We start from the raw sequence: 70,666 nt of genomic DNA, 5'->3' as shown, positions 1-70,666 counted from the left end.
ATACGTATACTTTTTTAAGAAGTTGAAACGTTTTATAGGTCGTCTTACAATTTTAGTGATTATTTTAATGTATTCTTGTCAGTATACTGCAGGAAATAACACCCAACAAGTGGGTTTATTTTTGTATTTTGATCATTGTTTCAACACTTAAGACGGAACACACGGTAAAAAGTGTTTTTAATTAAACAAATTAAAATGCGAATTAAATATTTTTACTAAGTTTACCTTTTTCTCATTACGCAAAGTTTCTCTTAAGATGATCTCTTAAATGATCTCTACTAGTGCAGCGATAACTCTTTTGAGTTCGCTTATTTTTAATGGTTGATGTAATAAAAAACTGCTTTTTAAGGCATTAACAAAATGACCATTCTAAACTGTAACTCGAAAAACAACTACAACACCATGAATAACGACGTTATTTCAGAGTACTGTGCTTAATATGCAAACTTAGTACATTTTCAATAAAGGTGTCATATAATGGACGTTATTTTGCAATGTTATATTGTTTAGGCATATGTCAATAGCACAAACCTATCATATAACTATGAAATTACCATGTTAATTTCGAGGCTGAATAGTGGGCTTTTTGAACAACTGAAATCTTTGTCACTCGGATTGAATCGCAACGTCGTGCTCTGTCTCACCTACTTTAAAATATAACTTTTTTACGCATATTCAGTGTACCCAAATGACATTTGGATCATTCAGATATCAGATTCTGCCGATTTTTTTAAGTTATGATCGTAGTGTTAGCAAAAACAAATCTCCATTATACAGCACGATAAGTAATGTTCGTATTAAAAGTACATAAAACTGCCACATCTGTGTTGCGTGCAAAGGAATATGTTCTTAAAAATCTATGTGCTCTTCGATCGCCAATGCGCCGATGACATTGGGTTTTTCCCCGTTGTCTTCAGTTTGTAATTAACACCATTTACTGTCTGTCAAATGCTTGTAAATCCACGGAATTGAGTAGGACAGAAGAAATGTATCTGTTTTTGAGGATCCATCAAAATATCAAAGCTACAGTTTGATCCCTGTCCAGATACTGACTTTTTTGGTGCGGCCACTTCGAATTTGTATAGTAGATTAATTTAAAAAAAAATCGAATTGGACTTGTCTTTATTAGTAAAGCATTGATAGATTCGGACGATTTCTACAAAAAAGGTCGATAAAGTATATATCTCCACCAAGGTTTATCTGTTAAACAAATGTGAAAAAGGTAGCATATGTTTGGGTATTCTGTTAGGGCAAATGTTAATCAAGGATTGTTCACATTTTTTGCTCATTTATTTTAAGTTTATTGATTCTGGTAAATACACCGACAAACGTCAAGTATGTAATTTCGACGATCTAAAGCAAATAGAGCGGGCTTCCTCGGCCTAAGTACGTCTGCTCTTCCTTCTGTAGATCGGAAAACATGAACTCCAACATATACCTAACAAAGCCACCATAAAAACGTTGTTCTGTTTATCTGTTATCTGGTAAACTTTAAAATTTGGAGTACAAAATAATTATCGCCACCTTTACATATTTTCTATTTGCCCACTGTTTTGTTTTTTCCCTACGCACATTTGATAAGAAACTGTATCTGTTAATCCTCTTACATTTTATCAAACTGCATTTTATAACATATATTATAATTACTGCATCAATAAAAATGCATATCTTTGATTATGGCATTAGAATCTCTAAAGATACAAAAAAATTAAGACTTAACTGTGAACTGTTGAATGTGTTTTTGTAATATCATAAATGGTAAGCGTTTGCATAATCCGAAATTTAAGTGGATAGTATACGAAACCATACAAAAGATCACCGCTACCGGTTTTTGTTACATAAAAAGATTCACTACCTGAATTGATTACTTTAACATAAGGTTAGAGAGAAGTTTTAATTCCGACACATAGTCGACCTGACTTTCATTTAACAATATTTTGCCTATTTTTATAGCAAACAGTTTTATTCGTGATTCTTACGGTATCGGTAACGAGTCGGCATTTGTTTACTTTATACCGATTATGTCAAAATCATTAATATATAGATATTCGTATGTATGCTCATGTGTTGTCTGTCGTGTTCGTTCTGTGCGTCATTTGAATCAGTGTTACAGTGCTCAAGGATATAAACGTATTCGAGACTTTCCATTAAAGATCTATCGTCATTTGAAATCAATGATCAGCGTCATCTTGTAGGCCTCATTTTCGGTTTGGTTTCTGTTCGGACATAACTGTACAATGAATGTGAAGATCGTTAACTGAGTTTGAACACATATGTGTGTTTGATTGCAATTGTCGATAAAGTCACACATCGACTGACAAAACGACTCCATCTCAGTCTCTTTGGATGTTATGTTGGATTGTTTTTCACAAACTTTATCCATTCGACTTTTAAGGACAATATCCTGTTTTGAATACGACCTTGTTTGGATTTCATGGATTGTAGTCGGCTGTTCTACTTTACAACCAATCCATTCAAAGCTGAAGATTTTAAATCGATATAAGATATTGTTATTGTTATTTAGATGTTGTTGGTAGCTCGGGCGATTGGACCCATGGGGTTCTGGATTTGGAGCGCTAAACGCCAATTTTTGGGTTCCTTGGTCAAACGACGATCCTAAACTAGTTCCTGATGGATAATTCATTAAATGCAAATTTGCATTATTGGCGGGATTGGCGTTGGGCAGGTGTTCAGATGGGCTATAGTATTGCGTATCTGTGGTGCCATAGTCAAATAAACCATACCCTGTGGGTATACATACTGGAATCCGTTTTCAGCATTTGCTTAATGCTATATCGTATGTTCGTAGGGTTTTTCGACGTTGGTTGAGGTGATGCGTACCTGTTCGCCAACCCTTCCCACTTCGTGCTTATACTGTTATGTGTCAGCTTCTCCGCGTCAGATTAAACTTGACTCTTTCTCCAGCTTTTGTTTTGTTTTCCATGTTGTGTGTCTGACATATTGCTTGGATTTTGTCTTATTTTCAATCACCATTTGCTCTGATAAAAATCCTAGTAAAGCCAATTTGAAAAAAAGTTAAAATCGTTTATCTGATCAAAACTTTCGCTGCCGACATTTAGGATAAGGTGCTTTAACTATGTTCTGAGCAAATACGTAAAATGAAAAATGATAAAGTCATTGTAAAGCTATATTATTATCAAATCTGTAACTGGGAAGCTACTTGTGTTCAGCTACAACGCAGCTACATAAACTGGTAGTCAGACTAAAACATACAAATAATTACATAATTAGTTTATTTAGTATACATCTGGATAAAATGCACATCTCAATGTTATTACATTTACATTTACAACAGTCAGTAGTAACTGCTTCATTCAGTAAGATAACGATTTGTGTTACACGAGGAAGATGTTCCGAATGAAAACATTTGCAACAAACCATTGTATGATGATTTTTACAAAGATGTATAGCTTTTTCTGTCGTATGCTGCTGACATGTATCTTCTGTTTTGTCAAACCGCCCGTGTCGTCTTTGGAATGTTTCCGTCGTCTTTAACGGTTATAACGTGAGTTTGAAAAATCTTTCCTGCTTTGTGAATACGTAAACAAGCTTCACCGACAGGTCCACATGTATCCCAATGTCTCACAGCAGTTTCTTCACAACAAAGTTCACACTTAACATGTCCTGACGCCATTTTAATCTAACCAAAAAATATGTAAATTATAATACAGCTAATAGCTTAATATCCAAGTATCCCAAATAAATCAAACACTCTTTAAGTGTTAAACAAAAAACATGCATTGCATGCGGGGATGTCGATAAAAATATATAATAGTTACATTGTTATCAAAGTCAGCTGATTTGGTTTATTATCGATAATATGAAAGATTACAATACACTCAGACCAATATCTTTGCATATGTTTATCTCTCTCTCTCTCTCTCTCTCTCTCTCTCTCTCTCTCTCTCTTTATATATATATATATATATATATATATATATATATATATATATATATATATATATATATATATATATATATATATATATATATATATATGTGTGTTTTTATACAAGGCTTTCGGACTTTTAAATATTGCCGTATGTCTACATAAGTATGTGTGTGATTATATGTTTTTATGTATGTGTTTATGTTTTATATATATATATATATATATATATATATATATATATATATATATATATATATATATATATATATATATATATATATATATATATATATATATATATATATATACATATATATATATATATATATATATATAAAAATTAATAAATAATCTGTATTGATCAACTCAACTAATTTATACATAGTAGGATGTTTTCTGTAATACCTAGGCATATATCTCACTCTTAGTTCATTAAAATATGTGCATTCTAAAGGAAAGTGGTATTGAGCTTCTAATAAAGAACAAATAGTGCATGTATGATCATTTAGGGGCGTCGGTTGCGGTCTATTCCACCGGACTGTTCAAATGCTTAATCTATACGAAGATAGCCGCAGTTTGGACACCGACATTTTAAATTTAGTGATAACCTTGTCCTATTCGGCGACTACAAAACAGATTTACATAAAAACACTTACTGGAATCCAACCAATTAATGCCCTATTGAATGATTAGATGGTCACATAGTGATGAACTACGTGTAACCTTAAGTGCATTACATTTAATTAAACTAGAAATATTATCCCGTTTCATTGACCAGTACATATGATATATTTATATATAAGCATATATATTCACTCTCTACCATAATTTATTCATCATCAGTTTATGGTCTTTGCTCGTACTTACCATTAAAGTTTGTAAACTTACCTTGTGTCAGTGGCAACACATTATATCAGATATTTAATACTGCTTTGTAATTAGAGATTTGTTCTTTATACTTAATAAAGAACTTACCTCAATTCCTGTTATCTAACTTCTTGTTTTAAAAGTTACGCGATCATACATTTAGAATGAGAACAATCATCATCCACATCCGAATATATTATAGCAAACGTACGAATTGGGGACATCGGAACATCATTATCCGAAGAGGATAATATAGAACTTTGAAAGTTAAAATCATCCCGCTTGTCATGAAGTTTGATGGGCAATTTGTCATCTGTAACTCCAAGTTAAAACCCTAAAACCGAAGTATTCTGATCGGCCGTGTTTGATTTATTAAATTTTAATTCTGAAGGGTATATTAATGTTTCCGTAAATACGGGATTATCCGTACTTTAAATGTCATCAATGTACAGTAAAGTTGAGTTGAATTTCTCAGAAAGCGCAATATCTCCAGATTATATCACTCTCGTAACAATTTAAAAATTGAAAACGAACGAAAATAGTTAAAAAAATTAACGAATTTTCGGCCTTAACGAATGAACCCACAGAGAAAAGATAAGCGTAAAAAGTAAATTGTGTAATTGTGTTACAAGAAACAAGATACCAGATGCAAGAAATTTATTTCACAAAGGATATACATCCATTACAACTCTAGCTCGCAGGTCTATTTTCCGACAAAATGCAGATCAAATAACATTTCAATAAAACAAGACAGAACCCGGAAGATAATAAATAAATGCATTCAAATAAGATTAAAGTTAAAAAGTATTAACACAATAGTTAAGACAAAAAGTAGTATCATATCAAATGATTATAAATACATCGATTCTAAACAGAACATAATAAATGTATGAGAACAAGCACTGCTGACTAGAAGAATTAATTTTGATATTGAGAAAATAGTTTGAACTAACATCCAAGAATGCAAATAATATTGATACAAAAGCCGATTTCAAAAACTGAAATGCAAAAAGCAGCGCAAAACACATGGTATTGCAGCTATATCTCCGGAAAATGTGACAAATTTAACAAGATATTAGAGGCAAAAGGTTTAATTACTTCTAAGCATATTCTACAACTGAGGCATTTACACATATTACTAACATTAAATTTACAGCAGTCTTGAGAACAAATTAAAGCTACTGAAGAATGAAGAAACATATTGCTTAAAATGTTAACTCTACAAGAAACACACCTGAAAAAATGATAACAGGCTACATAAAAGACATAATGATTAGCAGAAATGTCATAAGTAGCTTATAAAAATATGTAGAGTGCTATTAAAACACATGATAAGTGTTGTTAGATTTTGTGATTACATTAGTAACCCAATTAAAAGTCTAATAACTCAAATACTATTTTTCGGAAAAAAATAATTTCTAATCAAAACGACAAGGAAGACAGAGGAAAAAATAAATGAATAAAATATGTATATAAAGACCACTCAGAATACATTTCAAAATTTGGTGGCAGCTCAGGGGATTTGAAGAAAAATCAAATAAAGAAGTCCCGTCAGAAACATATACCTAGTTCGATGACCGTTTTGAAAGAAGCAAGTGGTGGTTTCCTCATGTCATTTTCAGAGCATGGCAGGGAATATGAGAGGTTAGAGACATATGTTAAATTGTTAAGGAAATACAGAAACATGAGGTTCTCTTAATTACAAAAGGAATAGGAAGAATAATAATGAACACACACCGTACGAAGTATTTGAGCGAGAATTAGGTTAAATTAGGCAATGTAAAGAAATGAAAACAAGGTTGTAACAATTCGACAAAAAGGTAAACATACGTATTTCAACTCCAAAACACGGAAAGGAACAGCCACTATGACTTTATAAAAAGAAGAAAAGGCTTGAAAGAGAAGGAAAAAATCGAATCGGCAGCATTTGTAATTGCTATGACTACAGAGAACTTTTTGATGTTTGTGCAAAATTGAATAAATTTTATGACGAACAAAAAGAAAGGCATTAGGTAGTATCTGTACGTGTGCAGGCTAAATGGGACTGTGGAAAGATCGAGAATCTCTTTAAAAAATAAAACGGTTTCTTGGCTTAATATGCGTATCTAGAGGCTACCTGGTCGAATGATTTGGAGGTTTATACAAATGTGCCTTTTAATTCAGTCTAAACTCGAATAAAAGCTGTTTTTCCCTGATCTCTCATTGCCTGTTCAGGTTCATAAATCACAAAAAGAACGTTCTGCCAAGTTGGCATGGCCATAAGAAAGGTCAGGCAGAGTCGTATTCTGTGTTACAGAGCTTTGCTTGTAAACGCTTTCAAATCTGCGGCGTGTCTCTCTCTTTCTCTCTCTCTTTCATATTAAAATTAATAATACCTATAGACGATTTCACAATGTATTTTTCACAATTACTTTGCTTGATTTAAGGGTTACTCAATTAAAGCATACAAAATATTCTCATTTGTGAACTGTTTTCAAAGAAAGGTGCATAACATCAATGACCATATTTTAAAAATAAGGCCACACCAAATTGATAACTTGTTCATCGGATTTTTTCTAAAAAAATATGGGGCGAGCGAGCAAAATAATAATAAAAATATTTGTTTTGCATTTAGAAAAAAAGAGGAGCGAGCGAAGAGCGAACAAATATATACTGGCTGAGTACCTAAATCGGAACACTTTCGGCACTTTTATTGAAATATTTTAGTTAGATTTGCACCACAGCTACAAAACTTTTCATCAGCATACTAGGATTCAAGACCAATTGGTTGATATAAATGGTGTTTTTCAAGATACTTCCAATCTGCATGAAAAGTACTTTATTAACCGCACAGTCAAGGACTGCCATTTTTGTCCCTGGAGTACCTAAATATGGAACAGTATTATTTCGTTTTTTATTTTTGTGTTTCCTTTTAAAATTATTGCTACATGTTTTGTTTAAGTAAACTAATAATTTATTTTACTTCCAGCTTGTCTTTTTGCCATTTTTGTCAGTGAAATTTGACGATTTAAGAAAAAACAAACATACTGTGCCAGTATGCTGTACTTTTGGCAAGCATGAAGTCATTCCCCCGCGTGCCATGTATTGACATTTGAACATGAACAACATTGAATGATAGCAATATTTTAAATATTTACCGGAGTATTGTGTTATTTGGAACGTGTATTAAAGGCAAGCGTCTATATTAATTAAAATCGTAAATAAACAGAGCACAATCGGAAAAAACGCTTTTATAACGGGTGTTCCATATTTAGGTACTGTTCCGATTTAGGTACTCACCCGGTATAGTGATTTAACTCCCTTTTGCTCACATTTTATTCACTTATTAACTAAACAATGATATTGTAAACAGAACAAAGATAACATCCAGTGAAATAATTAAAACACTAAACGATCAAACAAATGCTACTTGAGATCAAGCAAATGTATTTCTATAAACTATTTCATAAATGAGAGAACTCAAAACCACAGTTTTCCAGTTTTTTTTAACCTTTTTGAAAAGTTTTTTTTTTTAAATACCCTATGCATGGCTAAGTTAAAGCCTGGAAACAAGCGCCAATGGTCACAGCTACCTGCCCAATGGCATTTCCAAATCTATTAACTAGGTTTTCCACTTTTCCTTAGGAAAACTTGGTTAAAAATAATTCTCTATTAAAATACATTGTCATATCTCACGCCATGGAAATGACTAGACAAGGTGACTTGAAAAATAACTCACAAAAAGAATATAGGCATTTGCAGTCAAAAACAAACTACAGCTATCACTTTTGCTTTGACTACACGATTGGCCTTGGTAGCCATTTAAGTTCTGGAATAGAATTTACAAAAAAACTACACTGTATTGTAAACCATTTCAGCTGAAAATATGTCACAGAAAATTCCAGCCAGCACCAGTTTGATTTTAGGCTTTCTCAGAATTTAATGCCTATCCTTTTTTTTTATTTGCAGATTTTCCTTTTTTATATTATCTTGTTCAAATTTAGACAAGTAATAGAAAATATAAACATATATACAAAAGACACTTTTACTTCTTTTGTACTGGAAATACTGATTGTGTCAATTTTTATAGCAAAAAAATATTTCAAGAAAATACAAGAATATACAATATTTGTTCATAGAAAAAAAACAAATCAGTATAAATATTTAACACTTGAATGTTTTCCATATATAGATTAAATATACACACGAACATCTAAAAAATCTACAAACATTTATTCGCAACACAAAGTGTGATTAATACCTTTTTCAAATCGCAAAGTCTGACACCATTTTTTTTATCCTTTTTGACTAATATTTACAAAATATACACAATCCCGTTTGTTTGATGTTTTTGTGTGAATGGTAAAACTCATGGGATTGCATGAAGCACATATGAATGTCAGTCGGGTGAATTTAATTTCATCCTACTGTCCACGAACATTGACTCATCGGCGACCAAGGCCTCCAGCACAAGCACGCCTTTGTTGCCTCATCGGGACAGAAATTTCATGATCCGCTGCGTTGGAGGAATCTGAAATTTTAATAAGCAATATTATAAATGAATGTTCATTGTAGTATAATGTAGTATGCATTACTGAAACAGTTTGATGATAACACAAAAAATGTGGTGCTCGTTTCTTGGTCAAACGTTATTTATCTATTACTGTACATGCATTGCATATGAATTAAATAAACACTATACTCTGATCTTTAGCAAAATAAAAACAAATATGCATAAATCATTAAATGTATAATTATTTTTGAAGGAAACAAATAATACAAAAAATACATCATATTTGCTAAATTAACAGCAAAACAACAAAGTAGTGAAAATACACACCTGAAGTTTTTACCTGGACATGTGTAGCAGGTACAGATGAACGATTGGAAACTGTCTTTCCACTGTAACGGTCATCCGAATTCCCGTCAAACATGTCCAAACCAAATTCAAACTTTGGATAATCACTGTCATTCACGATAAAATTCAGCACTTCTTGCCCAGTATATAAACGTTTACTTTTAGCGTCAGCCAAATTAAAACAAACACATTGTCCAAAGTTTAATCAAACTTTAAATGGTGGTAGAATTGTCATTTGTTGACGTAATTTTCAAGAATCAGGAAGTGAAATGTTTTCGTTTTGTCAATTTCGTCTCAATCATCTAGACGCTTGTATCCCGATCTATATCGTTAATTGACTCTAATTAGAGCGGCTGCATGATTGAGCCGGTGCTTTGATAATTGTTGCGATCGAAAAACGCGGTTATAAGGCTACATTCTACTAAACAAATAAGCGTTCGTTAAAAAATAACTTTTTTTTTAGCGTTTACAAAATATATATATTTTTTTGCTTTTCTGAAGAAATAGGTGCGGGAAATCCGATGAACAAGTTATTAATTTGGTGTGGCCTAATATGGAAATATTGACAGGGACTCGTTGTATACTGGGCAGATTTTATATGCTTTTGTAATGTTTCAAACTGTATGCATATCGGGAAATAAAGTGTTTTATACACGATAACTTTTTGTTGATCATGGCTTTGATTGATAATTGACCCGGTGAGATAAAAAAAAAATCCCAAACTATTTACAGGTCCGGTGGCAAACGGTTAGTTTGTTATATAGTACATCATTATTTTTAATAAACACCGAAGATCATCAAATAAAGAAGTACACTTGTCACACGATTAAAGTTATTCATGAGTTTGCTTATATGAAGAGCAAAACAATTGCGAAAAGCACAACATAACCATTCATGTGCTAACTGGTAGTTATGTCTGAATGTAATGAATGCATAATATCTGTGTATTGTAACATGCACAATATATTTGTAGTCTACTGCTGTGGTACACTAGTATGAAAGCTACACAGCTTGAAAGAATAGTAGCAGTGAGACATAGTATAAGCTTCTCAGCCTCTTTTTAAATTATTTTATTTTGTGCATTTATCACATAAAGTGTCTATATTTCTCGTATTCTTGTCACAGTAAATCCCTTGATTCTGTTCAAACTTTGTATATCTGGAAATTTAAAATGTTGCATTGCAAGTTTGTCTTAAACCAAACCTGCGGAAAATGTGTTGGGTTTATTTCACGAAGTCGTTAACATTAACAATACAGTTACAACGACTTTTTAATTGATTTTTACATATGACGAATTAAACACAACAATAAATGTACATTTTAATTTAAAACACAAAACATACCAATTTTAGCCACACAAGAACGAAACATTCGGAATATAGATAAAAGAAATTGGGCCGCTGTAAACAAAACAACTATTACATTTTGTGATAATTAAACGATGGAAACTTCAGGATAAACAGAGTAGCCTAAATATAAACAAATATCCAAGGATCAACACTCAACAAAAGACAGAACGTTACAAGACAACACACGTACCACAACTTTGAATTCATTAGTAAAAGTTGGGATAACCATCTTTACACAAAACAAGGTGTAAAAAAATAAAACAACTGTGCATCAACTTGTCTATTCATAAATGTGCTGGTATCGCCTTTAGACGATCAATATATTCATTAAAAAATGACTGCGGGCATTAGCCCGAAAACGAGAACTCGACCTCACACCATGACATCGTAAGCACGTGATACGCTATTCCGATGACATATCAATAATTGGACTGTCCTGTTTTGTCTGAAATACAAAAAATTAGAGTAACACGACCTTACTACATAATTTTATTCTGGTTTACGCAAATGTATACATTCCATAGAAAACATACACCATCAGAATTATAACTTTACTTGAATAGCACATATTTACAGGTAACTGAAGGTCTCAAAACCTATAACAAGGATTAACTTGGTTCACTTCGAGGAAGACGTGGATATTAATTCAGACGGGCCCATGTTTGGCCACATTATTATCCGGCGTGTATGCTAGTTATGCTAGAAGTATAAAATGTATGTGGAAGTCCCGATAATTTTGTTATGAAAACGGTTTAAAATGGCATGTTAGTAAATCCTGATATTCGTAACGATTGGCTCTGTTGTAAAAAAAAACTTGGTTATTTATAAGATATGCTTATATGAAAACATCAATCATAGCAAAACATATTAATATCATAGCTTGTCGGTTAATAATAATTTGAGAAAGACAATTAAGGATGTAGGGTTACTGATTGTTATAATGTGCAAAATACGTAGACATTATTTAAAAGTGATTGCACTGAATGCAATTCTAAGCTACTTTCAAGCAGAATTAATGGTAAACAAAATTAGAGCATACTCGTAATGTGTAAAATTGAATTTTAAATCGATCAATAAACTAACGTTCTCGGCTGAGAAGCATTGATATGGTGTACAGGAATGGGTTTAGTGCAGAATTAACCGGTAGGACTAGAACAACAGTCCATGCATAAACCACTCCTGGTATAGGTACGTCAAACAATGCAAGCATGCCTGAAACAAGTTTAAACATATAATATGATCATATCTTTCAGAGAATAGTGTCAATGTGGTTGGAAAGATAAACCTTGTATTTATTTGCCAGGATTGAAAGTTCAATATAATAAATGCATTACATGTTGTATACGATGCAGAAAAAAATACTAGTATAATTTATACACACACATATACATATGAATCTTTGTGAAAATCACATTATATTTATTTTCCACAATTTAGGGTATACTTATTTTTTAATAACAACCATTACACATAGGTCATGGTCACATACCCATTAAACCAACCGGAAACCAGCACAGAAAGTCAGTAGCTACAACAAGCAATAACGTCCTGCCCACTTTGAAGTCATTCGATGTATTGACATTCAAACGTGCTCTTCTGGAGGGTGCTTTTCTTATCACATAAAATATTATGGATTGTCCGAATGCAATGACTATAAAGGACACAAAGTTAAATCCAATAAACATGGCGACAGAATAAGCCCATCCCGATTGTCGATCCCTTGTTAACGGTAGAGCTGTGCATACGGCTCTGGACGTGTAAAATGTCCCATCAAAGTACGAACCGGGTAATAAAGGAATCGTAGCTGCCATGAATGCAACTATCCAACACGCCAGAGAAGTCATAACAGCAGAAGAAGTAGAAAATCGTACCTGGCCAAACGGATATTTGATCACCACTATTCTGTCAAGCGTAATAAGGCAAATAAAAAGTACACTGGCTTCTGATGAACATGTTGATAAAACACCAGCCAGATGGCACCAAAAGCTCGTGCGCCAAATTTCGTCAAATTCTATGTACCTATAACATTGAAGTTAGGAATCTTCACACAAGTTCACAAAAGCACAAGTGCTAAGTTCACAATTTTAACTGCGATAAAAAAATTAAAAGGTCTTTATTCTTCCCAGTTGTCTTTGTCATTCACTTGGAAAATGTTTGCCAGACTCTGTTAATTACAAACACTTTTTGATCAGTAAGTTCAACACGAAATAACACTTACCTTCCTCTGAATTTTGTATCTGCGATCCCTATTATAAGCATGTACAATCCCATTAATAAGTCCGCTGCTGCAAGATTCGATACAAATATTCCATATCCATGTTTCAAATTTTCTCGGTCATACATACATCGAAACAGCAAAGATAAAATGTTTCCTAGAACAGCAAGAAGGCCCGTCACCCATAATAGTGCCTGAAGTGCTGAATTAACAATCAAATCATCGCAGGACGAAATTTCGTCTCGACGAGGCACACACCTTTCTTCTAAGAGGTAAGAAGGTCGGATGCAACAAAATTTAAATTTTGGTGTTTGCAGCTCCGAAAGAGAAAGTACCCCATAAAACATGTCCTTTCCAAAACCTGACAAAGGATTATTTATGAGCTTAAGTGTATTTACAAAAAGATCACAATAAGCTAAATCATTGACTGTAAGAATATTATTTTGGGACAAATCTAGTTCTTTCATCGTAAGACCTTTAAACGTGTTTGCTTCTAATACATTTAAACCGCACTGCTTTAACGATAGTTTATCTACTTTCAAACCATTAAATGTCCCGGGCTCTATGGACACGAGTTCTTCGTTTCCGTTCAAAGCTAGTTGCGTTAGATATTTAAGATTGATAAATGTATTTTTCGTTAGTACTGTAATATTGCTGTAAGAAAGGTCAGGAACTTTAATATTAGGGAGATATTTGAGGGATGAACCTGACACCTCTGTAATACTACTGTAAGAAACATTAAGTGATACTAAATAGTAGAAATATTTACTAATTTATGGCATGATCGTCATTAGTTGGACCCAGTTTAGGAGTCATAATTTGATTAGGGAATGTATTTACGTCTAGCCATCCGATGTTACCACCGGTGCAAACAATAGAAAGATCATTGCATGCGCAATTTTCTGGACACTGGAAATTGCATAATCGTTCGTCATCTCCATTCGGACATTGGACAACACCGTCGCATATCTGATTCATATCTAGACAAACATGACATCTGTCACATCTATATCCGTTCACACATCGCTCATATGTACTGTGTAAAAGCTGTTTTTCCCTGATCTCTTATTACCTGTTCAGGTTCATAAATCACAAAAAAGAACGTTCTGCCAAGTTGGCATGGCTATAAGAAGGGTCAGGCAGTGTCGTATTCTGTGTTACAGAGCTCTTTCTCTCTCTCTCTCTCTTTTATATTAAAATGTATAATACCTAAATAATAAGACGATTTCACATTGTATTTTTCACAATTACTTTGCTTGATTTAAGGGTTACTAAATTAAAGCAAACAACATATTCTCATTTGTGAACTGTTTTCAAAGAAAGGTGCATAACGTCAATGGCCATATTTTTTCCAATAATATGGAAATATTGATAGGGTTTCCTTCCATACTGGGCAGATTTTAAATGCTTTTGTAATGTTTCTAACTGTATGAAAATCGGGAAATAAAGTGTTTTATACACGATAACTTATTGTTGATCATGGCTTTGATTGATAATTGACCCGGTGAGATAAAAAAAATCCCAAACTATTTACAGGTCCGGTGGCAAACGGTGAGTTTATTATATAGTAAATCATTTGTTTTGATTAAACACCGAAAATCATCAAATAAAGAAGTACACTTGTCACACGATTAAAGTTTTTCATGAGTTTGCTTATGTGAAGAGCAAAACAATTGCGAAAAGCACATAACCATTCATGTGATAACTGGTAGTTATCTCTTAATGTAATAAATGCATAATATCTGTGTATTGTAACATGTACAATATATTTGTAGTCAACTGCTGTGGTACACTATTATGGAAGCTACTCAGCTTGAAAGAATAGTAGCAATGAAACATAGTATAAGCTTTAGACACTCTTTTTAAAATATTTTGTTTTGTTTTGTGCATTTATCACATGAAGTGTCTACATTTCTCGTATTCTTGTCACAGTAAATCCCTTGATTCTGAACATTTGAATATTTGTGCATTCGACATTCATCATCTACCGATATCATTGAAATAAACAAACTTTTTTTAAAAAAAATCTAGTTTTATTTCAATGTCCACTTTTTAAGTTTTTAAATTTAAAGTTTCTCTTTTCGTCTTTAAATGTCTACAATTTGTTAATTCATTTTAATTTACCTTTTTGATTTTTCAGAAAAGTCATAATAAAAACAAAAAACGAATGCAATTTAAAAGTATATATTTTATCAATAAAATGAAAAAAAAAATATATACCATATTGTCCGGCTTTGGTGATATATATCCGGAAATAAATATAAATGAAAGAAGTAACACCTGAAACTATTTTATCCACCATTTTGATAACGTTATTTTATGTGAAAACACCCGTAAGAATCTATACAGCCACACTGTTTCTGTTCACTTTGAGATGTGGAAATGATTCAAATAAACGAATAGACACAAACTCTGCAGGCGTTTCAAATTATCTGCCAACTATTGGTGGATGATTATCCCATTCTTGTTATAGATATTTCAGATTAATTAAATGATTAAAACGGGCTCGAAATCAAGGCGACCTCTGTGTATAAAAGTAGAAATATTTTCTTTAAAAAATGCTCCTAATATCATCATAAAAAAAACGTAAATGTCATGGTATCAGTCATTCCCAATTCACATACCATATTAAGCGTGTGATTGCCAAACACTAGTATTTGTCATCTCCAAATCGGTCGTTTCGATAAAAATTGATTTAATGAAAAAAGAAGCTAAACAAGGGGAAATAGTGAATGAGAAGCTCTCTAAATATTTCAAAGAATGTTCAATAGAAAAGAATATGAATAATATTGGTAATCTTATACAGGAAAAATATATTCACACATATCGTTTACGATTCGAAGTATCGATTTTAAAATATATTTACATTATATAAGGTGCAACATGAGTAAAGCGGACAGTATATGCCAATAAGTCATTTATCATTGATTAATTATTTGATTTCGACCATTGCCAACAAACAAAAGAACTGAACGGGTAACAGGTACTGAACAGATGAGGAAAAGCTAATTTTGTTTTTGCAAGATTATCGCTGTGTAAGAGATTGTGACCTGATAAATATTGTTGTTCCGGGCAAGGTGCGGGGATATTCGCTTTTTGCCATGCAACACTGTGTCCGTTTGGGAGATTTTTCATAAAAAGATTGTGTGCCAGCTGGATGTACACTCCTGCCTTGTTACACAGGCTGCATATTAAACCTATAAAGTGGGCCGGGGGGGGGGGGGCACAAACATACTCCTCCTCTAATCAACATCATGGCTGGGTGAAATATTGATACTAAAAAGATGAACTGTGAGTTGTGTCAATGCCTGTCAACCATATCATGGCATAATGAAAGGCTAAACTGATCGACGAAAAGATGTGTCAACTCATTTCAACTGACAGCACGGCTTGATTGCTTGATATAAATTAAAAAGATTAACGGTGAAGGTGCGGGAGGATTTCCCCTTCAACCAAGTTGCATGTGCCCTTTTAAGAGATTGTCGCTACACAGATGGACGGGATGGGTGCTCCTTGTTCTAACTACAAGCATGCAAGCTCTAGATGGGCTCGCTCAGTGTCAGTATCAAGTCTAAACTTTTACCCTATCATTTTGGTCGAAAGTTTCTGTCAGTTGTAATATATTTAAAAGTTACCTCACCCGCAAACATAGTGCTTGAGATTATACACTTGCGCTGAACCGCTTTGGAAAAATATTGTTCGTTAAAATTGTGAAACCGACACTAATATTGTCTTATTTTGATCTAAAACCGGCAAATTAGCAACTTTTCTCCTAACGAATGCATGTTTATTTACTGAGAGATAAAATGTAAATATTACATTCAATTTGTTTTGTTTCAACGTTTTTGCAGTACATACATGATTAATCTCATACATACTTTGTTAACCCCCATTTCTTCCCCTTTACAATTATTCTGTTTGGAACAAATTATTTTAGGTACAACATTTGAGAACGAGAATAACTGAGCAAATAAAAATATTTCAAATGACATACAAACTATTATTAGCACATTTATTAACTGTACAAAAGGTACGACACCAACACTTTAGGTTATTGAAATGATACCGGAACGCTACGAGGATGCCATCCGTACCTACTTTGAATTGATTTGTTAGTTAAACCGTTAATAAAGTATTCCACTGAAACTTAAAGTATGTGTTGTTGTTTTTGGCTGACCGGGGTTGATAGAACATTCTAGGACTGCGCAACAAGAGAATCTTTTTCATTTTTACCATGTGTAATGGTGACATATGGTATACCTTGAATTTGATGTCATATAAGCATATGAGTGCCATACTATGTTCCTAAAGTGTTCCGGAAGTTTTGGTATTCCTAAAATCTACATTTGTAATGGCAAAGTCGACTCTCCAAATGGCGATGACGAACAGTATTGTGGTAGTGACCTTGCTTAATATATTCAATACAAATGAGGCTTATATATGCAGTTCTTTAACATAATTATTCGATTTTTATAAGTTGTATAATACTATTTCTGGTTTTATTTCTTTTTATAATGACAGTCTGTTTGATTAGACGGCATTAATGTATATGTACATGTTTTGCATTATTAACAGGCTGCGAAGAGGAAGAACAAACAGTTATTGTACTATCATACGGCTATAGTCGGGAAGACAATGGATTGGCCTCTAAATTTACAAGCAATTAGTCAACGATCACCGTCCGGCGTACGTGTTTAAGTAACACAAGAAAAAGGGAATTTCCGATGGTAACATCTAATGGTAAATAAATACCCTGATAAAAATGTGACTTTTAAATCGGGTTCAACCAAAAACCATTATGTCGAAAACATTAGTATCTATATCTAATATTTAGTCTAACTTTATGTTTCTAATAGGGATGGAAGCGAATATCCGGATATCCGGATATTAGATTGGTATTCGGATTCTAAAATTGGTATTCGGATATTCGTATAATTTTCTTAATATTTATTTGTATAAATTATGCGGTTAAAATGGTCGATTAATTAGTGTAGGTCTTAAACATCTTAGCGTTTAGACTGTTTCAGGTGCTGCACAGACTGATTGGCGAAGCGTGATGGGTGTCATAAACCGTCTGCTATTAATTGGTTGTTTGCACAAGGCGCGAGATTTCATCTTTTGAAGGGTCCATGGTCCTGTTTATAAAAACAAGTGTTGTTTATGGAGTCTGAAGTGACTAATTGGCACTAATTGGCAGTAGTTGACATCAATGATGACGTATATGATATGTGCATTAATCCATACGATTTAACTGTCCAATCACAAAGTAACGTCATGCAATCAGTAGATTATCCAATCAATTATCTTAATGAATATGCATAAATCAAGTATTGATGTCTGAATAAAATTATTAGAAAAAAAATCGTTTCATTTCTATTTTATTCCCAATCAGTTAACATCGTTTCAAAGTTTATCAATTGAGCAATCTTGTCAAAACTGGAACTATGCCTCCGAAAGTGACTTCTAGTGTTTGGAAGTATTTCACTAAAACTGAGGATGGTAAAAGTGTTGTGTGTAACTTGTGTAGTGTGAAACTTGTGTATGGTGGTGGGACTTCAAATCTAAGGAATCACATGAAGAAGTATCCTGTGTGCAGTCCGCCATCAACTCCGTCTAAGACCACCCTGAAGCAGACGACACTTGACGTCACCGTTTCCACCCCTCCGATGATACAGGCTGCCACGACGGAGAGGGTTACCCGAGCGGTGACGGACTGGGTCGTACGTGACTGCCTTCCACTCAGCGTCGTCGACGGCCAGGGGTTCCGTGATATGATGGCCTTGGCGGCACCGTCTTATACAGTAAGTGTTATACAAATGTATTGTATACATGTACTGCACGTGCACATCATTTTGATATTGTCATAACTTTTATAACTATGATATATTTCAGGTACCTACCCGGCCAACAGTTCGTGCGAGGGTTGAGAAGAGGTACGCAGACGAACGCTCCAACCTCATCTCCCGGCTCGAGCAGGCGACGTCTGTCTCCCTCACGACAGACACGTGGACGTCCAATTCTACCGAGAGTTTTATCACCGTGACAGCCCACTACCTTGATGCCGAATGGATCCTCCATTCGGACATCTTGATGACCAGAGCAATGCCAGAGCGTCACACAGCCGAGAACATCGCGTCCCGCCTACAAGAATGAGTAAGGGAGTTCGGTCTCACGGGCAAGGTGGAATGCTGCGTCCATGACAACGCCCGCAACATACAGAAGGCCGGCACACTCTGTCCAGAGTGGGGAGACCACTCCTGCTTCGCCCACACCCTCCAGCTCTGCATCAAGCCATTCCTCGAACTTCCTTCTGTCTCCAAGGTCCTGAGCAAGTGTCGAAAGCTGGTAGGGCATTTCAAGCACTCAACAACACTCAACGCTGAGCTACACCGTCGCCAGGAGCGGATGCAGAAGGAGGGCGAGAAGCAACCGACACTGGCCCTCATCCAGGACGTCCCCACGAGGTGGAAACGCAGCTGATGTGTAGCCGCCTCGACAAGCTACGCCGGGTGGTCACTGACATCATGCTTGACGATGACGTCACGAAGAAGGCCGACCGCGATCTCCTTCTGAGAGACGGCGAGTGGGGCATCGTTGCCGACATATTCACAGTCCTTGGGCCGTTCACTCACGTGACCACCTTCATGAGTAAGGACAAGGACGTATCCATCGGGGAGATGTTTCCCATCGTGTATAGTTTGGTTGGGACAGTGTTGCAGCCCTGCAAAAATGACACAGCGCTGGTCGCCTCGATGAAGACCACTTTCCGGGATGAGATGACGGAGAGGTTCAAGGCAGGCCGAGATGAAACTGCCGAGTCCCTCCCGATGCTCGCCTCACTTCTGGACCCTCGATATAAGAAGTTAAGCTTCCTGCCCAGGCAGCTACGACGAAGGACACACACCATGCTGGAGGACCGCCTTGACGATGTCCCGCTCAAGGTCAGCTCGCGCAATGACTGTGCCACACCTGCTAAGCGACCACGGCTTGAGTTCATGGTCACATCCCCGGAGTCATCGGTGAAGGACGATCTTCAGCTGTACCTTGCCGAGAAGATGGATGATGCAACACCAGCCCTCGAGTGGTGGCGGCGCAACGAGAACCGTTTTCCGAAGGTCGCGCAAGTGGCCCGTAGCGTCCTCGCGGTTCCCGCTACATCTGTGCCATCGGAGCGCGTATTTTCGTCCGCCGGGCTTGTTCTGAACAAGTTGCGCAACAGACTTAACAGTGACATTGTTGATGCCATCTTGTTCCTAAACAAGAACATGCGTTCTGTGAAGTGTGACACTGAGTGAAATATGATGAAGAGTGATTGCCATTGATAATGAAAGCATAGTGTATTCGGAACTGTGTGAATAATTGATAAGTATGTAGTATGTATATTATTTTTGTAATTAATGTATTTGCATGTTATGTTATTATATGTTATTATGTTTGTACACGTTTGTGTCTAAATAAAGGCATGTAGGTAAGAATTAAATGAATAAAATCATCTGTATTCACGTCATTGGTATGCCTTTTAATATTTTGACACATTTATATGACTCACAATGCATGTAACGTATTTGTTTACGACCTAAAACGATAATGACGTAAAACAGATTAGTAAAAACACATCAAGCTTACGACGGATACCAACTGAAGTGTACTATTATTTCATATGATATGATAAAGGGTGTACATAGTAGAGGGTAAACGTTACACAACAAGGTGTACACATTCTTAGACAACAATTTCATACGAGTATCCGGATAGTATTCGGATAGTTGATACGAATATCCGGATACCAATTTGCTATCCGGTTTTCATCCCTAGTTTCTAACAGTGGTTTTAAAGAGGTGTCATGCTCATTTCTCAACTATCAGCCAAATATTAAAGTTCTTGACATTTCTTACAACAATATACCTCTACTAAACAAAAATACCTTTATTAATTTTAAATATTTAACACAACTGGGTGTGAGCGGAAACAAAGAACCGTTGTCAACAGGGCCTGGGACAAGTAATAGTTTGAAAGTAGATAAACCATCGTAAAAGCAGAGCGGTTTAAACATATTAACAAACGAAAACGTTTAAAGGTCTTACGATGAAATAACTAGATTTGTCCCAAAATAATATTTGTACAGTGAACGATTCAGATTTAAGGATCAATCTATAAATACACTTAAGCTCATACAAATCCTTTGTCACGTTTTGGAAAAGGAAATTTTTCACTAGGTACTTTCTCTATCGGAGCTACAAACACCGTCATTTAAATTTTGTGGCTTTCGACCTACTTACTTCTTAGAATAAAAGTGTGAGCCTCGTCGAGAAGAAACTTAATCCTGCGTTTTGGCCTTCGGACATTCATTGGCTGTTTTTATCTGATTAGACATTTGAAGTAAATACTTTCAAGAAGCAATACCGAAAATCTCATGATGATATCTCTTATATTTACATAAGCCGGAGATTATTTTGATAAACGCTATGAGACGCAAAAAAAAATTCGTATCATTTAACGGTGTTTACACAATTGCATTGAATACAAATATACGGTATGTAGTAAACTCCTGCAAACTCTATATTGAGCGTCATTTAATAATTTTCTGCACAATTGATAATTCGGGTATTTTTTACTTTGGTCAACTTGTATTCAAACAGCTCACTGGCGCTATAAACCGGTAATAACTTGGGTCACAGGTGTCGTTATTCTATAGACATGTACAAAAATGCCTTAAGGCGGTCCGGGTAAAAGTGTACATACAAGAAAATACCAATATATTTTTTTATAAAGCTCGGATGATAGCTGAACAAACTAAACAGCACTATACTTTTATTATAATTGACAACAAACATTGATCCGACCATTTGAAATTAGGAGTGTATATGAACAGTATGAATTAAATTAAATGTTGGTAATAAAACATCAGAGAATATATATCACACTTCAACCGACGAGACACGTGAAAGTAATTGTTCCAGTGTCGTGATCTACTCTGATGTTGGCTATGCGCAAATTAGATGCTTAAACCGTAGTGACTATTAGCGGTATCTCCAAGTAATGTGAAATCGGTATATAATGTTCAAAGTCTATAAAATTAACAAAAATATTGGAATGTAATTACGTTTGTTTCTTTTTCTAGCATTTAAATATCACATATACAGAACTGCCAATGAGTATGAAAACAATCTTTATCTTTTTAATGTACACCAAACAGATCGAGGCAATCTTATACGCCGAATAATCGTCTTGCGAAATGTACACCCCGTTTGAATATATACAGGTCTAGTTTAAAGAGAACCAAGTATATCCTTGTAATAAGTTTTGGGACCTTCAGTTCCCTGCAAATATGTTGTTTTAAAATAGAAGTTATGTGATACTTTTGATGGTGTTTGTCTTCCTTAGAAGGTATACGTTTGCTCAAACCAGAATACAATTATGTAGTAATATCATATAAAACTAAATGTTCTGTTTTTCAGACAGATAGAAATGTCCAACTTAATAGATACGTCATCGGAAGAGCGTTACACGGGCTTAAATTGTTACGATTTGTTAATGTTGGGGCATGTGTGAGGTTGAGTTCCCGCAGGAAGTATTTATTGAATACATTGATCGTCCAATGGCGGTACAAACATTTTTATGAATACACAAGTTGATACACAATTGTGTTATTGTTTTAACACCTCGTTTTGTGGCCGTAAGATCTTTATATGTTTTTGATAAATATTATGGAAAGTGTAAGAATGAGTGCTAATAAACAGGATTGACTCACTGTGATTTCCGGTTTATTTTTAACTGACTGTTCATTGGTGGTTATCATCCCAACATGTACCAATGATGAAATGTATTCATAGTTGTGTTATGTATGTTGTCTTGTAACGAGTTGTCTATTGCTGAGCGTTGATCCTTCGGCTTTAAACAGGATATTGGTTAATATCTAGGCTACTTGACTTGACCCTAACGTTTCCATTGTTTAATTCTCACAAAATACATAATTGTATAGTTTTTTATTTTTATTTTAGGCAGACCATTAAAATCAGAATGCTTCGTTATTATGTGCCTAGCATGAACATTGGTATGTAAATTGGTTGATGCACATTGTCAGGAAATGTAACTGGTAACGCTCCGTAGTCAAGTTCAACAATTATCATAGACGATTACACCATGTTTGTTTTATTTCACAGTAACTTTACTTGATTGAAGGTTTTTTCTTAATTAAATGATACAAAATAAACTCATTTGTTAACAAACTAATTTCATTCAAAGAAGATTGAATTATGTCAATGTCGTATAATAATGTCTTTAGCCCGAATGGTTTGACTATCAATGTTGTCGAATTCAACCCTAATATTTGCTTAAGGCTTTGGAAGCAAAGATACACATGCGAATATGAGACAGACTTAGGACCGGTTCTATTTTCTCGTCTAGGAGCATCATTCCTTCGATAGAATGTATTTTGACTTTGAAATTACCGTATATGCAGTTATACCCATGTCCGTGACAGTGCACTTTTAGCTTTCCGCAGTCTCGCACCACCTAATATGTTATTAAAAACAACAACAATTATATATTATATGAATGTGGATAAACTGTTAAAAGTTATGCACTGTCACTTCTTGTATCCAGAAAGTATAGACGCTTTAACAACTTAGTAATATGCAGGTACATGAAAGAGGGCAAACAATGGCTTTCCGCGATTTTTTAATGGTTAAAACTTAATTCTCACAAATAAATAGAAACATAAAACAACATAATTCTAAAACTATCTCTTTTACCCGTGTCATTAAAGGATCTTAAAGGGCCAATAACAGAAGTGGCAAACTATGAAGCTAAGATAATATAACCCGTATGATCGACTAAGATCCTTTAATAAACAGGCCTCATGGATCGTACAATAAAATAGTGATTTCTCAAAAAGTGTTCAAACATCGGGATGTTCATAGCGTCTCAAACAAGAAGTCATGCGTCGTTATGCTGGAGCAGACTCAAACATACTCACTGTGTTTCATACAGTGCATTAGTAAACAATAAACGGTGTCAATAATTTTGTTACCACTATAGGTGAAAAAATCGGCGCCCTAATTCACTGAATAATAGCTCGGCGGAGGATCCGTGGGAAACGAATGAGCCGATAGGTGATATACTCCACCCATTGGATAGATGGACGACGGCGAAGGGTTCAATCCATTATGAGTTCTTTGTGATCTTCTTTGCTGGTTTAGCTCTTGTTGAAGTCGTAGGTTCTCTTGAAGTAGTCTGTTTTCTTCCGTATGACTTTGTATAATGGCATTCGTACCCGTCCCACCATTATATAAAGCCCCAGTTTGTGTGGCATAATTCGTGTTCGTGCCCATTCCTTCAGTTCCAAATGTTGTCCCAGCTGCAACAGTTCGATGACCATTAACATGAACACCAAAATAGCGTCCATAAGTGGAAACAGTACATGCACCAAATATGCCAACACCTAGCGTCAATATACAACCAGCAATAGTTATACCAGACAGGGCTTTGACTTTGTCCTCATATCCAGTTGGTTCGTTTATGCCAGATCCGAAACCAGGGAAACCGCCAACGCCAGCGAAAAATATACCAATGAAACAGGCCATACAAAGGAGTATGGACAGCACATAGTGACGTTTCATCTGAAAAAAAGTAGTTTATCAATTTAGCACTGAAAAATAACTGTTAACGCCTTACGTTCGTTCAGTAAAAACATAAGTTGTTTTACCTAAGGCATCAGGTTTTGTGTAATATGAACAGTTTAAAGCATAACCAGGTATATCCGTGACATTTTAATGAACTATATCTATAGGCTTCCGCAACAGAAGGGCTAAGTTTGATAACGTAATGATACTTTTAGGTTTTTCATTACGTTATTGATTGTAAAATCTTATCATTGTATTAATCATCTATTCAGATCATCAATCAATCAAATAGACAAGATAGCCTATAGGATATTTTCATATTGATAACCAAAGGTTATTGTCAGCTCTGTAAACAGACACACGTTACAGAAATTGGTGGCAGCGGTTGGATCCCTCTATTGTAAAGTTATAAGGAAGTTGTTATGGATGAATTGAATACAACTTTGGAATCAGTTTCTCAAGTTGAAAAGCGAAAGGAGATGCTTAACACTAATGCGGCAAATGTCTTAACACATGATGCCACACAGACGTCTTAAAGGGCTATCAACATAACTATAGGAGACTACTTTTATATCGGGGTAAGATTACGGCCAAAGTGATGACAGCACAGAAAACTTATGGTTGGCTAGGCAATATAGTTTAGAACCGTGTAGGTCTGAGTGAAAGATTGACAATGGATCAAATGGTCTAAGCTGCATATGATGGACCAAGTAGTCTGTTAAATGGCTTTGTTACGATATCAATCGCATGGTGTTTGTGGTATCATGCTGGAAATTCCTATGCTTATAGCACTTTTGTGTAATAACTTCAAAATCAATTCTCTCCACCAAGAAAGACTGAACTGTACAGATGCGAGCGACGGGATCGAAGACAGAATGCATCTTCAACAGTGCTTGCGTAAGACCTTAGGTTAGGTCGTTAGTTTGAGATGCAATTACGCATCTAGGCCGTCCAATATGCAGTAGATTTGAAAGCTTATCGAGCACACATACTTTTATAAGGCTTGTAATGGCAAATGTAAAATTAGGTGGACACCTTGTAATTTTTATTTGTCAACATTGCTTTTTGGTCCGGTGATCTTGCTGGTAACCTAATGATATTTTTTGTCAATTGCTTCAAATTAAGCTACAAAGTGTTTAGTTAAGGAATGAATTGCGGGCTTGATGTCATTATCGGGGTATGCACGCTATTGGGCTGGTCAAAGTGTGTGGAGGCCGAAGGAGCCCGCAATTTATTACGTATATTTACACGAACAGTTCATTATTTCTTTTAAGAATTGTTAAAACAATACTTCATTTCATATATGAAAATCCTTTTAGTAATCCTTTCTTACCCATTCTGTAAATAGAACGACCCGACTGTAACAGGAAACATTTTATTAAATGACGTCACAATAACGCGGGTCAAGATCAACCATTTAAAATCACTTTTAAACGTGAAATTGAAACACTTATAGTAACAATACATGTAACATATTATAAAAAACAACCTTTCTTAAATGTTGATTCATATTTTACGGGACCTTGAAGGCTTCTGACACGATCCAAGCAATAACAAGATCATCAAAATCTATGTATATTGTTATGCAATGAATTGCGATTCGAACATATCCGCATATTTTGCGTTCATCGGATGATAACTGCAATTGCCGAAAGGCAGTTCATTTAAGGAATTGAAGATGAGGTGTAAATATAGCTCATTAAAGAATTGGCCAAGGATGTAGAAACACTTACATGACACACATGGTGCATCGAAAAAAGTGCTCCTCTGCCTAAACATTATGAACGTCACAAGATATTAGGGTTGAAAGGTCCTTTTAACAAAGATTGTTCAAATTAAACAAAATGGTACGAGGTAGCTTCCAACCAAGCAATACAGTCATTGTATGTTACCGCACCGGAAAAAGCATCAACAGAACGTGAGCTTGATAGTTAAAGAGGCGGCGATAGGCATCACCGCTAAGCAAAGTAGAAAGACTACTTTTAAGTCATTCTGAAACATTCTATTAAATGATGCTGGTCTTGACTGGACAGGCATCATGCAAGATAAGACTGACACAGGCAAAATGCAGCCACAATTATGACAATAATATTATAGACAAATAAAGAAAGTGACGAGGATGATTCTGCCGCATTTTGACAGGTAAGTTTTAGTAAGTTTGTTACTGAAATGTTAGGCTTTCTAACGTTTAAATGATCAATCGAAATAACAAAATAATCGTCAAGTTACATAATCGTTATACCCGAAGTAAACAAATGGTATTTTATTCTTATTTCCTACCACATTGTCGACAATAATGTATGCAACTGGATAATTCAGTTATGTTTTCATCATTATTTCTTCTATTTGTAAATCATACATAGGATCTATTTGTCCTCTTTCTTAGCGTTTGAGCAATACCTGGCAAATTTTGCTCTTTTTCTCAGTATCTCGATCTCTGTCATACATTTTCTGCAACTTTTGATCTTTCCTAAGTCGTTCTCTACGCTTCCTAGACTTCATTGTGTTAATGTTTTCAACAGTTTTTTCTTCATTTGTTTTCATATTTTCTATGTGATCTCTTTGGAAAAGGAAGCTTAACTACAAGGTTTTCCACTAGGGTACTAATCTCCTGTACAAAATTATAATCTGGAATATTTCCTATCCATATGAAAAAATTGTCCCCTGTGCACTGAAATGAAGCATATAATACCTTGCATATATAAAAGCATTACATGAATAATTTCAATTTGATTTGATGTTATTTAATTGTCATGATAAAATCAAAATAGAATTTTTAAACAAAATATGTTATCTTATGTGCCTCAATACTGAAACTGTATTTAAATTAATTTGATAAACCTTTAAAAGTAAACATTTAATGGCTTTATAATCAAATAATAAAAAAAAGGTTTTTATAACACACTAACCATTAAGTTGCTAAACTAGCAAGTGATGCCTAAATATAACATACACATTTCTCAGAATGTGGAAATCATATTTGTTAGTTTATGACATTTTATTGAAATCTGCTAAAACAGGATGCACAGGGGACATTGCTTTAAACCATGCAGATGCTTCGAATCTCTGTATGTGAGAGGCTGAAAACTGTTTTTGCATCTGTTGTAACTTTCTTCTCTGGTAAATACAGCAGAATATAATTTTATTGAAGAAATTATAGAAATCTGACAACTTACAACCGAAAAGGTGCACAGGGGACATTTTGGGATAATAAGTCATGCATCTGAGTTACGGACAAAATAATGTATGAAATAATAAAACTATGTTATTTATATAAAGCTGGCAGGTTAAAGTTATTAAAATAACATAGTAATTTAATATAAATAGTGCTTAAATGGAATGGTAGTGTTCTCAATGTGAATCGAATATTCTATCGTCTTTTTTAAATGAATAGGGGTCCGTCATATGACATTAAAATTTGGTTAAGATAATATTATTTTTTTTTTATTTGAAGTATGTTTTTTTTTAAATGAGAAAGGGTTAAGTTACATAAAATCAATAAAAAAAACTATATCATTCAGTTTCAAAAAATAAAACACATTTGAATAAAGGTCTTCATGTAAAATGTCACACTTTTTTGGGTGCACAGGGGACAAATTTAGCAACATATTCTTACATAACTTTTCTGCTGATTGAGCCATTCATTTGAAACTCAACAGTTTTCTTAACAAGATTAATAGGCCCATAATGCGCATGAAAACACTTCCCAAAAATGAAAGGAATAAAAGTTAGGAGAGATAAACGAAAAAGCCTCATTATTTTGAAAACCACCCACATATTCTTCTTTTGCAAAAAAATGAACAATGAATGAGGTGGGCAGTTGGAGTCTTTTTCAGCAGTTATAGCAGGAGTTCTGTTTATACGTTACTATTGCCAAACCAAAGACAGATCTATGTCAATCCCTTGCATATTCAACATCTTCTTGTGGACAAGATGTGGATGAAAAAGCTAGGCTTTGAGAAGAGTATACAGTATGCAGAGAGTTTACTTAAGATATCAATGTGCTCTAAAAATGTGTATTTGTATCTCACTGATGAAAAATAGAATTGAAAAACTTTTATTTGAATATTTTTGAACTTAAATTGTTGTTTTTCTACTCATTTAATGAAAAACATTTTATAGTAGGAATTATTATACCAGAAACTAGAGTTATTCTGTTATTTTTTCCTGTAAAATTCATTGCACTGAATATAAAAATGACATGTAAGCATTATAAGCAGGTATATATTGATAATAACACAATAATCCCTACAGTCGCAAGTTTTATTTAAATGACTAACCGTACGGACTATAGCCTTAAGCGTTTCAAAAGAAATTGTCTTCGCTTTCTTGTTGATGTCAGTGGCATGAAGGAAACCTGCTTTGGCCATTTCTCAAAAACTATCGCCAGATGCAGTATGTAAATGTGTAGCAACCTCCGTAACTATGTTTTAAATAACCTCTGAGTAAAATTCATTTTTGACATGATACAAACACACGAATACTTCCATTCTCTTCTCGGCACTCTTGTAAATTTGAATTAGATGAAGAAAGTCAAATATGGAGACGATCGGAGAAGAGGTTGGGACTGTGCCTACCTCATCTAGGAGTCGCCATAAAATTCCCTTTCTAGTAGCTGATGCCGATAAACCCGGATAGTTCTACCATTGGAAACAGTATCTTGAGCAGTTTTTTAAGCCAATGAAAAAAACATTTGAAATTGCCACCATTTTGTGAATTAAGTCATGGTAACATATGTCCTATCACCATAAATACATTCGCTATTCTACCTTTTATAAGAAATTAAAATCTCTATTAAGATTTAAGATTGAAGGATCCATCTATAAATACACTTAAGCTCATACAAATCCTTTGTCACGTTTTGGAAAAGGAAATTTTTCACTAGGTACTTTCTCTATCGGAGCTGCAAACACCGTCATTTAAATTTTGTGGCTTTCGACCTACTTACCTCTTAGAATAAAAGTGTGAGCCTCGTCGAGAAGAAACTTAATCTTGCGTTTTGGCCTTCGGACATTCATTGGCTGTTTTTATCTGATTAGACATTTGAAGTAAATACTTTCAAGAAGCAATACCGAAAATCTCATGATGATATCTCTAATATTTACATAAGCCAGAGATTATTTTGATAAACGCTATGAGACGCAAAAAAAATCGTATCATTTAACGGTGTTTACACAATTGCGTTGAATACAAATATACGGTATGTAGTAAACTCCTGCAAACTCTATATTGAGCGTCATTTAATAATTTTCTGCACAATTGATAATTCGGGTATTTTTTACTTTGGTTAACTTGTATTCAAACAGCTCACTGGCGCTATAAACCGGTAATAACTTGGGTCGCAGGTGTCGTTATTCTATAGACATGTACAAAAATGCCTTAAGGCGGTCCAGACGGTTAAGTGTACAGACAAGAAAATACCAATATATTTTTTATAAAGCTCGGATGATAGCTGAACAAACTAAACAGCACTATACTTTTATTATAATTGACAACAAACATTGATCCGACCATTTGAAATTAGGAGTGTATATGAACAGTATAAATTAAATGTTGGTAATAAAACATCAGAGAATATATATCAAACTTCAACCGACGAGACACGTGAAAGTAATTGTTCCAGTGTCGTGACCTACTCTGATGTTGGCTATGCGCAAATTAGTTGCTTAAACCGTAGTGACTATAAACGGTATCTCCAAGTAATGTGAAATCGGTATATAATGTTCAAAGTCTATAAAATTAACAAAAATACTGCAATGTAATTACGTTTGTTTCTTTTCCTAGCATTTAAATATCACATATACAGAACTACGAATGAGTCTGAATACAATCTTTATCTTTTTAATGTACACCAAACAGATCGAGGTAATCTTATACGCCGATTAATCGTCTTGCGAAATGTACACCCCGTTTGAATATATACAGGTCTAGTTTAGAGAACCAAGCATATCCTTGTAATAAGTTTTGGGACCTTCAGTTCCCTGCAAATATGTTGTTTTAAAATAGAAGTTATGTGATACTTTTGATGGTGTTTGTCTTCCATAGAAGGTATACGTTTGCTCAAACCAGAATACAATTATGTAGTAATATCATATAAAACTAAATGTTCTGTTTTTCAGACAGATAGAACTGTCCAACTTAATAGATACGTCATCGGAAGAGCGGTACACGGGCTTAAATTGTTACGGTTTGTTGATGTTGGGGCATGTGTGAGGTTGAGTTCCCGCAGGAAGTATTTATTGAATACATTGATCGTCCAATGGCGGTACAAACATTTTTATGAATACACAAGTTGATAGACAATTGTGTTATTGCTTTAACACCTCGTGTTGTGGCCGTAAGATCTTTATATGTTTTTGATAAATATTATGGAAAGTGTAAGAATGAGTGCTAATAAACAGGATTGACTCACTGTGATTTCCGGTTTATTTTTCACTGACTGTTCATTGGTGGTTATCATCCCAACATGTACCAATGATGAAATGTATTCATAGTTGTGTTATGTATGTTGTCTTGTAACGAGTTGTCTATTGCTGAGCGTTGATCCTTCGGCTTTAAACAGGATATTGGTTAATATCTAGGCTACTTGACTTGACCCTAACGTTTCCATTGTTTAATTCTCACAAAATACATAATTGTATAGTTTTTTTTTATTTTAGGCAGACCATTAAAATCAGAATGCTTCGTTTTTATGTGCCTAGCATGAACATTGGTATGTAAATTGGTTGATGCACATTGTCAGGAAATGTTACTGGTAACGCGCCGTAGTCAAGTTCAACAATTATCATAGACGATTACACCATGTTTGTTTTATTTCACAGTAACTTTACTTGATTGAAGGTCTTTTCTTAATTAAATGATACAAAATAAACTCATTTGTTAACAAACTAATTTCATTCAAAGAAGGTTGAATTATGTCAATGTCGTTTAATAATGTCTTTAGCCCGAATGGTTTGACTATCAATGTTGTCGAATTCAACCCTAATATTTGCTTAAGGCTTTGGAAGCAAAGATACACATGCGAATATGAGACAGACTTAGGACAGGTTCTATTTTCTCGTCTAGGAGCATCATTCCTTCGATAGAATGTATTTTGACTTTGAAATTACCGTATATGCAGTTATACCCATGTCCGTGAAAGTGCACTTTTAGCTTTCCGCAGTCTCGCACCACCTAATATGTTATTAAAAACAACAACAATTATATATTATATGAATGTGGATAAACTGTAAGTAAAATGTGCGCCTTATAACAGTTTCATTAAAAATATATCAATATAAAAAGTCAAATTAATAGTTCATTTTTAGATCAACCACAGTTAATAGGATTGCAAATCATGGCAAGATGATCCTATTGCTATACTTGCAATCCCAAAATTCAATAACTACTTGGAATGTGGCTGGTATTCGAACTGATATAATTCGGGACAAACCTTAAAATTTATGCACTGTCACTTCTTGTATCCAGAAAGTATAGACGCTTTGCATCGAATAGTACATCACGCAAGCTGATACTCGACGTAAGCGCCGTATAGTTTACATTGAGGTCGTAACAACTTAGTAATATGCAGGTACATGAAAAGGGCAAAAATGGCTTTCCTCAATTTTTTAATGGCTAAAACTTATTTTTCACAAATAAATAGAAACATAAAACAACATAATTCTAAAAATATCTCTTTTACCCATGTCATTAAAGGATCTTAAAGGGCCAATAACAGAAGTGGCAAACAATGAAGCTAAGATAATATAACCCGTAACAGACAGTCTCTTTGCGCCAGGTGTAGGCTGCACTTTTTTAGCTCTCAGTGTATTGTGATTTAGCAGCAAAACCAATGCTGGTATTAGACTGAAAATTGTCATGAAAATGCATGATTGTGACAAGAGTGCATATATGTGGATTTTATGTGGATTTTTAATTTGCTTTCGTGTTAATTTCAACTTAAAAAACAATACCATAGATTCAATTGGATTTAAATCCGAGTGCATTTTGCCATCAGCAATGATGGGTGAACACATGTCACGGAGAGTACAGTAGCTGTGATTTACACATAATTGGACAACCAACAACGGTTAGGCCTAATCCATTCATAATGGCAAGACTGAAAGAGTTAGGTATTCTATTGTACCCGAGGGGGGACTTCTAGAATGAGACGTGTTTGAGACATCAATCAGGGAGTCAAAATCAGCAACTTACAAACCCTGCCTGAACAGATCCCGGCTATTATAACTGTACCCAGTGCAAAAGTACCCACAGGCAATGTGAAAAATCAAAACAATGTGAATATTAAGTGTTCTAACATTAATGTTGTCAAAGGCCAGACAAATGTAAAAGTATGTTGCCTAAACATAAGATCTGTGAAGAACAAAACTCTGGCTATATGCGACTATATCATTTCTAATAATCTTGATATACTTGCTGTGACTGAAACATGGCTAGGTACATCGGTTGATAAAGCATGTATAATTGAACTTGTACCCACGGGCTATCAGATAAAACATGTCCCTCGTAGTGGGAGGTGTGGAGGGGGTGTTGCACTTATATACAAGACCTCCATAGACATCCGTATTGTGGAATCAAGTCGTGATAGTGAGTTCTCTAACTTTGAGTTCATGGACTGCAACATGACCATAAATGGCTATTCATTACGTATAGCAGTGATATATAGGCCTCCACCAACACAGAAAAATGGTTTTCAGACCAGCGACTTTCTTGAACAAGAATGACCAGTGTTTCTATCAAGATATGCAACTCAAGATAAGAACGTCATTATTGTGGGTGATCTTAACTTCCATCTAGACAAACCTGCTGACAGGGATTCTGCTAGGTTCATCAGTGTCCTTGACTCATGTGGAATGCGGCAACATGTCTGTGAACCCACACATATTGGTGGACATACTTTAGATGTTGTGATCACCAGGGATACCGAGAACATAGTCTCTAATATAGATGTTACCGATCCCGGTCTATCTGATAATTCTGGAAAAGTAGCATGTGACCATCTAGCAGTGAATTTTAGTGTCAAAGCTGCGAGACCTGCTCCTGTCAGTAAGACTGTATCTTTCAGAAAATTACGCTCCATAAGCATTTATGCCTTTAAAACTGATATTCAAACCTCAGAAGCTTTAAGCAATGCTCTACAATGTACAGACATTGATGACCTTGTTCGTGTGTATAATGATGAACTGTCAGCACTTATTGACAAGCACGCTCCGTTACGCACAAAAATTATTACTCTTAGACCATCTTGCCCTTGGTTTAATGATGAGCTACATGATGCAAAACATTTGAAACGAAAGCTCGAACGACAATGGCGTAACACCAAATTAACAATTCACCATGAAATATACAGGAACCAATGTGGCATTGTCAATAAACTTCTTAAACAAGCTAGAGTCAACTACTACTCTGACAAAGTAGAGTCATGTAACAACGACCAGAAAAGTCTTTTCAAAGTAACTAAGCATCTGTTAGGTGATTCAAAAGATGTCATTTTACCTTCCAACAAATCCGCTAAGGAATTAGCACAAGATTTTAGTGATTTTTTCATCAACAAAATAGACACGATAAGATGTGATATATCTGCTCGTAATTTGTCTGACATCAGTGCCATGCACATTGAATCTGTTCAGGTACCGTTAGAAAGTCATATGACAGAGTTTTCTCCAGCTACATCCAAGGAAGTGAAACGGACCATCATGAAATCTCCAAATAAATCTTGTGAACTAGACACCATACCAACATGGCTATTGAAATCATGTGTTGATGAACTCTTACCTGTTTGGAAGAAAATCATCAATTCTTCTCTAGATTCTGCATATGTTCCGAAATCATTTAAGAGTTCACGTATAAGACCGCTTTTAAAGAAGCCAAACCTTGATCAAAACACTCTAACCAACTATAGACCTGTCTCCAATCTCCCGTTTATTTCAAAGGTTCTAGAGAGAGTAGTCGACAGCCGTGTTGAGAGACATTTGACACTGAACAATCTTCACGAGGAACATCAATCTGCATATAGAAAGTTTCACTCAACCGAAACAGCTTTACTCAAGGTACAGAGCGACATTTTTCAGTCTCTAGACCAGAACAAAGTTGCAATCCTAGTGTTACTGGATCTTTCGGCGGCTTTCGACACTATTGATCATATCACGCTGCTTTGTCGTCTAGAACATGATTTTGGGATAACCGGTAAGCCACTTGCATGGATGACATCTTATTTAAAGGATCGTTATCAAACTGTTTGCATCGATGGGGAACTTTCCAATCCAGTGCTTATGAATTACAGTGTGCCGCAAGGATCTGTGTTAGGACCCAAAAATTACATTATGTATACTAAACCAGAGGGTGCTATTTGCCGAAACCATGGATTAGGTCATCATTTCTACGCTGATTACTCTCAGTTATACTTATCATTTGAACCTGCAGACGAGATTACACAAGTTGAAGCTGTGCGGCAAGTAGAAGCCTGTCTCAACGATATTGTCTCCTGGATGCACCACAATATGCTTAAATTAAATGCGAACAAAACAGAACTTATACTGTTTAGCTCCAAGGGCAATGCAGATTGTATCATGGACTTGACTATAAAGATGGGCGATTCCGAGATAAAACCAACATCTTGCGTAAGAAACCTAGGGGTTTTCCTGGATTCCAAAATGGACATGGAGCAACACGTTAATGCTGTTTGTAGATCTTGCTATGCTCAATTACGACAAGTAGGCCACATAAGACAATATCTAACCAGTGATGCAACTAAGACTCTTGTGAACTCTCTTGTAACATCCAGACTTGACTACTGCAACTCCCTGCTCCATGGCCTTCCTAACACAACCTTGAACAAACTTCAAATCGTCCAAAACACGGCAGCTCGTATCATTACAAAGACTCCTCGATTCAACCACATCACACCAGTTTTAAAGGAACTTCACTGGCTTCCTGTGCAATACCGGATTGATTTTAAAATACTGACACATACCTATAAAGCCTTAAATGGTCAATCGCCTTGCTACATCAAAAACATGTTAAAGATACATAGACCACAGCGTGTTTTGAGATCCCAAAGTGACACTCTCACTCTTGTGATACCAAGATCCCGTACTGTTACATATGGTGATCGTTGCTATGCAAATGCTGCTCCAAAGTTGTGGAATGCGCTTCCACTGGGAATACGGAACTCGAACACCTTAGACTCTTTTAAAAGATCTCTGAAAACTCATTTCTTTTTGAAAATATATGGTAACTGATGATTTCGTATATCTGACACATCTATGCCAAAGCTTGTCATTGTTGTTGTTTTTTTATATAAGGATATTTTACTTGGTTTGTGATAATATGTTTGATTTTATGTCTTATATGAATATCTATTTTTTTTTAAATGATTGTTTTATGCTCAACTTGTACGATTGATGCTGTTTTTAAGCTGTATGCCTGTATTTATATTATGTATAGCAATGTAAAGCACTTTTGAACGTATGTGCCATATGAAAAGAGTGCTATATAAATGTGGTATAATAATAATAATAATAATGGTATGATCGACTAAGATCCTTTAATAAACAGGCCCCATGGATCGTACAATAAAATAGTGATTTCAAACATGTGTTCAAACATCGGGATGTTCATAGCGTCTCAAACAAGAAGTCATGCGTCGTTATGCTGGAGCAGACTCACACATACGCACTGTGTTTCATACAGTGCATCAGTAAACAATAAACGGTGTCAATAATTTTGTTACCACTATAGGTGAAAAAATCGGCGCCCTAATTCACTGAATAATAGCTCGGCGGAGGATCCGTGGGGAACGAATGAGCGGATAGGTGATATACTCCACCCATTGGATAGATGGTCGACCGCGAAGGGTTCAATACATTATGAGTTCTTTGTGATCTTCTTTGCTGGTTTAGCTCTTGTTGAAGTCGTAGGTTCTCTTGAAGTAGTCTGTTTTCTTCCGTAAGACTTTGTATAATGGCATTCGTACCCGTCCCATCATTATGTAAAACCCCAGTTTGTGTGTCAAATGTTGTCTCAGCTGCACCAGTTCGATGATCATTAATATGCACACCAAAATAGCGTCCATAAGTGATAACAATACGTATGCCAAATATATTAACACCTAGCGTCAATATACAGCAAGCAATCGTTATACCAGAAAGGGCTTCGACTTTGTCCTCATATCCAGTTGGTTCGTCTGGACCGGATACAAACCCAGATAGACTAACGACGGCGAAGAATATACCGAAGAAACAGCCGATGCAAAGAAATATGGACAGCGCATAGTGGCCTTTAATCTGAAAAAGGTATATATTTTTTTATCAATTTATTACTGAAAAACAGCTGTAAACGCTCCAGAATTGCTAAACTGAAAAAGCCGTTTTCTTTCATATGGCATCAGGTTTTGCATAGTATAAAGGTTAAAAGCATCATTAGTTTAAGCCGTGGCATTTAGATGTAAATTATATATTAGGAAAGCTCAGTTTATCAACGTTATAAAAGAAAAAGTCGCTTTTAGGTTTTAATAACGTTATTGATATAAAATACTGATGCATATGTTGTTATATTTACACCTCAACTTCCATTCCTTAAATGAACTGCCTTTCGGCAATTGCGTTTATCAATCGATGAACGCAATATTTCTGATGTTCGTATCGCAATTCATCGCAAAACATGAAAACTATTAATCTTGTTATTATTTGTATTGTGTCAGCAGGTCCCGTAAAGTATAAACAAGTGGTTGATCTTTTCCCGCGTTATTGTGACGTCATTTGAAAAAATGTTTCCGGTTACAGTCGGGTCGTTCTATTTACAGAATGGGTAAGAAGGATTACTGAAAGGTTTTCTTAAATGAAATGAAGTATGTTTTATATATTGAAATAAATCAACTAATGGTGTAAATATAAGAAATAAATGGCGGTATTGATGTCATTATCGGGGATATGAACACAATTGGGCTGGTCAAAGTACGCGCGGAGTTCTTTCGGACTCCACAATCTTTGACCAGCCCATTAGCGTTTATACCCCTAAAATGACACCAACCCTGCAATTTATTCCTTATATGATTTATAACGGATACTGTGATAATGATCGCTGTAGTCTCTTATTTTAAACAAAATCATCAACGTTACTTGTCTAAGCTGTAAATTGACATCAATCAATAATTTCATTTCATCAACAACAAAAATAACACATTAAAGTAGATATAGTATAGCCTTTCCTTAGACATTAAGAACTATTCATTAGTTAAACATCAATTCGTTTTATGAAGTTTTTAAAAAATAATAATTTGACAGCATCGAAAAAAGTGCTCATCTGCCTTAGAATTGTGAACGTAACAATACTTTATGATTTAAAAGATTATTTTAATATACAACAAAAAATGCACAAATAAAAAAGATGGTACGATGTAGCTTCCAACAAAGCAATATACGAAATAGTTTGTGACTGCACCGAATAAAGCATTTACAGAACGTGAGTTTGAGCATTAAGGAGACGGTGATAGGCATTACCGCTAAGCAAAGTCGAGAGGCTACTTTTAAATCATTGTGAAACGTTCTATTTAAATGATACTGATCTCGACCGGACTGGCATCATACAAGATAAGGTTGACACAGGCAGCATGCAGTCACAGCCATTGACAAGGAATATCTATTCACATCAGAGAATAGGGATAAAGACTAATAAAGAAATTGATATTTGAGGATGTGATTCAATCATCCTCGAGCCCTTTGGCAAGTGGCATTGAAATGGTGAAGACAAAGTATGGTTTCAAACGATTCTGTGTTTAGAATGTTAGGGGTTAAAAAGACGCTAATCCTATACTATGCATCAAAGAACCATTGGTGGTCCAATTGGCTGGGGCGATATGATTATCGGAATTGATTAAGGCTATTACTCTTTTGAGCTTAAAACAGGGTATCGTCATTAAACTGCCTTCATTCCCCGAAAATAACTATACTTACTCAAGGCAATGCACTCCGGACTATTTAACGTCCCTGCAACGTTTGAAAGGTTGATTAAATCGGTTTATGCAGTCTTAAATTGTCAATCCAGTAAATTTGAGATAACCGCAAATGATAAAGTCAAAATGAATTTGCAGACTAAATTGAAAGCTTATACACGTCAAATATGTGATACCGTTCTCAATGAAGATTAAATGTTCTGGTTGTGAAAAAAATAATAGAATTTAGATAAAAAATTTGAGAAATGGCCAGATTGGAAATGGACTTGGTAATAATGACTGAGTTTACTCAGCATACACAATCATCTTAGCTTATCTCAAGCGATAATATGAAGCAAAGAGTGAGGAAAAACATTCGCCATAATGTTCTAAGAAGAGCGGCATGTTTGTTGTAAATGATTTGCTTTGCTCATTCCATCGGGAAGAAAAATCTCACAAATTTTCAGCAAGTATTAAAATAAAATGATCTCACTATACTACCCGCACCAATGGCTTAAGTAAACATCCTTTCTATAATGGAAACGGTCTAACGTATCAGGGCAGAGAACGATGACAAACTTTTGTTGTGAAATATGCCTGGTAGATTGTCAAAGTTCGAAACATCACATGTGTTTGTTTTGTCAACCGATGAATCAACGACAGATATATATGGTTGGTTTTCAAAATAATGAGGCAAAAGTGTGAGGGACATAGGGGTTGAAAATTCAAACCCAGTTTTCATGATTGTCACCTTTTTACATGAAAGTAAATACTTCAAATTACACAAAAACAACTTTGGGAAAGTATCAGGAAATACAAATAAAAAATATTTTGACCTTAAATCCAAATATTGCGAACACTTCTTACAATATGGTTGATTTATGACAAGAACCTTGCATAAATCATATGTGCTTTTTCTGAATTATATAATCAGTAATTGGTACATGTGTGTAGTCATGTGCATAATAACTCAGTTGTTCAAGAAAAATAAAAAAATAAACACATTTTGTCTAAATTTGAAACCAAAAATAACTTGTTACCTCACAAAGTTTTTGCTGTAATAAAAACAAGAATCAAATAAGGGAAAATCTACATAAACCTCACCTTATGCATCCTTATAGACCACAAACCAAATTTCAAGAATGTATTGTAACTTACATTCTTACAGTTAAATTTTTCAGTTCAAAATTGAACTATTTTTCGGTGCACAGGGGACACATATTGAAAGCCAATATAATATGCATTGTGTTATGTTTTTCACTTCCATGTTAATTAAATAATGATTTGTGATCAACTTAAGACATTTCTGTGTATATTATAGAGTGTATTCCTCAAAATTTATTCAGTATCACATTTTTCACAACAATTTCCTCAAAATTCAACAGCATGTAATGATGCAAATGGAAAATAGTGGCTAAGAGAACAACTTTCAGCAAACAATCACATATATAAGATTTATTACTTCATACTGAGTCTAAAAATAAGAAAATATCATCAATGGTAATATAAGTACTAGAATTCATACATGTTTAATACTTTGTTAAATAATGGAAAGGGTGCACAGGGGACAAATCATAATGCAAGTAATATTTTTTAATTATGTAATTATTTTTGTAGCTTAACTTTTCCTGGTAAACATTTTTACAATAAGAGGAACTGTACTTTCAGTAAAGCTTGAAAAAATACTGTAAATGTTTAAAAGATTATATAAGAGCCTACAAAACGAAATTTCTAAATTTAAAAGATGTCTCTTTGCCTTTGGCATCCTACACAGTAGAATAGTATCTTTTTTATTAGGCATTATTCAAGAATTAAATTCAAGAAAATTCTCAATTTTTGGTTTCCACAAGGATTTAAATTCACCTGGCTTTGACATGGTTTTACTTTGGTCCATTTTTAGGTGCTCAAATTGTCAAAGACTTTTCTTGTAACTCCACATATTGTTAGCATTGCTTGTGTAAACTAGCTGCCTTTTTATTTTTTTCCTGATTTAGTTGGTGTGCCTACTTTTCTTATGACTATGAGTGACAGACATCACCAATGCTTTCTGAACTGATGCTGCTTCCTCTGTGTGAATTCATACCTTCGCATTAAAACCTTTCTTCTTTTATTCTGTCTGTCATTTTCTGGACTTTTGTTGTTTCCTCAGTTCACTTCATTTTATTTCTCCCTGCCCCTGCTTCTTTAGTTTCTCCTTTTCTTCTATTTGTAAATCATACATAGGATCTATTTGTCCTCTTTCTTAGCGTTTGAGCAATACCTGGCAAATTCTGCTCTTTTTCTCAGTATCTCGATCTCTGTCATACATTTTCTGCAACTTTTGATCTTTCCTAAGTCGTTCTCTACGCTTCCTAGACTTCATTGTGTTAATGTTTTCAACAGTTTTTTCTTTATTTGTTTTCATATTTTCTATGTGATCTCTTTGGAAAAGGAAGCGTAACTACAAGCTTTTCCACTAGGGTACTTATTTCCTGTACACAATTATAATCTGGAATATTTGCTATACATATGAAAAAAATTGTCCCCTGTGCACTGAAATGAAGCATATAATACCTTGCACATATAAAAGCATAACATGAATAATTTCAATTTGATTTGATGTTTTTTAATTGTCATGATAAAATCAAAATAGAATATTTAAACAAAATATGTTATCTTATGTGCCTCTTATCTGAAACTGTATTTAAATTAATTTGATAAACCTTTAAAAGTAAACATTTAATGGCTTTATAATTAAATAATAAAAAAGTATTAATAACACACTAACCATCAAGTTGCTAAACTATCAAGTGATGCCTAAATATAACATACACATTTCTCAGAATGTGGAAACAGCACCATATTTGTTAGTTTATGACATTTTATTGAAATCTGCTAAAACAGGATGCACAGGGGACATTGCTTTAAACCATGCAGATGCTTCAAATCTCTGTATGTGAGAGGCTGAAAACTGTTTTTGCATCTATTGTAACTTTCTTCTCTGGGAAATACAGCAGAATATAATTTTATTGAAGAAATTATAGAAATCTGACAACTAACAACCGAAAAGGTGCACAGGGGACATTTTGGGATAATAAGTCATGCATCTGAATTACGGACAAAATAATGTATGAAATAATAAAACTATGTTATTTATATAAAGCTAGCAGGTTAAAGTTATTAAAATAACATAGTAGTTTAATATAAATAGTGCTTAAATGGAATGGTAGTGTTCTCAATGTGAATCGAATAATCTTCTTTTTTAAATGAGGGGTCCGTCATATGACATTAAAATTTGGTTAAGATAATACATATTTTTTAATTTGAAGTATGTTTTTTTTTTTAAATGAGAAATGGTTAAGTTATATAAAAAACAATAATAAAATACTATATCATTCAGTTTCAAACAATAAAACAAATTTGAATAAAGGTCTTCATGTAAAATGTCACACTTTTTTGGGTGCGCAGGGGACAATTTTAGCAAAATATTCTTACATAACGTTTTTGCTGATTGAGCCATTCATTTGAAACTCAACAATTTTCTTAACAAGATTGATTGGCCCATAATGCGCATGAAAATACTTCCCAAAAGTGAAAGGAATAAAAGTTAGGAGAGATAAAAGAAAAAGCCTCATTAATTTGAAAACCACCCACATATTCTACTTTTGCAAAACAATGAATGAGGTGGGCAGTTGGAGTCTTTTTCAGCAGTTATAGCAGGAGTTCCGTTTATACGTTACTATTGCCAAACCAAAGACAGATCTATGTGATCAATGTCAATCCCTTGCATATTCAACATCTTCTTGTGGACAAGATGTGGATGAAAAAGCTAGGCTTTGAGAAGAGTATACAGTATGCAGAGAGTTTACTTAAGATATCAATGTGCTCTAAAAATGTGTATTTGTATCTCACTGATGAAAAATAGAATTGAAAAACTTTTATTTGAATATTTTTGAACTTAAATTGTTGTTTTTCTACTCATTTAATGAAAAACATTTTATAGTAGGAATTATTATACCAGAAACTAGAGTTATTCTGTTATTTTTTCCTGTAAAATTCATTGCACTGAATATAAAAATGACAAGTAAGCATTATAAGCAGGTATATATTAATATTAACATAATAATCCCTACAGTCGCAAGTTTTATTTAAATGACTTACCGTACGGACTATAGCCTTAAGCGTTTCAAAAGAAATCATCATTGTCTTAGCTTTCTTGTTGATGTCAGTGGCATGAAGGAAACCTGCTTTGGCCATTACTCAAAATCTATCGCCAGATGCAGTATGTAAATGTGTAGCAACTTCCGTAACTATGTTTTAAACAACCTCTGAGTAAAATTCATTTTTGACATGATACAAACACACGAATACTTCTATTCTCTTCTCGGCACTCTTGTAAATTTGAATTAGATGAAGAAAGTCAAATATGGAGACGATCGGAGAAGAGGTTGGGACTGTGCCTACCTCATCTAGGAGTCGCCATAAAATTCCCTTTCTAGTAGCTGATGCCGATAAACCCGGATAGTTCTACCATTGGAAACAGTATCTTGAGCAGTTTTTTAAGCCAATGAAAAAACATTTGAAATTACCACCATTTTGTAAATTAAGTCATGGTAACATATGTCGTCCTATCACTATAAATACATTCGTTATTCTACCTTTAATAAGAAATTAAAATCTCTATTACATTTCAATTTCCAAACAAAGATTATACGCTGTTTTAACTTGTCAAGTGACTACCCACACTTGCATAATAATTTTCTTCATTTAAGTTTGTTGTTGTTGTTGTCGTTTTTTTTCTTTCCAGTGTAAAATTATAATTTGACTTACATATGATTTTTTATTAATCCATATTTTCCGGCTTTGTGCAGTGTAGAGAGTTTGCCGATTACATAAGGTCGAGTTTGAGATAATGGATCCATGAAACAGTTGGTTTTATCTGAAAACCCTTTCAAAGTCGGCATCAAGGGCATGTACCTCGATCGGCTAAGGTCTTTTCATGGCATAATCGGAGAATACTACAGAAATGACATTGACACTGGCATAACTTGCCCAAGATCGTTTTAACCAAAGAATTGAACAGATGTGGACATGCTTATTTACTTTTTAACGATGTTTGTTTGCTCTTGTGTTGTGTTTGTCATTCAGAAAATAAAAATAACGCTCCATTTATCCATCTAAGAAAAATGAAGGATTTAAAAGGTGATTTGTTACAGTTACAATGGTAGCAAAAGTCCTTGTTATATCAGTACCATTTCATATTTACAAATGAATCAATTTTTGCATAGCAGGGTGAAATTTGTTTTTTAACTATTGTTGTCTATTGTACAATAACCGAATCATCTAGTTGTGGATATTTTACCGATTTCCCTTGATAGCTTAATTTCAACCCATTTCTGAATGCGAGTAAAAAGTGGTTCATTTTATATATCTTTTTTATACAAAACACAATTTACTCTGATGAAGGCAGGTTTTGTAAGAACAATGTCATTATTGATACAGGCTCAGCATGAAATCAAATCACCTTAGAAGTAGTTTTCATTAACAGTGCATTTGATATTCAAAGACCACTTTATAGATATATGTTTGTGCACCAGCTGTTTATGCGAAAGACCCAGGACACGAGTACATGTACTCTGAACATTGTTTCAGACAGAATAATCTACTTCTCTGACATACAACTTGTAACTGAGTCGTCGAAAGCTGTTGTTTAATACACAACATTCCACATCGAGTCAGATTTAGAGTATCAAATTTTAATGTTATTTTTTTTTTCATTTCGAATCATATATATATATATATATATATATATATATATATATATATATATATATATATATATATATATATATATATATATATATATATATATATATATGGTCAAATCCACATGTACTTTCTTCACTCCAAATTCTCAAGTACAACCTGTTTACTGCCATAATCGATAAATTTTGGCTATCTAATGTCTTGTCTTGTTGATGTCCCAAGAAGCAGAAAATATTATAAAACTGTTTAATAACACAATCGCACTTCCTGCGTTCAGGGTTTTTTATTCATTTATTTTCTTGCCTCATGAAATGAAATTAAATATTATCTCTTGTAAGTTATGATAAGTCGAACCTCAAAATGACATCCGAAAACTCAACTTGTCCGAAATGAATGATTGTAATTTACCTTGACATTAACTTCTTTACCATGTGGTCTTATTCAAGAACCTGCTTTGAAGTTCAGTTACAGGATAGTATGTACCATATGCATGTGTTAAAACATAATTCAGACGGTTTGACAAATTAGTTATTTCCAAGAAAATTTTATTTCCGATTTGTTATTGGTAACATTCTCAAGTTATCGACTTCCGTTTCTGGATGATAGAATATGCCAGTTTGATTTACTTCTGGAAAACAAAACTTATATCGTGTTCTTCTTAAAGGTTTTGTTCAGAAAATTAAAAGAAAATAATTATAAAACATTTATCTTTAAGAAATACTATGAAAGAAATAGTAGTCTGTCACTGCAAAATTATAGGTGCGGGCACTAACTACAAGTTATATTTGATGAGCATGATATCCCATTATTTTAGAACGAAATTGTTAAAGCTGAAGAAAGTGAGGAAAATGAATTGAGGAAAAACAGTTGGACAGGACTGAGTATTAAATGAATTTTTGAAATACATTTCTTTATGGTTTAGAATGAAGAGATTATAAAAAATGTGTACTTTTTTAACGAAATGTTTGATATGAAATACTTTTCCAGAAAATTGTATGAATGCTTTTTCATACCTTTGCACATAAATGGTGATGTGGAAAATGTAAACAATTAAAGAGATATACCTTTGTTAAGGACACTTGTCAAGTTGTAACAAAATGTTATTGAGAGACATAAGGAATGGTTTACAACAAATTATTTTTATATTAAGGCATAATCCGGCTTAAGAAATTAGATGGGAAATGTAGACAATATATTTGTATTACATGGTATATATATATATATATATATATATATATATATATATATATATATATATATATATATATATATATATATATATATATATATATATCATTTGTTAAACAAGTTGTAGGCAGCCATTTTTTTGACTTTACAAAGGCAATACTGTCAAAGAAAGTGTATGGTATAAATTGAAGAATTTTAATAGGAAAAAACTATGTGTTTTATCTAATAGTGCCAATGCATGAACAAAAGGGTGAAATATACAAATCCGATAAGTAATGACTTTTCATTTCTAGTCTGTGTACAACAGGGTGAATATCTATATGTTTATGTTGTTTGTACCTATATGATAAAGAACAACATTTTATGCTTAATGGCCACGATACTGCTGATTGTTGAAGATGGAAACTACGTGTCAATATCAATAAAACAAAAACATATGATCTTTAAAAAGGGGGAACATGTCAGGAGAATTATAAGATTTTTGTATTAAGGACAACAATTGGAGATTGTGAAAAAACCTAATAAGGAATAGTATTCACAAATTGAGGCTCTTTCAGTACAACGTTTGAAGCTGGTCATATTATAAATGCTTTATTATCAAGTTAAATTTACTGGTATGTACAGTAAGTCACCATTTGTCTTTTTTTAAATTAACTAGCATATGTGTTAAATTATGGTTGTGAAGTTCGGGGTTTACAAGAAAATTTTAAGGTATTGAGTGTTGAAATCTTTGAAAAACACCCCTGTTGTTGGAACTCAACCTCAGAATAACTTTACTACAAGAGAACTTGGTTGATCTCAATAAAAAAGTTGTTAAAGATAAAGATCAATGTTCTGATCATTGTATAAATATATATTATAATCTTTTGGATTCCATGCTTATGTCAAAGTCTGGGTGATTTACATATTTTTAATATGAATTTCATTTCTTCTTTGAATGAACTTTGAATAACAATTTAAGAAGACAATATATTAGCAGCTACAATTGGATTAGACCAAATATACACAAATTGAGCCGATAACACATATAAATGAGACTATATGCAGAAGGTTATCTATGTTTACCCATAAAGCCGTTACTTTAAGGAATACAGTCTTCTTTGTTTAAAAACATAATATTATTATACATGATATTATGATGCTTCTAACCATCATCTCCTTGCTATCTTGTATTTGTTTAATATTTGTGGTGTCTAACTACAAATTATATAAAGACATGTCTTGTACTGTTTACTCTTGAAATCTACTGTTTCTGACTTTTTCACAAAACGTTCTCACTTATATGCTTCGTTAGATCGAAAACACAAAGACAGTAGTTCTCAAACATGTGTTTCTTATTAAGTAATATTTTAAGAACTACCAAAACAAAAATGTCTTTTTTGCTCCTTTGTACCTCTGCACTTCGCCACATAAATCAATGATATTGCCTTTGAATGATATTTGATGGACCTGCATGTGGATGATGCTACTTTATTCTTATCATACCGAATAAATTAACGTGCTTTACACATTAAGTAAAAAAGCGCATCGAAGTGGTGAAAACAATATGACTGTTTTATTGTACAAATGTCGTATAAATACGGATTCATTAACAGAAACGCTCCGAGGAAGCCAATAATTTGCCTCAAGATGGTAATGCCAGAGGAGATTATGACCAATGATATTGACGAACGTACTAATGTTATGCCAGAGAAAATTTGTCCAACATTAGTGACGAGCGTACCGATGCTTTGCAAAAGATTATATGTCGAACGATAGTGACGAGCGTATGTGTGGTCGATGCTTTGCAAGCCTAAATGATGTCAAGGGATAAAGACGAGCGTTCAGGTACTTTTCAAGAGATGATGATGTCCAATGAACATTCGAAAAGTAGTGATGCTGCAAAATATGAAGAAATGCACACTGAGAAAGTTTAAAACCCGGATATAATTCTTCAATAGTATCCTGCAACACTTGCAACATATTATTCCGAGTAGAAAAAAATTACCACGTACACCTTGAAGTTAATACTTTGGAACACCCACTTCATTGCAACTGATGCGAGAAGAGAGTCACTGAGAGTGAAATCCATACATGTATCTTTCATTGCAACTGTTATGAAATAATGGAAACGGATAAGGTTACGATTTTTTCATTAATGATTCCTTATCTCAAAAAGCTATCATGTTCTATAATTTCCATTTTGCACTTTATAGATATTTTACTCGGTCCTTGTTTTACAGATAATTTTGTCGAGTTATCGATGATTTTCAATCGAAACTATTTTACATAAAACTTATGTCAAAAACTACAGAAACAAGCTCAGTAGCAAACAGTTTCAACATAAACCCGGTTTACTGGCACTGGGTAAACGCCAAAGACATAGAACACAAAAACAAAAATCAGAAACAAGAAACATAGAAGAACAGCACAAAACTCCATAAACAGCAAAAGTCCTGTCGTTTATCGTACAGCGTACACAAAACTCGTACACAAATCGTATACATAAAGCCTGTGTAGTGAGAGAAAGTTGACTGAAGGCTCCTATTTGTAGCAAATTTATTATTTTCCTTAGAGGTAAATTGACCATTGTTAACGTTTCTTATGACACAAAGAAATCACACGTGAAGGTATATATCAATCTTCTTTAGAAATGAAGAGTTATTTAGAATTCAAAAATAAACGAGAAAATGAGATCACATTGAGGATCGGCAAAGCTCATCGACTAAGCATATAGCTTGATGAAAACTTAAATGACCCAATGTAAACTACCACACGTGTTAGTACCTTATAAATGCAGTTGATCGCTGTTTTTTATTGCTATAGATAGATAATCTGGGCGGTTAATGATATTTTGATATTGATATCTCCCTTTTTTAATTCTTCGACACTAACCGTGCTTTGAATTTCTCTTTTCTTGATGTCATCATTGTCGATATCGCCGCCTTTCGAAACGATTCTGGTAGACACCATTGTGTGGATCAGACCCTGTAAAATGTAGGAATCGTAAACAACCTCCTCCTCCTCATCATCATCGTCGGCATAATCGTCATCATCATCATCATCATCATCATCATCATCATCATCATCATCATCATCATCATCATCATCATCATCATCATCATCATCGTAACCACCACCGTGAAACCACCACCACCACCACCACCATCATAATCATCATCATCATAACCAATCATCATCATCGTCGTCGTCGGCATCATTATCATCATCATCAACAACACCATGACACCTCCACCACCACCACCATCTTTGTCATCATCATACGTACCAAACATCCGACAATAAAGCATCCGAGGTAATATGGTGGTCCAAATCCGTTTTCCGGGTACATGGTAACGGCGATGATTCCCATGATCAAGAGTCCGGCAGTCAACAGTCCCATCAGACCGGCTAAAATCTTGTATCTCTTAAGAGCCACTACACGGCCTTCCTCTGTTAAAATTATCAACGTTCATGTTTTGTTATGCATTCTTTCAAATAACGACAGGTTTTAGTTTTGTTGTTGATGGTGTGCGTTTAAATCAGTAGATAACGAGCGACCATGCCATTTGCAAGGAACAGTTGCAAAACACTGAATTATCAAGAAGGCGATGAATTATATATATTTATTTACTTGTAATATTATGATTTTAAACCAAATGTCATTTCAATAATCATTTGACCATTGATTCCCTTTTATTGATATTTTTTTATAAAAGCTCTGATAAATTTATATGTATATCAAACGAGTACATGTTTCTGACAATGTTTTTGTAGTAGACAAGTAAGATTTTGTGTGATTATTGAACAAATGTGAGGTCATGGTAATAAATCTAGTTCAAGCACCCAGTAGACTCATGTACCATTCAACCCGTGTTTCACTAACCGTTCAAATTCGGTGATCCCATCATTTATCGGTAAAGCTATTTTGATAAGTATGTGGTCTGTTTATGGTGTTTATGTGGTGTTTTAGATGTGTGTCTCTAGTTCATTGCTGTTTGGGTTCTTGCCTTGCGCCTCTGAACAGTGTTTATTGTTGAATTATTGATTACAGGGCTTATCCATGTAGGTTTAATTGTATTAATAACAAGAATGATATGTTTATCAAAACAATCTTTTAATGGATCGAGACAGATACATTCGACCAGAACAGAACGTACATGTATATACTTATTATCACTTTTAAGAATCTAATCTAGTTTACTGTATAAAGATACGTAGAAATAGAACAATTGCGATAAATAATCACTATTTTACCTTTTAAACTGTTTGATGTTCAAATAAAGAAATATTCATTTAAATCTAACAGAATAAACGTACGAAAATATATAACAGTTGTATATGGTTTATTGATACAAAAAGAACGTACCTTCACTTGCCATTTGTTAATGTCTACGATATATGCACCGGAGTATTGTACTTCCGTTTTATTACGTAATAAGAATGGGTGAATTCAGGTGATTGTATTTCAAAAAAGTAGTTCAAGTACATAGGTATAAACAATACAAACCCATTCATTACAAATATCTGATCGATACGCATTCAGAGTGATCCACAATGCCCTAGTATGGCTTCGATAAACAGCAATGAACGTATACAAGAAACATGGTAGGGTAGAAAGTTAAGCAATGGTTCTCTATTATTTATTTGATTGTTGCCGTATATGCATTCAATTTCATGAATAGTTGGAGCAATATACGCTAGTTGGAAGAGAAAATGTTAAAGGAGTATACTGTTTTGTCAAACATCCACGGTTTAAAACAAAACAAAAAATACAAAGAAAAAGTCATCGAACATGCAAACTAAATGATCGTAACAATGCTAAAACATAATTTAAATTTTAAATATGAGCTAAACGTGTTATCATTAATAATATTAATAATAATTTGACAGAAAACCTAAAATATGCTATTGAAAATCATCGCAATAACTTGGATTAGCAAAACTATTTTCAAATGAATATGTAACGTGCCGACTGTATGTACAGTTGGTGTCGTAGAGCTTAATATATGGATCGCTCTTGTAAATCAATCTTCCGTAGTATACCTTGCCTTATTGTTGAAACTATCAAATTAATCAAGTTTTTCATGCTTTATGGTAATATGAAATCTTATCAGTTATATCGTTTTTGAAAGAAGAAGTGAAATTATCCAATTTTGGATCTACTTTTAAACTCAACTATAATAGCCTCCCTTTTGATAAAAACCGGGTAGCTCACATGAAACAGTAAAATATGTTAATATAGAACTTTGATATTAAATACAGACTAGATATGTTTAAATAAAATTTTATCTAGAAAATAGTCAAAACTAACCTTTTATTATGGAAACATTTTTATTCCCTCAAACTTTTGTTTATTCAACAATATAGATGCATTTTACATTTCATAGTAAATCATTACATAATACAAAACTTACAAGCATGATATACCAAAGCAGTAAATTTATGAACCAGTAATCAGTAATAATTGAAATACTACGAATGTACAAATAAACCAAGAACGACTGAAATAAGGGGGGAAAATGGAAGGGGAAGAGAAAAAAATATCATAAAACATGCATGTAAAAAAAAATATAATTGTTTATCTGATACATTGTATTATTCTTTAGTATGAAAACTTGAAATCTGAAAAGTGTAGTTACAAGAACAAATTTCTTACAATTGCCCAATCATTTTTAAATTTATCTGAAATATTTGCATTTTCATAAATGTTCCATGCTAACTGAAGGCTATTTTTGAAACCAACAACTGTTGAAACACACTTTTTTCTTTTACATAGAAAAATAAATTTCTTATATTCTAATAAAAGTATATCAAATTTGAAATTATTATTTCCAGAACCTAACAATACACACATACTATTAATGACAGTACTTGAGTCATTAATATTCAACTTATGTACCATATCCTGCAATACCCAATACAGACTAATGAAAAGGTTTGTAAATAATGGAAGTAAAATTGCCTTAACTACAGTAAGCCTGCCAATTGGTGTTAGTTTCCTTTTTTTCCAATACATATTGCTGTTTTTAACTTTTAACAATTTTTCATCAAAATTTATCTTACCCCAAATGGGTAAGATAAATTTTGATGAAAAATTGTTAAGTTTAAATGCACATCAAAATGTAGCCCAAGTAATTTGAATCTAGTACATCCCCCTGACAGTTTAAATTTTGTTTTATGGATCGTGATGAGTATTTTAGTGGTCCTATCCAAACTAATTTGGTCTTATCATAATTAACTTTAAGCCCTGATAATTGTGAAAAATGATACAACCAATCTACCACCGTTCTCACTGTTTCCTCAGTACCATCTAACAGAAGAGATGTATCATCAGCAAATTGTGAGATCTTATATTCCTCACCATCAATATCAATATATGTACCTTTTACAGTTTCATTGTTTCTTATCATAATTGCCAGAATTTCTGAACATAAAATAAACAAATATGGAGAAATAGGGTCCCCTTGTCTACATCCTCTTTTTATCTTAAAAAAACTCAGACAGGTGTCCATTTAATTGGATCGCAACTTCTGTATTATACATAAAAATTCTTATCCATTTTTTAAACATATCACCAAAATTAAACATTGACATAGTATTTTCAATAAAATTAATAGATATGGAGTCAAACGCCTTTTCAAAATCAATCAACATCACTAGGCCAGGATTTTTTTTAGCATCGCATGTTTTCATATCATACAACAATCTTGTGTTTTCAATTATATTTCTACCTTTAATGAATCCTTTTGAAACTAAGGTATCTAAAACATTTTTCAATCTGTTGGCTATACTTCCTGAAGCTATCTTGTAAATAACATTTAAAAGAGCAATAGGTCTCCAATTCTTCAAAAACTGTTTAGGCTTACCGGTATACATACAATGGTTCCCAATTTGATATTTCTAGAAAATGAATTAGATAAAAAAAGCATGATTAATCGCTCTTAAAATAAACTTTCCAATATCTTTCAAAACATTTTATAAAAATTTACTGTAAAACCATCACAATCAGGACTTTTATCATTTTTTATTTGTTTGACAGTATCTGAAACCTCTTCATATGTTAAAAGTCCCTCTAAAGAGTGTGACTGCTGATTGTTGAGTACATTATAGTTGCAATTATTAAGTTCAGTTTGTATATCAAAGTCACATGGTAAATTTTCCTTATAGAGATTATTATAAATGTGTTCAATCTCCTCCATGTATAATTTCTAGTATCACCATGTAACTCTCTATATGGATCTAACAAGCCTCTATCTGACATGATGTTTAACAATCTCTTTCTAGCTTTAACATTGTTATTCATAGATTTGTAATTCTTGTAGTCCAACTCTGGATTTAGCACTAAATTATAATCTCCACAAATTATATACCTATCTACATTATTAAATGTATCTATTTTATTAAAATCATATTAAAGAAATTAGGACATCATGGATTGGTGCATACATATGAGCTAACAAGAAAACCATATCATTGTACATACTTCAATCATAACAAAATTTCCACTATTATCTTTTACTACATTACAAATTTTCACATTCAAATTTTTCTAATGAAAATAGCGACTCCTCTAGCATTAGATTTACCATGACCAAAAAAACATTCTCCATTCCATTCTGAATATATCGTTGTCTCCTGCTCATTTGTAAAATGTGTTTCCTGAATACAGGCTATATCAACTTTTTTTCTTTAAGTAAATTTAGTATATCAAGGCGTTTTTTAGTATTGTTAAGCCCGCGGCAATTATAAGAATACGCTATCAAATTAGACATCAGTATATGTTGTGTCTACATACCCATTCAGACATCTATAATAAGTGTAACTACATTTTATAACAATGAACTCAACAAACATTTTTATGTAAAAAATATTCATACATTGTATGTTAAAATTTACAAAAACAAAACAAAAGGAACATAAACAAAAGGGCCAATTTGAATAACTCAAGTTTTCACTTATTACATAGAACTATTTGTATACTATTTACATAAACATAACTTATAAAAACTTCAATGACTTAAATAAAGTCCAAACTTAAAGGTCATTATGTATGACAAAAACTTATCAACACCTGATAATTGCAGTAAATAACATTTCTTCATACAATATATTGAATAAAAGATCAAGTATTTAACAATATGGCAATCACTGACCGATCACAAGGCAGCATTTACCTGTTGGGGTCTGGTTTTAGTTGCAAAAGTACCTTAGTTTTTATCAACGGTAAAAAGTATATATATCTAACAAAACATTTCTTGTTTACGATATATGACATATAATCTAACATCTTGAAAGTAGGTTTTCCCTCCAGGGTCTGATGAGAGACACCAAAAAAGCAACATTAAATTACTAATGTATGCATAACAGATATCTTTAATACTTTAAACCTGAAGCTTCCCCGGCAGTCCTTGGATGAAATAAATATCGATGAAGTATATACCTTTAAAACAACAAGAAAAGGGCATCAGACCAAAACATGATTTTGAAACAAAATGGCCAATAATGCAATGAAAGCTATAGGAACTAGCCCGATAGTCGAATATTAGAACAATAAACCTTGTTAGAGGCACAATATAAGAGCACTAACGACAATTAACTAAATACACACCGCTTACACAGGTTTCCGGTGCGTTGTTTTGACCCCTCACCCCATCTTCTACCCCCGCCCCGTCTACAACCCACCATTATTTCCAAATATCTCAAAAATATCCAGATATTGTTTAAACATCATAATTTGACATTACATCAATCTTCTGACAATTTCCCATCTGTGACAAAGTATATTATAGAAAGGTAGACATGAGATACTGAAAATACACATCTACTGGCTATAAACGTCATAACTTTGTCAAAAAGTTGGAAATGCCTGACAAAAAATGGCTCTTTTCGTTGGAAGGACCCCCTCTATAAAACAAACCATCAAAAATACCATCGCTCTTCAAATGTAAAACATCTACTGCCAACATGGCCAATTGAAAACACGTCTGACTGATTTCTAATCGCCGATTTGGCCAGAGTTACTTATTTCAACATGTGCCATTCACCGATAATTTGGAATGGTATGACAAACTAATAAATCTACCTATAACAATTATGTGTCTGTAATCCGTTTGTCGAAAACAAACGATAAAAATAGTGTTGTTGTTTTTCTTTCAAAGTAAATTCAGTCAACGTCGCCCAGGGGCTTGCCGACTCATTCGGATTTGCCTCGGATGGTATCCTTGCGTAATAGAAGTAAAAAAGGCGGGTTTGTTTGAAAGGTAAAATTCTGTTGTTTTTTGTTCGCGTGAACTCGTTTATTTCTATTGATCTACAAGATCTAGGTGTACAAGATGTCAATTGTGACGAGGTTAGTTCATAAGACCTGTAAACAAAATGCATTAATGTTTATTATGATTACTTCGAAAGTCCAGAAAAAAATACGCTGCTTGATGGGCATTGTCCAGGCCAAAGAAAAAAATGATTCCCATCTCCGTCCTCCCCTATCCGAAACCTCTGCTCCAACATTCTTTATTTACAGAAAAAAACACACAGACTAAATCAGAAATTCACAGAAGTTAATAACATACATTCTTGCATTACAGAATGATTTATTGTTTCATTCTATGCATTTTTCGTTGACTTTATCAAGGTATATATATCATATATATATATATATATATATATATTTATATTGAATTGGGTCGAATCCTTGTCCGGCATGAATAAAAAAATGCATATACAATTATATATAACAAGTAAAAACCTGACTTATTTTATTTATTTTAAGGGCTCAAAACTGCTTACAAGCTTGACAGCTGTAGATCAGTGGTAGAATGCATCCTCTAGAAGGATGATATCTTGGTTCGACTCCCAGCGATGGTAAGCTCTATTTGTAATTGAGGGCATTATACTATTTTTTTCATTAGATCTATTGTATGTTTACATTTTATATTTACCATGACAATAATCTTGGAAATCCATGTCTTATAAAGCATTAAGATGATTATAATTATTATTATGTTTTATTATCAAGGCTGCTCTAGAAATCAAACGGACTAATATCCCAATTTTAAAAAGAAAAATGTTTGTTAGGGTAACAACAGTAACATGACCATAATTTCAATTTACGAAAGGTCCTTTTTTATTTTTCTAATACTTTAATGTAGTATGTTACCATGAATGTTGTATTTGGCAATTATAATTCTACAAACAACATCGTAATGATTTAAAAAAAATGTAAAACCATCCCAATTTGATATATACTATTATTATACCTCACTGTTGTCTACAATGGTAAAATCCCATTACCCGAAAAGGGACATTTTGACTACAGAAACATTTTCAACCTTTTTGACACGTGACCAAGCGAAAATGCACTGTCAGGTCATGTGACCGCTATGACATTTTGAAGGTCATATAAGGGCAAATATCTGCTTCAATATTTTAGCTAAATCATGACGTGATTGCTTCCCTTATACACGTACAGTAGTGACGTCACTATTCAATGTGTACATAAAACCATCAGACGACATAAAATAAACGGTGGAATTTTGTTCTAGATATAATTATATTATTATGTTATATTCTGTTTACCTTATTAAACTTGTTTTATTAAATGAATTAAAAACATTTTTAATCGGCTTACGCCTCGGGTGACATTCTGCTCTCGGGTTGACAATATCAATATCAAAACAGTTTAGATGTGGCATTTAAAATTCATGTGCTAGGCTATCCCAAACAAACATATTTCCTCTAAATATAAGAAATACAAGAAGTCATAAATAAAAGAAGTCAAATTGTACAATATTTTTACAATCTATTTACAGAATTTACAACAAAACTGATTGCCTTCTGCTGTTGCTTTGCGCCATTTCATATTATGTTTTAATCTGCGCATGAACGATGAGATAAACAATCACAACTGTCAAACTGAATCCAATTCTCTTCTTCGACCCCTTTAATATATTTTGTTAGTTTTAAACAAATTAACGATCATCGCCTTTCTCATCCTACTCCCCTCCTCTCCCGCCTGTTCCACAAGTAAATATTCACCCTTTTTACTTGTACCTTGTCAATCACCAGCAGTTCCAACTTGGTTTAAACAATATTTATTTCGATATAATATTTACAATTAGTTTAGTTCTACAAATTTGAGCATACTCCAAATTAACAAAGACCAAATACGTAATGCATTGAAACAGAAAAACATGTAAATTATGCACAAAACAATAGTGTACACAGAATTGAGAAGAAAGCCTTGAGGCTTATACTATGTCTCTCTTCTGTTTCTTTCAGTTCCAACTTGCGTTCCTGGAGTGCCTGGTTGTGGTGAATCAGGTGTATCTCCAAAGTGTCAGGTACATCTAAAGAGGACACTTTTTCTGGCCTTGCTTCAGTATATCACTGTCTGATCTTAAATCGCGATGTTGCTTTCTTTTACGTTTATTTTTTTGCTTTGTTTGCGCCTTATCTGTACATTCTGTGGCTTTATCTAGTTCGTTTTGCTTATCTTACCTTTACCTTACCCAGCTGGTTTAGACACCTGGATCTGTTTTTTGTGTGACATTTATTCTCCACATTGAAACTTTCCAAAATTTATTTCCGATACTGATTGACTGACCATTAAGTGCTATTTTATGGGTTTTTTTATACATGTATATTATTAAACAATGTGATTTCGGAGTATTATTGCTTTAGGAGCTAGAACAGTTTTCCTTGACTACGTTATAAAACTTTTCTCTTATTTCCTCCTGTTTAATAATTTCATTTCGTACTTGTTCACATACATTTTCCTCATATTTATTTAATTATTCATTACTTAACATTTTCAAACAAAGCTCTGTTGCAGCTTTTAAAAGATCAGTGAGTGAATCTGAAATGTTAGTCAGGGATCTATTTTTAGATGTTTGTCTGCGTTCAATATTAAGCAGCAAATCTGGTTAATTTGTTGTTGTTAGTACATATTTTTCATTTACCTTTAGTTCTGACAAAAGGTCAACACAAATCGCAGCATCTTTATATGCAGCAATATTTTTGGAATCAGTTTTATACCTATTTGACTGTTTTTCTGCAAGTACTTGTAATGCACCTTTGCAACACAATAACCACCAATGTACCTAATTCTAGCCATGGATGCATTTGTCACTGTGCGTTTAGATATAGGCCTGTTTGAAATAGTGAGCAAATCCACTTTTTTCAGTAAATATTTTAATTAAATTTGAAATATTAAAACAAATACGCAAATACAATATGCTCGTCAATCAATGCTGATTTGTCAAAGAATGAAAGGCAATTCAATTTAAATTCAACACTCGTTTGGTACAAGAACTTTGTGGATCTCTTTGTTTGCTGGCATTTTGTTGACCTGCACTGCTTCTTGCTGAGGTTCCAAGATGCTCTTTAATTTTAAGTATTTATTTTGCACAAACCTCTTAACATTACTTTTGTTTAAATCCTCTAAGATTTTATTTGTATTGAAGTGGTGTGTTGCCACAACATGCTGGCAATCCACAACATGCTGGCAATGAATATTTTCAAAAAATATTTTCAATGTTCAGGTCTTCTGGTAATTCAACATTATCGTTTTGATTTTGTAGTTCATCAATCTGTCGAATATCCTTGTCAAATTCATCGTTGTCAGTAGCATCATCATATTCAACATCATCTATAGCAACCATTTCTGGGACAGTGATCGTCAGTTTCTGAGGTTGACTTGACCTTAAAGAAAATAGACATGTAAGCCATGAAAAAGCATGTGTCTTTAAATATTGAAATGTTAAAATCATATGCCAATAAAGCTGTTTGACTCTGATTGTACAATATTTCTGGAGTTTCATTATTTCAAGCATATATAATAAAAAAATGAAAATAGTCATATTCCCTATCTAACTTATCAAAAATATAATAGTATAACAAAGTATCTGCCTATCCAAAATTGTTTACAGAGACAAACAGCTATTTTAAATCTGCACTCTCTCAGATTGACTGTTGTTAGGATTTGTTTTAATTTTTGTCTCGGAATCAGCTGATTTTTGCATCAATGCCTTCAATCTAGTAATATGAGATAACTCACAGTAGAACTGGGTCGGTATTCATGAAACATCTTAAATCATTTCTTAAGTGGAATCCTAAAATGATCATAGTCGAAGAACAGTACAAGCATCTTTTACAAAAATGTTTGTATAAAACTGTTGTCAAAGTTGTCAAAACTGTCAATCTGTGATGGTGCAGCTTTAAGGTTTATTTACTAGAAGTGTCGATCTGATCTCACTCTGATATAAAATGGGGATGTAACACTATTAAGTATAGGAAGTTCTCAATAATTGGTTCTGTCCTTTGCTAGAAATCCTACAACTAACAGATATTATGAAAGTTAAACAATAGCACTATAGATGCTGTACAATATTATGTTTGTCACTTTCATTGTTGTATCTGTCTGTCTGTCTATTTTTGTGTGTGTGTGTGTGTGTGCGTGTGTGCGTCTGTGTGTGTGCGAACGTGTGTGTGTGTGCTTGCGTGTCTGCCTGCCTGCATGCCTGTCTGTCTGCCTGTCTATCTGTATATTTTACAGGAATTATAAAATATTACATTATTCCTTTATAGGTTGTTATCCAGAGTGTCGGAAGATGAGTCTAAAAGTGTACAGGTCAATGCATTGTACAATGCATTTGATTTTGAGATGAAGAAATGTCGGGTTGAAATCACTTATAGTAAAAGACTATTCATTAAACGCATTCTGAAAATGTTCCCCAGTGCTAACAAAATAAGAAAAAAATCGAAATCAACAATCACAATATATGAAGGACAGCTGGATGAATCAGACTTAAGCAATATTACCCCAAGAGCAACACCGGAATTGAGAGGAAATCTACCCAATACAATCTTAAACATTGTTACAAATAAGAACAGTGTATAGTTCTCCATTGGAACAAATCAGTTCTGTGATGGAGATGATATAATGAAGAAAGTAACATTGTTTTGTGATGGAATATGGTCACTTCATGTCAGTGGAACTGAAATAAACCTTGATTCCATATTTACTGGCAACAAATTTATTTCAACAAAAGAAGGTATTGAAATTGTTGTTAAAGCAGCATCTGTGGTTAGACTTTGTGAAGGAGTAAATGTCAGTGATAATAAGTCGCGTTCATGAACTTAATAAATGGCACAATAAAAATAGTGAAAGTAGACGTCTGCATTCACTGGTGTGCAACAGAGTGGTTCCAATAATTTACATATCCCAGACTTGCAGGAAAAGTTTAAAAATGCTAAACTAAACCACAGGGTGACCATGAAAACCCCAAAACTGAAAAGAAAAAGAACTTTTCCCACTCACAATCATAGATCAGAATAATAATGAAAAAACAATCAATAAGAAAACAGGTAACAAGAGAGGATATTCAAGCTTTAATTCCAAATGCAAAAGGTGAAAAGGTTGAGATGTTATTTAATCAAGCTGAATATGCTTCAAAGCACCCAAAGGGCAGAAGACGGAGCAAAAACATCATGATCTTTTGCTTACAATGGTTCTACAAAAGCCCAAAGATATATAAAAGTGTCAGGGAAAATGGATATTTTTAACTTCCATCTAGAAGTATTTTGATTCATTATAAAACAAAGGTTAAGCAGAGTGTTGGTTATGATGAAGATTTGTTACGGTGGATGTATGAAGAGGCGGTACGGAGATAATTATGCGAAGATGGATATATGGATGGTTTAATCATTGATGAAATGGCAATTCAAGCAGATATTAAAATCACAAAATCAGATATAGAGATGATATTGAGCTAGTAGGGCTGACTGATGTAGGAGAAACTTATCCCATAAGTTGAGAAGGGGGGAAATTAGACAACAATAGGGACACATGCGCTTCAGCTTGTTTTTTAGGGGTGGCAGGGTTTAGATTCCCTATAGCACACTTCATTTCAGATGGAGTACAAGCTCCTGAATTATATTCCTTGTTTTGGGAAGCTGTGTACAAATTACAATTGCATGGGTTTAAGACATTGTATACATGTTTAGACGGTACACAAAGTAACAGGCCTTTTATAAAAAATAATATTGGACAATGATGTGAAAGCCCATGTATTTTTTCAAGTATGGTTTTTATGATGGATTTTTCCCATGTTGTCAAAACAAATGCGGAAAAACACTATAAAAAGTGGAGTTTCTGAAAAAAGTACTCGGAATTAGTTCTCAACAGTGGAAATTTAGTCCAATGGCAAATGTTTGTTGGCTGCTATAAATTGGACAAGGTAAATGCCTTACAATTACACAGAAAACTGACAAATGAACATATGTTCCCTTCAAACCAGTCAAAAATGAGAAATCACTTAGCCGACGATTGGTTCTCAGATTCTGAGATTTTAAATATTCCTGCAATATCAACACTATCTAGGAAAAAAGGTTATGTGTTAGATGGAGTTATTGAACTTCTAAAACAAACATCAAAATTAAATCGAATTTTCCGAGATATGAAGCCAAATAAAGCAGTAGATGACCAGACTGTCTGAACATTTAGAAATTGGGAAATGTTTTAATGACTGGGAAAAAATGCCAATATAATAATGAACAATAAATCTGTCTCCGCTAAAACTCGTTCAAAAGCTATTTTGTCACATCAAGCACATGAAGATATTCAGTCATGTGTTGATAATTTCATTGAACTGTGCCAAATTCTGCTTACTCAATCAAATAAAGTATACATTACTCAAGGACTGATAAGTCGGATGTTGTTGAAAACGCCTTTAATCAACAACGCTCCACGTACAATGGTGTTCATACAAATCCAAGTGCATTGCAATACAGACAATCACTCAACAGGTCAAAATATGGTCTATCAGAAGAGGAATGCAGGTTAAAATCGTAAGGCAGCTTGCCTTACAACTGTACGTTGAAGAGCGAGCCCAAAAAGCGATTCTTGCAAGAATTGAAATCGATGCCCAGACCCATCAAGGTCATACAAATGTAGCAACACTTCAGCCGCAATTGTATGGACACACTATCTTTATTGGTTACATAATTAAAAATTAAATGTAGACAACCCAGACAGGGCAAGAAAGACAGACCAAAAGAGAACCAGACACAAACAATCCGGACAGACATAAAGACAAAAGACAGGTATTAAGATATACATGCCAAGGGCGGATCCAGGAATTGGAAGTTAAATGGGGCGTGACTTAGGGCTCAACCTTTTGACATTCAGCCCTCCCTCAGAACCTAAGTTTTAATGGTTTAAAATGTTGCCTGGGGGGTTATCCCAAACTTTTCTGGTTTGAAGATACCTTTGAAGTTAACTTCGACCCTAAAAATATTTTTTTATATGCCCCATAAGTAAGCATCGACATGTTTTGTTGTAGTACATTTAACATTTTAGCAAATGAAAATCAAATTTGGGTTTAGTTGAGTCGAGAAATGCATCTGTTAAATAAAAAATGAGACTTCACAGAACTGCATATATAAGTGGACTTGGATGTAACATAATTTCATGCACATACTGTTATCAGGGTTCTTAATAGGTTTTACTTGAAAATAATCTATCAACTAAGGGTCCAAAAAGGCGCTTTCAATTTTATTTTTGCAAATTTTGGCCGGTGACCGATTCTTATTGAGAACCCTTTGTTATCATCACCATAACTACCTGTGCAGTGACATTCCTTGGGACTTGTGTATACTAATTGCATATGGCAAGTTTGAGTGGATACTTTTCTCTGACTGCTACATCCATTTTCTTCAGTTGGCTGAAAACTGAAAAAATATACAATGATATACTAAGTCACTTAAAATATTGTCTTTTAAATAAATAATTTTATTTTTCAACAGTTTTATCTTAAATAAGTCATCTGTAATGGTTCCTTTTGGTTGAACATTTTTTTTTAAAAATGTACAAATATTTAAAAACTTTTAAATATTGAAAAGAATGAATTAAACAAACCTGTACATTTTACTTTTTTAATTGGAATTTCATTACCAGCAAATTTGACAACAGTGCCATCTTCAGTGATGCCAATTACATATCCTTGCAGGCCATTTGTAAGGTTGCGCATTAGTATCACTGGTACACCAATTTCCAGCCATAACACTTTTGGAACTGTCATTTTGTCCAGATACCGCTTCTCTCCAGTGTCATTTGCATGAACTCATACATTTAGCCGGGCTATTTAATTATGCTTTTCCTATTAAAATCATCTACCAATTCATTCGTGGAAAATAACATGGGTATAACGTTCGACACTTTTTCTGGAAATGGCCGATTCAAACTTCTGATAAAAGTTACAGTCTGAGGATTCACATTTATCATTGAACATTCTTTAGTGTTTAAGTAAACATGTTCTATCCAAATTATTGGTGAATAACGTTGGCACATGTTGAAATAAGTGCATTTTTACTCTGGACAAATCGGCGTTTAGAAATCAGTCAGACGTGTTCTCATTTGGCCATTTTGGAAGTATTTGAGGTGTAGCTGTTTTACATTTGAAGAGCGATGGTATTTGTGATGGTTATTCTTATAGATGGGTCCTCCCCACGAAAAGAGCTACTTTGTGTCAGGATTGTCCATCTTTTGACAAAGTTATGACGTTTTTTAGCAAATAGATGTGTATTTTCAGCACGCTTTCATGTCTACCTTTCTATAATAAACTTTGTCACAGATGGGAAATTGTCAGAAGTTGGATGTTATGTCATATTATGATGTTTAAATAATATCTAGATAATATTGAGATATTGGGAAAAAATGGTGGGTTGTAGAGGTGGCTGGGTAGTAGAGGGGGTGCGGGTCAAAACAACGCACCGGACACCTGTGACCGCGTACATATAAACACACGCCACAAACAAAAAATAGATAATTGTTGGGATAAGCGTCTTAGTACGGTCAGTGAAGCACGAATTCAATTGAGGCATGAGTCTGCTGAGGGATTGAACAAGTTTAAATGGCCATAACCTCACACTTGGTCCGATATTTATAATATTTTTAAAACTAAAATAATAAACCTTATAAGGGCCAGTATCAACTTCAAAACAATGAATAATTAGTTAAGCAAAATAAATAAACTAAAGAAATTATTATAATTATATGTACTCAACAACCGGAAATAAACATCGCCTGCAAACGAATGAATCCAAGCCGAATCAACAATGCTAGCTCTTAAAGGGATCTCTAAATCGTCATATTTGAAACAAGCTTAATAATGTCAATATGTATGCTGTAGATCATACATTTTTTTACATAATTAAAAAATAAACGCAACAATTATGTCGCTGTCTCAGCTGAGCATTTCGGTTTAAAAATAGCGCATAATGATTTCGAGGTTTAAACAAGAACAAAATGGTTTCAACGAACAGCTTAAAAGTCATGTGTTCGTTTAACCCACTAAACCGCCAATAAACGTTAAGCAGCTCTCAGTTATTGCGCGGGCGCATCGGCGCCCGGCGCATATATTGATTGTTTTAGAAGTGTCCCTGGTGCAATGGGCTTGCGCATGCGGCGTTTTCATTGTTTTGATCGCGCATGCGCCGTTTCTTACCGTCCGCTCTCGGATAATTCCGAAGCAGTTCGCCATTAGACTGGTTCCTGTTCGATTTTGCAATAGAAGATTGGTAATCTTCTAATATGTGAAGCTTTGAAAATATATGGCAAATTAAAACCAGAGATTTTTTTAAATAACTCTTTTAGAGAAAAAATATCATAAATGCACAGTTGTTGAGAAAACTTCTCTTTTTTATTTAAATATTTTTACATAAAAGAATAAACCACGAATGCGCAGAATGTATCTAACAATAATCTTAGAAAATCGGTGAACCAGTTTATTATCTGATTACCCGGTTATGACACGTACGGGTCAGATGCAAGCGTCCAGTACACTAGGGATATCGAGGTCAACACGCTGGCGGTTGGGGAAAGGTATTTTCATTTTCTTTTTACGTAGTGAACTGAAAAACTATTGTTATTTTATATTTATCATTTTAAAAGCAGGTTTCGTGTCTTTCGATTTAAACAGTAGCACGGTTTTTTTGCGGTATTCCTACTTTCATTTTGGACAACATTTGAAGGCTTTTCCAAATTGCGTCATTAAAACCAGGAATGATAGCCGTCCAATGAAAACACTTCTTGCATTTCAGATATAGGCGAGTGTGCGATCAAGGTCAAAATTGCGAGAGGGTGATTCGAAGTGAAATACCGCAACAAAAACGTTCGATTTGGACATTAACGCGTCTAACTGAATGAGTCACAATGGTAGGGATGATATTTCAAGCCCTTCTTCGTAATGCATGCGCAAAGTTTGGCATGTCAGTCTGTATGTAACGAGTTTAAGGTGATTTGTTCGTAGTCATTAAATTTTTGCATCGTTTTCATTATGCACCAGTTATTATTTTAGACTAATGCATCAGTCAATTGAAACCACGCCCCCCCCCCCCCGGTCAGGGGAATAGCGAGGACCCTGACCATAGGTCCGGCCAATCTTGGCTAAAATCATGTCCTGCGGGGATGAACAGATGGTTTAATCTCGCCAAATGCCCCCGCACCCCAGGTAAGGCCCATTCCCTGCTATATTTAAAGCGAGACATAACCATCCCGGCAATGCAGGGCCACCTGAAAGTTAAAAACATGGTCCATTTTCCCGGCTATCCCTGGTATACCCCCGGACCTTGGGGGTCGTGGTTACAATTGACTGGTGCATTAGTTTAAAATAATAAACATGTTTTACGGGATTCTGTCTCAATAAAATGTATATTTATATTTATCATCCTACATTCCAGTTTCTACCACAAGAGTTGTAAATATTGAACAGAAAGGGCTTCATCTTCAAGATGAAAACTGCAAAAAATGGCCACCAACAATAATGGGCCAGGACTGAGGAGTTCCAAGAAATGAGTATTCTTCAGCCCACAAATATCAGTGCTGCCCCGCTGCCCAAAACCAGGTTTGTTCTCTTTCTTAGTTTCCTGTTAACTTTATGGTTTCAGAACAATAGCCAGCATTCATATTAAAAATGAAATCCCAAACCTTCTGCATTTTGCGTTGTTATGTAACACAACTAAAGCTAGGCAAATATTTTGCTAAGTTTTTAACTGCAACTTTAAATAGCATTGCTTTTGGTATTAACATTCAACCTTTAATAAAACAATAACATATGGATGTTTCAATGCATTTCAATAAATAATTGAATGTATTTACAATTATTCACAATTTCATATAATGTTAAAAAAAATTAACTCTACAAGCTTACATTATTTCACAATATAATATATTTTTAGACATCATTTGATATTTATTTCGCACAAAATACATGACCTATAAACAAGCCTTCCTAAAAATAAATAACATTTTTTCACTTTTTCTAACAAAATTGCTTAACTCAATAGCTGAATAAAGGAATGAAATCATTACTTGTATATAAATACTTAATCTTAATTATTATTCTGCAATTCATCCATCAATGTTTGATTTGTATAACCGGATTCAGAATTGACATCAAATAGCAAATTACCTGTCAATTCACATTTCGAATAAAGCTTATGAAATCAACCTTGAAACCTAACAAATTCACCTCAGTTTAATGTTTAGAGTTATTTCATGTTATCAGGTCTTCAGTGCTACATTCACTTATCATGATATCATAACAAACTCCTTTCATACCTTTTTAGAGTGTGGCAACAAGTAAATGGACCTTGACAAATGTCCTCTATGTTTGAGCCAGTCCCTTACACAAGTGGCCTACTTTTGCACAGCTGAGGTTGTTATCAAACGCAGCAGTAGGTATGAAATGCGGAAACTGTTCCAACTTGATCTTCAACAGTTGAGTTACTCCTCATCATAATACCTGAACTAAAAACAATCGGTGACGATCCTGCACTTCACTTCTACCTCACAGTGCTCTTCCCTATAAACGCTAGAGGAAAGTTTGAAAATGAAAAACTTGTCATTGCAAGTGTGAAAGGACCAATTGATTCTTAATGAAACAACCTGCCTCAATGCTTTAGCTGACACTACATCAAGTAAACACAAGGCAATTTGTTTTTCTCGCAACCTGACCGGTATGTTGAATCTGATCAAAATTGTACACAACCACTGGTCAAGAATATAGAAATACAAGTTGTTTGATCAGTAACCTAAACTATTCTTGAATATTTGAACATAATAAAAGAGTATTTGTTAAAGTTATACATATTGTGTGTAGTGTAGGTAAGATCAATGTCAAGGTTATTTTGGCTAAAAAAAAGGAAAATGAGTCTTGATTCATAACATCGATGAAATAGCAAGCCTTAAGTATTTTCGATAAAGTGATACATATATTTTGTGGTGATGTCATAACCTTGTTTCACTGTTTTTGAAGAGAAAACACATGTTATAATATATTATCACATTTGTGTTTTTTTAGCTCGACTATTTTAAGAATAAGGTGGGCTATACTGTTCGCTCTGGTGTCGGTGTCCGGTTCAAGTTTTAGGGCAAGTTGGGATTTTCACTTATAAGTCCAATACCCTTCATTCAATTGACTTAATACCTCACACAGGTGTTCAGGGCCATCATATAATGGGAATAGATAACTCCTTTATACAAGTTATGGCCCCTGATTGACTATCAAACTTAGGTTAAAGTTTTAGGGCAGGTTGGGATATTTATTAATAACTTCTCTACCATTCGTTCATTTAACTTAATACTTGACACATTTGTTCAGGACCATCACACAATGAGGTTACATAACTCTGTATTATCCTCAATACAAGTTATAGCCCCTGATTGATTTAGGTTAAAGGTTTAGGGCAGGTTAAAGTTTTAGAACAAGTTGGGATTTTCACTAATAAGTCCAATACCCTTCATTCAATTGACTTAATACTTTACACAGTTGTTCAGTGCCATCACATAATTAGGTAAGATAACTCCATATCATATTTTATTCACATAATGGACCCTGATTGACTATGGAACTTAGGTAAAATTTTTAGGGCAGGTTGACATATTTATTGATAACTTCTATACCCTTCATTCATATTATCCTTAATACAAGTTATGGCCCCTGATTGACTTACGTTAAAGTTTTAGGGCAAGTTAAAGTTTTAGGGCAAGTTGGGATTTTAATAAAAAAACTTCTATACCTTCATTCAACGCACTTATTACTTCGCAGAATTATTGAAGACCATCTTACACTAAGGAACATAACTTCATGTTAACCCTAAATACAAATTATTGCACTTAAATGTTTTCTTTTTAACTCTTCTTTTAATTTCTTTTGAAAGGCACATTTTTATATTCCTAACCACATTTTCGTAAAGGAAAAACAAGATATTTGAATGACCTGTGTCATTGTTCGGGCGGGCTGGTGTTAGAGCAGCGTCAAAGTCACCTTATGTATAGAATAATTTTAGCTAGGTTTGACATAAAGAGACCAAACTTGGTATATGCAAAGAGTTTATGGAGACCTTTTATAGGAATGCATTTGTGGCCCCTATGATCAAGGTCAAGGTTACTATTAATAGAAAAAGGGTTGGTTTTGAATAACTTAAGTAAGGGTCTTCTAATTGGTACCAAATTTGGTATATAGGAAGAGTTTATAGAGACCTTTCCTGAGATTGTGTTTTTAGCCCCGAGAGTTATGGTCTAGGTCAAGGTCAAAATAGAAATATGGTAAGTACTGAATAACTCAAGTAAGGGTTGACATAGTGTGACCAAACTTGGTATATAGGACAAGTTTATGCAGAGCTTTAATGGATGCTTTTTGGCCCCCTAGGGTCGTTGTCACTGTTACTAAAAATAAATTACTGTTTCAGTTAAGGCTGACATACTGTGACCAAATTGATATATGTAGGAAGAGTTTATAGCGCGGACACGAGTATGTGTACTCTGACATTTAAATATCTCGTGTGACTTTGATCTTTGAGTTATGGACCCTGGTCAATGTCACTGTTCATCGTCTCAATGAAGACAACATTTGTACCAAGCAATATGGTAATCCATCAATGCATAAGTAAGTTATAGCACGGACACGAAATGTTACAGCCAGACGGACAGACAGACTGATGAAGTGTTTCTGTAATCCCCTCCCCACTCCGTGGCGGGGGATTTGAAATTTGATATTTATAAAATAGTGTACTTCCATTTTTGCCATTGTTGTGTTTTACCATTCTGTCAATATGTTAAGTTACAGTTGTGCCAATATCTTACAGTCACAATATATGACTTTACAGAATCGTAACATTATTTAATAACCTCATCATAATGATTACTTATCTTCCTATTGTGTCTTAAATGTTCTGCAATTTCAATAATATTTACAAAACACGTTCCTAAAATCAGAGACATTTGACAGTATTATAAGACTTCTCATTCAAGGTTTTGTCTATCTGAACACTGATGATTGAATAATGCTCTGTAGATATCACTATGCTTTTGCTAAGTTTAATTCCCATTAATGTTTAAATTAATTTCTCATATGTACGTCAGTGCTCCAGCCAGGATTTGAAAAGGGCAGGGTGGAGTTTTGAAAAGGGCAAGCTACATGAGTCATGTAGGGGCAACTGGGGGAGGGGTCCACCCCTGTCACAAGTTGTTGTTGTTGTTGTTTTTTTTTTGTTTTTTTTTTGGGGGGGGGGGAGGGGTCTCCCCCTATAATTTGTTTTGTTTTCATACCGTACTCAATTTAAATCATTTTCCATGATTTCCAGACTTGCACAAAGTGGTGTTTTTTTTCTCAAAATTTAGAAGGGTGTTTTTGAATATCAAAATTAAAATTTGTGTGTGGTAGTATCATTGTACTTGTCTGGAATCTTCTTTAGTGAAATGTCACATATTTCTCAAAAAAAACCATGTAAAATAAAGAAAAAAACAATAAACATTTGAAGCAATCAAATAAATAAATACACAAAAAAACAAATATGTAGGGGACGAATCTTAGTTTGGTAAGATCTGGATTGTGTACGAATGTTACATTCAGCCTGGCTGTTATTTAATTGTCTTTGGTAAAATAATGTTTAATATGCCATTAAATGTTTTAGAATAAAATGACAGTAAAAATCACTGCCATTGCAGTAAATCACTTATAAAACATAGAACATTGATAAATTAACTCCGAAATTCGTTCTGACAAAATGGCGGTATCGGCGATTTTTGAAATGATCGTAGACATGATAGGTAAAAGCTACATAAAGCATCAAATCAACAATGTTTAAATGGCGAGTCTCGTCTGTACAATATAATTAACAATTATTTTAAAAGATTTAATTGTGCTTGACAACTTTTTTCACCATCCCTTCGCATTTTCTATCGCATTTTACGAACTTTCATCATTGAATGAACGAATTCTCAATGTATATTCTGATTGGCTGACATTCAATAGCTCCGCCTCCTGCCGATGTTTCCCTATTTGGCTCTTCTTAATTATTGGATTAAAAGATGACCGATTATGAATACACAGGTCGTCTGCTCACTACACATATATAGCTGTCATATGACTTGGACAAGGCACATTGGAAGATGAAAGGGCAGTGCGGCATATTTTAAGCAGTCAATGTGGGCATGGTGACACCTAGCGGGAACACTGAATTGTCTTAAGTATTACGTAATTTGTCTCAATTATAACAGCGGATTAAGGGCTGCCAATCTTTTGCAATGATTTCAATAGTAAAAAGGGCACTAACAGGATAATTGGTGCTATAAGAGCATTTGTGAAAAGGGCACTACTCAAAAAAAAGGCAGGGCGGTCAGAAAAGGGGCACGGGCGCTGCGCCATTGAAAAACGGGCTAGCTGACTAGTTGGCCCGCGCTAACATCCAATTGCTGCATCTTGCAGCAACTTTTGTACTTGTTCTCTGCAGAGTTCAGTTTCAAACGAAACGATCCCCGATGTTGATATGTGGGCTTTGTGTCTACATTAGTTCGCAGCAGTATTCCGCTCCTTAGCAATATCCGTTCTTCCGGGAAGCCATGACGTGTGTATAGTTAAATGTGAAAGTCACGTGATGAGTACAGATAAAAATGGCGACGTTATTTTTAAACTTATGCAACCCCAGTATGTTCTTGTAAAATGCAACAAAATCTG

At 34.0% G+C, this 70,666-nt stretch overlaps 4 protein-coding genes and 1 long non-coding RNA gene across 6 annotated transcripts; 3 read left to right on the top strand and 2 right to left on the bottom strand.

The window, feature by feature from the left end:
• Positions 1 to 12,044: 12,044 nt before the first annotated feature.
• Positions 12,045 to 16,772, bottom strand: LOC128235737 (G-protein coupled receptor GRL101-like). The gene is made up of 6 exons (XM_052950539.1): positions 16,765 to 16,772; positions 14,042 to 14,187; positions 13,690 to 13,776; positions 13,185 to 13,542; positions 12,456 to 12,985; positions 12,045 to 12,178 (listed from the first exon to the last, which is right to left on the bottom strand). The coding sequence occupies exons 1-6, from the start codon at positions 16,770 to 16,772 to the stop codon at positions 12,045 to 12,047; spliced, it is 1,263 nt and encodes a 420-aa protein (XP_052806499.1).
• Positions 16,773 to 18,625: 1,853 nt separating this feature from the next.
• LOC128235736 (E3 SUMO-protein ligase ZBED1-like) lies at positions 18,626 to 19,661 on the top strand. The gene is made up of 3 exons (XM_052950537.1): positions 18,626 to 18,982; positions 19,074 to 19,220; positions 19,362 to 19,661. The coding sequence occupies exons 1-3, from the start codon at positions 18,626 to 18,628 to the stop codon at positions 19,659 to 19,661; spliced, it is 804 nt and encodes a 267-aa protein (XP_052806497.1).
• On the top strand, positions 19,661 to 20,476 carry LOC128235735 (E3 SUMO-protein ligase ZBED1-like). Its single transcript, XM_052950536.1, has one exon. The coding sequence runs from the start codon at positions 19,661 to 19,663 to the stop codon at positions 20,474 to 20,476; it is 816 nt and encodes a 271-aa protein (XP_052806496.1).
• A 15,870-nt stretch (positions 20,477 to 36,346) lies between these two features.
• LOC128235398 (uncharacterized) lies at positions 36,347 to 50,043 on the bottom strand. 2 transcript variants are annotated; one of them, XM_052950213.1, is made up of 4 exons: positions 50,017 to 50,043; positions 48,937 to 49,100; positions 48,543 to 48,635; positions 36,347 to 37,089 (listed from the first exon to the last, which is right to left on the bottom strand). In XM_052950213.1, exons 1-4 carry the CDS (start codon positions 50,027 to 50,029, stop codon positions 36,562 to 36,564), a joined length of 798 nt encoding a protein of 265 aa, XP_052806173.1. In that variant the 5' UTR covers positions 50,030 to 50,043; the 3' UTR covers positions 36,347 to 36,561. The 2 variants fall into 2 exon arrangements, with proteins under 2 accessions (XP_052806173.1, XP_052806174.1); XM_052950214.1 differs by lacking the exon at positions 48,543 to 48,635.
• Positions 50,044 to 64,040: 13,997 nt separating this feature from the next.
• LOC128236246 (uncharacterized) lies at positions 64,041 to 66,709 on the top strand. Its single transcript, XR_008261299.1, has 4 exons — positions 64,041 to 64,530; positions 64,749 to 64,863; positions 65,388 to 65,551; positions 66,276 to 66,709. It is a non-coding gene; the product is annotated as an uncharacterized LOC128236246 (long non-coding RNA).
• The last annotated feature ends 3,957 nt before the right edge of the window (positions 66,710 to 70,666 follow it).

The sequence above is a fragment of the Mya arenaria genome, chromosome 5, assembly GCF_026914265.1.
Source record: "Mya arenaria isolate MELC-2E11 chromosome 5, ASM2691426v1".
NCBI classification, from domain to species: domain Eukaryota; kingdom Metazoa; phylum Mollusca; class Bivalvia; order Myida; family Myidae; genus Mya; species Mya arenaria.
This window is presented reverse-complemented; position numbering and strand designations above follow the sequence as displayed.

Bases quoted from the DNA above. Each gene is read 5' to 3' on its own strand.
- LOC128235735 (XM_052950536.1), top strand. From the start codon at position 19,661: ATGTGTAGCCGCCTCGACAAGCTACGCCGGGTGGTCACTGACATCATG.
- LOC128235737 (XM_052950539.1), bottom strand. The intron at 13,777-14,041 runs GTAACATCGGAT...TAACGCAACTAG, and splicing joins TTCTATTGTTTGCACCGGTG to CTTTGAACGGAAACGAAGAA. The intron at 13,543-13,689 runs GTTTAAATGTAT...ATCCTTTGTCAG, and splicing joins ACTATCGTTAAAGCAGTGCG to GTTTTGGAAAGGACATGTTT.
- LOC128235398 (XM_052950213.1), bottom strand. The intron at 48,636-48,936 runs GTACGTATGATG...TACATTTTACAG, and splicing joins GCTTTATTGTCGGATGTTTG to GGTCTGATCCACACAATGGT. The intron at 37,090-48,542 runs GTTAGTGTCGAA...TACCTTTTTCAG, and splicing joins AAAGAGAAATTCAAAGCACG to ATTAAAGGCCACTATGCGCT.
- LOC128235736 (XM_052950537.1), top strand. From the start codon at position 18,626: ATGCCTCCGAAAGTGACTTCTAGTGTTTGGAAGTATTTCACTAAAACT. The intron at 18,983-19,073 runs GTAAGTGTTATA...GATATATTTCAG, and splicing joins TGGCGGCACCGTCTTATACA to GTACCTACCCGGCCAACAGT. The intron at 19,221-19,361 runs GTGACAGCCCAC...CTCACGGGCAAG, and splicing joins CTACCGAGAGTTTTATCACC to GTGGAATGCTGCGTCCATGA.